This window comes from Ixodes scapularis, unplaced genomic scaffold (genome assembly GCF_016920785.2).
Source record: "Ixodes scapularis isolate PalLabHiFi unplaced genomic scaffold, ASM1692078v2 PGA_scaffold4__175_contigs__length_147842914, whole genome shotgun sequence".
Lineage (NCBI taxonomy): Eukaryota > Metazoa > Arthropoda > Arachnida > Ixodida > Ixodidae > Ixodes > Ixodes scapularis.
Genome location: NW_024609879.1, coordinates 90,566,811 through 90,638,899, shown reverse-complemented (window position 1 = coordinate 90,638,899; position 72,089 = coordinate 90,566,811). Strand labels below are relative to the sequence as shown.

Here is a 72,089-nt window from a genome sequence, read left to right as displayed (position 1 = left end):
TGGACAATAGCGACTTCTGGGTCACACAAAAGAAATTCTCGGAAAGATGGGATTTCCTTTTTCACTGTTCTCTTGTGGTGGCCGGAGGCGAGACAGTTAACGTCATCACCTGTCAAGGTTCCTAGACGGGCGTTACGAACGAGGCGTTGGCGACATCCACCAGGTGCTCTTTGCTAATCGTTTAATTCGTTTTAAAATTCATTTACGTGTCTTTTTTAAGAAGATATTGGTGTGTCCGATGTGATACTGCTCCCTTGAACACATATAGACAAAAAAATAAGCGCCGAAATTTCGTTTTCTTTCTGGAGGGAGCGTCGTCTGCTAGGCTATTCCGTTGATCGCACGCAGCCCCTGCTCTGTAACAAAGGAGGGCCGGGCGCTTGCAATGGCGAAATGCATCACCGATACGCGCCCTCCTCTCGGAATGCGTTCGCAATCCTTTTGACGGTAGCCGCCTGTACAACTCCGACTTTGACGGTAGCCGCCCATTGACATTCTCACAACACGTTCCCGTGTTTCTATGGCCACTCGAGGAGGCATATAAATCTGCTCGCGCCCGCTGGTGAAAGAAAAGTGTGACTGCCGGGCTACATAGGCTAGATGACGACAGCAACAACGCAGTTTATACTTCAAAACACCGAGCGGAAACTGTGTCTATACTCCGTGTCACTTTCTGTTCTACCGCAGCCGACGCTACGAGCCATCTTGGCCCGTCCATCTCTAAAAGTTTGTTACGTGGCCTTCCCGTTGGGTACAACTGCGTGGGGAAGCACGATGTCACGTGGCAGGGTGGAAGCACTGCGTTGGTTTTGATGGCTTGTAGCATCGTCTGCGGTATATAGTTTAAGACATCGTTGCATTCAGCTTGTCGCGTCACCGCATTTTTAATTTTTCTTGGTGCTCACAAAGTAAACGCTAACATGAAATATCAAAAATAAATGTAATTAAACTCGAGATGACGCGCGTTTATTCCACGCCTGAGCAGTATCACGCAAGGAAGCGCTGTTCAGATATTTGCTTAAAGGCGGTTAGCTATGCCAGCAGATAATGAACAGGGTCTGAGTGCGGGCAACGGAATAGCCCAGCAGACGACGCTCGCAACGGAAAGAGCTTTGTCCGCACGCGCCTAATCTCTCCCATGTCGCCGCATCCCTCCGCGGCACAGCGCTGGCCGTCCCGACGGTCGACGCTCGCTTGATATTATTATCAGCTTAGGCCACTCTACATCTTTTTTTAATTCATAATCCCAATTCTCACTTAACAGTATAGAGAGCAAAAAGTCGGCTATCGAAAAATATATCGTATATTTTTAGTACTGCACATTGCAGCGATGTGTGAAAAGCTTTTGAAAATCCCCGGCAAACAGAGCTGAGCGTGATCTGCCAGCACTTTGACATCGCGTTAAATATAACTATAACTGCACAAATCCGTGCTTTCAAGATTGAAAACCTAGTTCACTTTTATTGCAATTATGGACTTGAGAAGGGGAAGATTTCGTTTCAACGTAACCTAGCTTCAATGCGATGCCTTACTGCCGTATCACTTGTGTGATTTCAGGTTTGGAATTCAAGATGCCGAGAGCACGTTACCTGGACGTACGCCAAAGTGGTAAAGCACACTGGAGAGATTGGCTGGGGCATCATTGCCATCAGAGGTTCCTGCAGCTGCTCAGTGTGGCCCAAGGAAATTGACGCAGTACATAAAGCCGTTCCGCGCCTCTTTATAGATAACTTAGAATAAAGCGAAAGTTAATATTAAAAGAATGACGCAGGGCACCCTTTTACTAAAGTGTCTACGTGGTGTCTATGAAATAAAATATTACCCAGTGTCCCTCTAGATGTGTCTATTGCTTATGTAGAACTCATTTCACCTACACCCTAGTTCACTCTAAATGCACTTGAGCTAGGTGAATGTATACAGAGAGTTTGTGCTCTATTGTTAATGCCTATTTATTTTTATATTGGAGAAGTTAGCTAAGTTAACAATCTTGATCGACCTTTATATCTATGTGCAGCATTTTAACTATCAATTGCACCAGATCTCGGGCCTCTTTTGGACATTTCAAAAAAGAAAATAGAAATAAAATGTTCAAAAAGATCGATTGTAGCTTGGTTAAATGGCGACATAGATTAAGCGCGTATTCGAAGGAATATGCGTTGGTTAAAATATACTCGTTGTGAATGACTGTATGTAACTTTAATACCACTCCGCAAGATTGTAAGTGAGCATATATATATATCAAAGTGGTCGGCTCCCCGACCACTTTGAAGGTAAAAAGACGAGAAAATTGAAATAAAAAGAATTCAACAGTTTTACACTCTAATTGATTCTACAATTTCAATAATGTACTGCTATGTGATATTTTGCATCTTATATGTTCGCTGTGATATTGTGAGGGGATTATTTTCTGTTTCTCGTATAGTGCTATACTTGTTTTAAATTTGTGCTCTACGGACTTCTTCTGCGACAAGGCGTGAAGTTGGGCTAGTTGGTTCATAATGCAAACTTGGAAGCTGCGCGAAAAAAATGAGGGACAATTAAGAACGAGAAGTGAACGAACACATCGCTGTAGGTTCATAATGCAAACTTGAAAACAGCGCGAAAGAAAGAAGAAAAAAAAAAAACAAGGGACAAGAACGAGAAGTGAACGAACACAACGCTAAAAACAGCGCGAAAAAAAAAACAAAAAGGCTTGGAAACAGCGCGAAAAAAAAAGAGACAAGAACAAGGGACAAGTTTGCGTTATGAACCAACTAGCCCAAGCAGCGTTGTGTTCGTTCACTTCTCGTTCTTGTCCTTTCTTTTTGTTTTTTCGCGCTGTTTCCAAGTTTGGACTTCTGTGCTATCTGTGACATTCCATTTGCCGGGTTCTGTGCTTCAAGCCTCTGATGGCCTCGACAGTGTTATCAAGGTAACTAAATAAATAAAAAAGATTTAAAAAATTTAAGATTAAGAAAAAGTTATGTTTTTATACGAGCGTTGTTTCTTTTACTATTAATTACACTTAACTCGGCCCTCACCTTTTTGCAATGGAAAACCATGGTTATTTCGTCCTTGTAAGTGATTTTCCGCTTTTTATCAATTTTTTCATGTCCGAACTGCTTCGTTGCACACCTTTAGTAGCCCGGTTTTAAGAGATGTTAAAACTGGGTTTTAAGGGCCTTCAGAACCAACTCATTTAAAGGATCGGCGAATCGGCTCCCAATCGCCACTCTGCGCGTACCCAACAGCGCGAGCACTGGTTCTCCGACTTTTTAAGAGTTAAATCTGAGAGCCCGTTTTAAGGTTCCCAAGAAAAAGGGGTAAAATATATTAGGTACTCCCAAGAGTGATATCCGTTCAGATAAAGGAAACATTTGTCGACACGTGGTGATCTGTTTGTACAAACCGGTGTAAATTTTAATAAATTGAAGTTTATAGACTAGCCGTTATGGTCGGGCAAAAAATTACTAAATTATTTGCGAAAAAAAAAAGAAAAAAAGGGCACAGTCATACCACCCGATTTAAATAAAAAATATTTTTGCTACAAATTTTATAAATTAGTAACACAAAAAGAAATACTCTGCAGAAGGTAAACGGTTGTCTAAGTTCATATCCACGGCTTTTCGTTGTCAAGTAATACGGCAATTCAAATCTACGCAAAAGTTACGTTCGTTACGCTTTGAAAGTAACGGAACGGTGTATATCGTGACGTTTGTATAGGGCGGCAACGAAGCTCAGTAACCCTCAATTTTCGACGATCTAACGAGTGACGCTATTTTGTTACATGTTATCTGTAACGGGCACACCAGTGCTTGGGTCCCACTGGTGCCAGAAAGCCCAATACCCAATATCGTTGCACGGTCCCTTGAAACTGACAGTGCGGTGGGAGCTACGGGTTTCTTGGAACAGTCAGCCGCCTCCATTTCGTTGGCTGACCACGCCTTCTGCGTGCATATGGCGCCATGGGAGCGCGGGCATGCGGCGAAAGATCGATGTATGAGTGGTCCAAAGTGCTTGTAGCTTCCACGACTCTGCCAGCTTAGGCCTTTTGCACCTGCCATCAAGGAAAATGATTAGCGTCCAATATAACTGGGTAAGTAAGTAATTTTTAATAATTAAATTGCTAACAATTCATTTAAAGGCATGGTTTCAAGTGGATTCTTGCTGATCATCATCGAAAACTACTAAATACACCCACCTTGCAATGGTATAAGGCACACGCAGTACTTTACGACGCTCCAAGAAATGCTCAATTTCGGTTTCTTACCGCAGCGCATCTCCGCGCTGGCAATCAGGGCCCCCGTGTCTAAAAAGCACTATGTGCTTGGCCCGCCATGCATCGCACGTAGAGAAGTCTACATAAGAAAGCCTCCGGACTGTCACATGGGGTCCGCCTTTTTGACATCGGTGCCGGCGTGAAAATGCACCTCTACGTGCGATGCGTGGCGACGCGCGCATGCACGTTGCGCGTCTTATGGTGAATTCCGCTCGCAGATCTCGAGCGCTTCAAAAGCGCTCCATTTGGAGCGCGCACATTCCGCTCTCAGATCTGGCTCGAGCTGGTCATCTTCCCCTCGTCGATCCCTGGCAACGCCAGCTCCACGGAGTGCCTCAAACCCCGCCGAACTTGCTCTGCGGGATTTCACAGATCTTTCCAGAAGTTGACAGAGCGCACTACGTCATTTCCTTCAAAATCCGCAGTGCGCATGCGCGGCGAGGTTGGCAGAGGTCGGCGGGCCGGTCGGGCCACGGTCGGGTCGTCGAGTTGGATTTGTTCGGGTGCGTCGGTTGTTTACGTGGGATTGTGACGGCTCGAACGCTTCTATACCTCGCGTAGATCAGGGATACAAAGCCGGGGCTGTGAAGCGTTCGTAAAGCGTAAGCGCTGACATCTGGGATCGTTAGAGGAAGAACGAGAAAAAGAACGACAGAAAAGCCGGAGGCAGACGCAAGGTTAGGCCTATTCATTCTGTAGCCAATGATTGTTTACCTTTTTACACTGCATTCCGCCGGCGTTTTCCCGTGCAATAAAGCAAGAAGGGATTAGGCAACGACCGTGCAAGTGATGGTTCATTACCTCTGTGTTTATTAAAGTCGTACCAGAAATAGGAAATCCACCGCTGGTAATCGCTGTCCGTGCCCCGCCGCTTCGAGGCGGCCGAAAGGCATGTGACGGTGCCGAACGCGGACGTCTTCGTTATTTGCGACATGGACGCCGTGATAAGTATAATTTTCCCCGGCCTGTGTCGCGTGTTATTTCTGCGTCGGAAAGATCAGTCGGCTGAGGCGTTGGTGGGCTTGACAAGTACGAGCAGCGGCCATTTTGAATGGCGGAGGGGAAAGCGGTGGGGAGGGGTGTGGGGGAGGTCGCTCCAAAAATGCAAGTTTATCTTCCCCTCGTCGATTCGGAGCGAGTCCCACAGAGCGGAATTTTGTCTCCCTCGCGGATTTTGGAAAGCACTCCGGATCTACGAGTAGAATTCCCCTATTGAAAATTCCATCAAGGTACGTAATTTGGGACACTGACTGCCAGTCAGCAGCCTTGGTGGAACGTGATGGACCATCCGACGTCATCTGATGGTCCATCAGATGACGTCTGACTGCCACTGCCAAGGGAATTTCATCAACAAGGGCAGCATTTATATAAGAGTAAAGCTATACGCACTCATGAATATCGCCAAATGCCTCGATAAAACAAAATGTTCGAGAAAAAAAAAGAGAAAAACAAAAGCAGGACCACCGCGAATCGAACCCGCGACCACTTGCGTTCAAATCGGACACCTTAACCCCTATGCTATGCCACCTTTTTTTTTTTTTTATTTATTGCCTGATTAGACAGTGGGAACAACAACAGAAAGCACACTCACGTTCAGATGGTAAAACACGTAGGCCTCTGTGCAGTCACGCGACTACTTTAAAATCTTTTTAAACGCATTAATCCGTCTACACACTTAAAATTTTTACACCCTTATTCGTGTAAATGGCTCGTCCTCTGGCTAACGCCTTTATTCGTGTAAGGGTGTTAGCCGCCGGAGGTGGTGAAAATCGTGTTAACTGCTAACACCCTAAAAACAATATGGCGGCCAGTATCCGACAGGCGATACGAGCCTGGCGAGCCGTACGCGGCTTCTCGCCGGAGCAAGAGGATACGGCTCGCACGCTCGTTTGGTGTCATCTGTAGGCGCCAAAAACTTTCCAAACATCTTTATGTCCAAGCGCCAACACCGCAAATAATACGAGTAAGGCCGAAACCGCTGGAGACTGAACAGCCGAGACTGTCGCCGAAGTCTCGCTCGGCCTGCTCAATGCCGGTCGCATTTTCATCGCATCAGAAGCGCTTATAAAGAAGGGATAGCTTTACAAAACACTGACAGGCTGGCTTTATTGAACAAAACGCCCACTTGCCGTGGACAAGTCGACAACGAATCGCTCCGACACCCTCTGTCGACAGCAACTAGGAGGTATCGCACTCGCGCTCGGTGTGGCTCTCGATTAACTATTGCCTGTGCTCACCTCTGTTACGTGCGTTATCCACTCATGAACGTTTGTGCGTGAACAGCGGCATTCAGCACCTAGAACACGCGCTGGGGAAGCCGCCTAACCTCCTTTTGTTGCAATCAGGCAGCATAACACGGCGACACAGCTGCCAGCGGAACCGAACAACTCGGTGCGATCAACACGACGGATGGACTAATGGCATCCAGCCCTCTAATAGTTATAGATCACCAACTGCCACACTTTTCAAATTGGGCGGCGATAACCCCCATCTAGCGACGAAAAAAAAAAAGTGATAAACATTTGAAAAAAGAAAATAGCAATTTTTTTGCTGCCCACCGCGCGGTTACATTCACTCACGACATCGTCATACACACAACACTGTACATACACACGAGCATACAAGCACTGATCAGTAGCACAACACACAACAGATAGTACATACAACCTAGTTATACAAACTTACAGCGGCCCCGAGCGGTATATATGCCCTCCTATTTCGCGCATCGGTTAGCCCAGTGACCACGCTAGTCTTAATCAAGATATGAAAAGATTACGCCAATATTATTTTTCAATTATATTTTTTCTGCATTTGTCTTAGGTAGGTACACATATCCCTTAATAACTTCTTACAGCATAATGTATTATAATGATACGCGCCTGACTTCTAGTAACTCAACGTGAGTGCCCTACTTTTCAGTAGGGCACTCACGTTTGAAATTCAAACGGGTGGCAAACTGGTCGCCCGTTTGAATCAAACCTGTCGATCCGTTTGGATCAAACGTGATTATGGGATACGGGTACCCGTTTGGAAACGGTACCCGTTCGAAACGGTACCCGTTTGATACAGGTGCCCGTTTGATACGGGTGCTGTATGGTACGAGCACCCGTTCGACATGGCACGTGACCACACGTTTGAACGTGCCCTTCGAAATGGCAAATTATGCGCTAGCAATAAATGGGTATCGTCTGGGAGGTTGGTTATCTTAAACATATTTAAGACGTCCCGAAACTCATAAACGTATTTATAACATGGAGAAAACACGTAGAACAAATGCACTCGCGTAGGTGCTTGTAAGTGGACAGGAAAACCGACACAAAAGATTGTTTTCAATTCTCCTCGAAGTTTATTACCTCTTCTGTAGACAAGTACAAACGTGCAAGCGATCTGTGAACACTATACAGGTAGACTTTCGGGGAAATGATTCTCCTGGCTGCCGCGCGAATAGGCGCTGCATAATTCTTTAGATAATTTAGAAGAGTACGAGTAGAAGAACGGTCAATCGTTGCCAACACGTAGGTTGCAGTGCACTTACCATAACAATAGCGGACTTGAAAGAGGTAATCCGTGATATTTGTCGACACGGTCAAAGCAGGACAACCACACAAACGAGAGGGAACGGCTCCTTGGAAGTTTCAACACGATGCGGCGCACAAGCTGTCATTTGCCGAACCCAACCAAACCGCGAGAATTTGCGACTTCTTTGAAGAATCGCTCGTTGCCGGCATACACGTGGGTCTTTTCAAACACTGATAGCTTTGGTGCACATCCAATACGTTGTCGAGAGACATCCCAATAAGACCGCAGGGTTAGGCGACAGATTGAAGCAGGTAGGACGAGCGAACTTCGAGCAGCAACTGACAACAAGCAGACAAAGAAAAAAGCGGCTGCAAGGCGCGCCCTTACGGATCTCGATGCTTATCAGCGTGTAGCTCGCGCGCTGCTGTGGGTCACGTGACAGGGGTGACAAGAGAGGAGGGAGGGGGCTAGGTCAAGGCGCTGGGACCACCGGGACAGCCCCTCTCCCTCTCCCCAGGCATTCCAGGGAGATGCTTTTTTGTAGTCCCGAAGTACAAACGCGCGCGCGCGCGCGCGCTCGAACTTTGGAAATGGCGGCGGGGCTGCCAGAAGCTCGGCTTGCGCCCGAGCGAAGAAAGAACTCAGCGCAAGCTCGTAGTTTGAGTGCTGCAACGGCGGGCGTGCTCTCGCAATGCTCGATGTTCTTGCAGCCGCGTGTACGCGTGCTACCTTCGCTGCGTCTTGAATTAAAGTGAAACGGTGTCTAGACGTACATTCTTTCACGCGGTCGCGTCTTCTGCGAGAGAGATTCGAGCTGAATAAGTAAATTCAGGCAACAAAGATGGACAAAGTATTAAAGGTCTGTCAAAAATATCGGCTCACCAACGTCGTGCGTTTACGTAAAAAAAAAAAAAAGGTGTTTGTTTTATTTGCAGTATAATCGAAAATCAGCGCAATTGAAATATAAATATAATTACTTGCATTACGCGGACGATCTGAAATCGATGAACCGGCGCTCCCAGCCTTCCGGAAAACATTGGCTGCCACGGCTGAAACGCTAGGCGTGCCCACGCCGCCGATCTGTACGTTCAATATCAAACCGGCTCCGGAGAGCCGTTTGATTAAACCGGTGCAGTTTGCAACATGGTCGCCGGTTTGAGCAAACGTGCGACAACTTTGCCCAAACGAGTCGCCCATTTGCCCAGACGAGCGACCCGTTTGCCAAATAGGTGACCGTTATGGCTCATATGGGGGACCCCTTTGAGCCATACGGGCGACCCCTTTGACAAACTGGTGACCAGTATGGTTAAACGGTTACCGGTATGGACCGGTTTATTTTCATATGGGCGCCAAATGGTTTTTTTCAGTAGGGTGACGAGAAAAAAAAATCGTGTGAATTCTGTCTGGCAACCACACTCGCGGCGTGGTTGCTATGGCGACGCTGTCGGTACGCGCGCCGGCAGCCGTCCAGCTGGTTCGGCCGTTCGGCTGGTTCGGCTACGGCCGAGTGCGCGAGTCCACGGTGAACGCCGCGAACGCAATCGAGAAAACAAAGCGTCGACTACTGAAGCTGTACGTAATCGAGTTTCCGCCCGTTCGCTGCCGAATTCTTCGTAGTCTTCTTCCGCCCGTTCGAAAGGGAACAGCCCTTTCGAACGTTCGAAAGGGAACAGTACGATTACCGCCGTGGCTTCAGTGGCTTCATCTTCGGAGGGAACTGTCAACTGAATTAGTTCCAAAACGCGGGTGCATCAGGCAGCGCAACGTGGCGCGGTCCACGCACAAAGTCGGTAAGTAAACAAAGCACTCAATGCCGTTCCATCCTTTTTTTTTTTTTTTTTTATTTACGGGGGCGCGCGGTGTTTCTGGGTGGCTCAAGGTATGGGAAAACAACCGGAAAAATCGGCGCCTGATCGACCATGGGGTGAAAATTTCAAGGCGTATCGTACGCAAACGACAGCGTTTGCCAGCGGAAGACTCGGTCGTCCGTGGCGAACGCATTTTTAGTATTTTTAAGGATGTTCTAGCTGCAAAAGAAAGGAGCGCCTTAAAATTTCACAAGGTAAAATACACTGCTGAGGAAACGACGCCCCTTTGCGTGCAGGCGCCGATTTTTCCGGCAGAGTTTAGCGCGCTGTGAAATGCAGTGTGCATTTAGGGAGAGTTTTGGCATAATATAATGTTGCTCATTGGAAATAAAAAAAAATAAATGCTGGCATCATATGTTTACTCACTCTTAGTCATTTTTGGAATCTTAAGTACCCTTTTTGTGGCAGGTATTGGACGCCAGCACATTTTACGTAGGAACGAAGAGTGGAATCCGGCCAATTCCCTTCCACATTAACATCAAATGAGTGCTGTGAAAGCAAAGAAGAAAGTGAGGGTGAAACAGTTCCTGCAGTAGTAAGTGCTAGAAACAAGAAAAGTGCCCCGAAGTGGAAAATATACTCCCTTGAAAAGGATCCAAAAGAAATAGAGGTTATCAGGTATACCGCCGAGCGTCACAGACCTGGACACTCCATTTCAGTTTTTTAAATGCCCATGCCCTGATGAGCTGTTTACAGCGATATTTGAGGGGACCATCCTGTATTGAACTCAATGCCACCATGAACACCATTTTCGGGTTCTGGTCACACCTCCACGCAGGATGTCCTGCTTCAGATCAAGGAGGATATCCTTGACAGAATCTCCTGTACGACAACGCGGGCGGTCCTGGCCCTGGATATAAAGGGCGCCTTTGACAACGTCAGTCACACGCTGGTGTTCGAGAACTCGGCCTCAACTGGGTGCGGGCCCCGGATGTATGATTATGTGCGGGACTTCCTGAGCAACTGGATGGCCACCATCGGAATCGAGTCCATCCGCACAAGCACCATCCCGATACCGAGCAAGGGCAACCGGCAAGGCTCGGTCCTGTCACCCACCTTGTTACCTGGCGATGTGCAAGCCGCCTCCTCTACTGGAACGGATTCCCCGGATGAAGCATACACTCTATGCCACTCTATGTGGACGACCTGACGATTTGGGCTACGTCGGGATATGACAGCGGGAGGCAAGACTTCCTCGAAGAAGTCATTGAGACGGTGCAGAACTACCTCGAGGCCGGCAACCTCCAGCGCGCCCCCGATAAGTCTCAGCTGTTGCTCCTCCGCGCGGGCAAGCCAATTCCCGAAGAAGAAGAAGGCGGACATCCGCCTCATGTTAAAGGATGGTACCCCCGTGCCGGTGGTGAAGCGGGTTCGGATCCTGGGGCCTTCACCTCCAGCGGGACGGCGGAGCCAAGTACACGGTCGACCGACTCGTCAAGACAACCACGCAAGTCATGCGCATGGTGAGAAGGATAACGAGTCACAGACACGGGCTCGAGGAGTCGGACCTGATCCGGCTGACCCAACCACTCGTCGTGAGCCACATTGCCTGCGCAAATCCGTGTCTCAACCTGACCTGCTGTCGAGAGGTAAGGGCAAGATGGACGTGATTATTCGCAAGGGGTACTAGCTGGCACTGGGGGTGCCGCCGTACGCGTCGAACGCCAAGCTCCGGCTGCTGAGTGTAAACAACACCTTCCAGGAACTCATCAACATGCACCTAGCCAGTCATTGGGAGCACCTGGCCCTCACACTGAGTGGGCGGCATGCCCCGAGCTCGCTCGGCATCCCCATCCCCGCATCGCAATGCGAGGCTATCCAGCTGCTGCTGGCCCTTTGGGACAAGATCCAGGTTTCACCAATCCCGTGAAAGCTGAACCCATCTTTGCATCCAGGTCGCTGGATGGCTCCCGGTCCCTTGATTCCGCTTGGTCCCGTCGTGTAGCATAGGGCCCCTGGTAGCAATCGGTTGCTAGCCCAGCATTTAAGCATACTCCAGCCTTTTTGTATGTAAAGCAAAACAATTACTGCAACTGAATACTTCTTACCTGACAATAATCGTAGTTTGCACTGCTCAATGCCCTTCTGTTTTATCTAAAATACCGCAACTAAGTACTCCGAGTACTGGTCGGAGCACTGCGGTGCAGGTGAAGTTTCTACTTCACCTGTTGCCCTTCTGTTTTATCTAAAGTACCGCAACTAAGTACTCCGAGTACCGGTCGGAGCTCTGCGGTGCCAGGTGAAGTTTCTGCTTATAAAAAAGTGTCTGCCCAAAAGCTTGCTTCGGTACCACGAGCTGCAACAGGAAGCCTGATGCAGAGGCTTTAAGAGCAAGCTCCAGGCTTTGAATGTTGCTAAGCATGCGCGCTTGTGCAGTGCAACTGTCGTTCAGGACAACGTGCTCATTCTTGGCATTTCAGTTTCACTTGCACTTAAAGGGATGTTGAACCAAAATCTGGATTCCATAAAACACGGCGGCAAAAGCGTGTAACAAGATGCTACAAACACCAAAACATCACTCATGCAGCGATATTTCGAATGGATGACCTTTTTTTTAAAAATAGGAGGCGCATTTGACAGATTTGTTTGTCTTGTTTCTCCGAGAAGGAAAGGGAACGACCTCGCGTCTTCTCCGCCTCGCCGCCTTGAGGGGGCGAAGCAGAGAGAGGAGAAAACGAGACATCTTGACGTCACGCGCCTCATCGGCCTCGTTCAATCTCAACCTCTTTCTCCAAAAATACGGCCGTCCATTCGAGATATCGCCTTGTGACTACGAGTAGTTTTAGGGATTGTAGCGTCCCGCCTACGGCTTCTGCATCGTTTTCTGAAATCCAAATTTCGGTTCACCAGCCCTTTAAAGGGAAACGGAGTGTGGCAGCGATTGGATGATTTCTTGTGTCAGCCGGAGTTGCCTACCATTACCACTGTAGGGCAGCAAAGGCTACAGGCATGCAAGAGCGACTTTGAGAAGCGCTTTCGCAGAACAAGAGCTTGCGATAGAGCGTGTACTAGCTCGCACTTGTCGCCTTCGACCGCGCTGTCACCCTGGCAAGCCTTCGGCAACACCTTCAGAATGCCCGCATTCTTCAAGAAAGCCACAATGTTATGAATATACCACAACAATGCCTGGCTTTTATTTTTTTCTAAAAAAGAGCATTTATGAAACTTTGAAAATGCAGCAGTGCACGCTCATTACCTTCGGTACTGCTTAGTACGTGCTCACTCACGCTCACCTTATCCAGGCTGAAAAGCTTGTGCTCGGACGGGGCGTATTGAACACTGGTGGTGTCTTTTGACTGAAGTAATATACAAAGTATGAACAGGAGTGATAAAGAAACACAACATTTAATGCCGGTCATCTCCACTTTTAAAAAGTATCTCAACGTGAGATTAATTTGACATTTCGTAGTAAGGGTGATGAATTCCAGACAGGGTGACACAAACCGTTTTGATAAAAACGTAAAAACAAAATGTAACTACTCCATACAGGTGCCTAATAGTTTGATGACTAGGAAACAACACGGAGGACTAGAGAAATGTGATGAATATAAATGAATAAAGCTGGTCATGAATTGAAGCATACTCAGGTATGTGAGCCACAAAACTTGCAGCTGCCATCTCAAGAAAAACAAACAAAGCCTTTAATGATTTCGAAAATCGGAACAATCCTGGCAGGAGTTTCACAGACTTTGGCGATTGCACTATGTGATCAGCAATCAGGCTACAGGTGTTTTCTTGATTGTATTAATCACCTTGATTGCAACTGGCCGTAGCTGTGAGTAGATTAGAATAAGACAAAGCCTCTCAAGAAGGCAGCTCGTATTGTACGTCTTCTGGCCATGGGCGAAGCCGAAAAGCCAGTAGGCCGCCATGACCACAGTAAAGCCTTCGAAAAGCCAAATGGTTCCCTCCTGCATATAAAAGCAGAATTGATTCAGTCGGAGAATAATAAAGGTCGCACTGATGAGTATGATTTTAAGCATGAAATGCTTTTAGCTCCCGGCCACCAAACTGATGACATATCTTTTCGGGAACTAATGCCAAAAATCACTTCAAAACATCCCAGATTTCGAAGTTGACTTTTGCGTTGGTTTTCCTATTTGAAACCGGCTTTGAAACCTACTGGGTCTCGAAGTCAGTTTTGGATCAGAAACGTGTGCACTAGCAGGGTTCAAAATTTGCTGTCAAAATTTTGTTTCCTTGAGACAAGGAAACAAAAAGGAACATACACACCACCGTCTCAAAACCAGCACAGCATACAGCTGTCATTTATTTCCACAAGTCATCTTCCTTGTCATCCCACACGCTACACATGCTATGGAACCTATACCTATACACACTATGAAACCTATTAATTCCGAACTACAGCTTTAAAAAAATTATCCAACATTCAAATTACTTTTTTGTATGACATCTCACTACCGAATTCTAAACCAAGAGCGCATCATTCGTTTAAACCGTTTGAAGCAATCGCCTGACGAGGAGCCCGTTGTCGTCACGCTTTGACGGCGCACTTTAGTTCACCTTTCTGCCGCCGTCTTGGGGGGGGGGGGGTCTCAGGCATTGTCCCCGAGCGAATATTACCACAACTGTTTAATTGATTGGTGCGGCACACAAACTTCTGTTCGGGCTGGAACTTGGTCAACAGTGTCTGAGATGAGCCCGACGCCCATTTCAGACGTCAAATAAAATTTCGAAATTGCTTTTATAATCTCTTTAAGAGTTTGAATGCAGGCGTCTGGAATTCGCAAAATTTAGTGGCCGCGATTATGTCCTCTGTGACCGATTTGCAAAAATAAATGGTTTTACAGTAATGATCCAGATTGTGATTTATTGGGAATTAACCAGTGCTGTTAATAACATGCTCTGTATTGTCCGCTCTGCTGGTGTTTTTTCTGCCGTCATTGCATCCACGCAGCTTGAAAGTGCACTGCTTTATGCGACAGGTGGCACGCACACACCGTGGCACTCCACTTCATAGCGTGGCATGTGGTGGCAGCAAAAGCCTCTGCCAAAAACATGCTAAGCACAGCATTTGTGGCGGCAGAAAAGATACAAGGCTATTATCTTGTTCCCGAGAGTATAGTATGTTGCAGGTTAAGACGGTACGGTGAGGGGAAGAAGCTCCGTCTACACTCTTTCCACTTTAGCAGAAAGGATGCTATAGAGAAAAGAAGGAAACCGCCAATCGTGGCAAGCAAACCCTTTTTGGACTGGCAGAAGTGATGGGAGACGCCAGGCAGTGTAAAAAAAGGGGAAGGGGTGGACTGCAAACGTGTTTACCAGGAATAAAAAGGGGGAAGAGTGAAAGGAGGTATTCTTCTGTAGATTCCTCTTTCTCCCGGAGCTGTGAATGTGCCATGGCCGGACTGGGCTCAACTCAATGCCCCAAATCATATTTTTAAAAAAAAATTATTGCCGGCAGAGTTTTGCGGACTCCTAAAATGCCTTTACGGAGAGGTTCCACAAACCCTCTTTCCAGAACCGTTGGCCTAGATTGCGGGCATGGGCATCTGCTGTACGTTTTGCAGGAAAAGGAGGGGGAGGGGGGCAATCCTTGTTTTCTTTCAAAGTTATAGGTTTGAAAGCTACACCCCTTCAGAATAATCCCCCCCCCCCTTTTTCCGCCACTTTGCTGACGCCCATGATTGTGGGCACCTCATCACTTACAAAATGTTTCCTAGGACCCATGTGTAGAAAGTAGGAGCCACCATTCAAGCCCCTGTCATGACTACAGTGCAGACATATCACAATAGCAGGGAAGAACAATAAATAATAATGGACAGTCTGACCGGAAACAATATTGGTACAGTTTCAGACTCGCCACTCAGCTTGCCAGCTGAGCCAGGCTAGAAAAACGAAATTGGCAAAGTGAATGAGTTGCGAGTATAAAGATGCAACAAAACCCTACTGGAGTTCTTAGAAAATGTTGGGGCCTTCTTGTCAATGGAAAAGGCACTCAGTAATTAAATCCAATACTCTTTCGGATAGTGAGATTGATATCGTGGTAAGGTGGGTGCTTGTCCCAAGCTCTTGTTTTAGCACCAGTGGGTGTCAAGTTACACACAGCCAGAAAACAAATCAGCATAGCCAAACGAAGCACAGGACAATTGCATCCGTAAAATAGCCGACGTTCCATATTTCAATTAGTTTTTGATCTCACTCTGTGCAGCACACAATTCATAGCAGACTTGTTCGTCGATTGTCCCTTTTTGGCTCTGCGAACAGAGCCAAAAGGGGACAATCGACGAACAAGTCTGTTCGTCAAACGACGAACAGACTTGCTAGTCTGTTCGTCGTTTTGTTTCTGTCAGAGAATGATACCTACCTAGTAGCAAACAAACTCATTATTATTCCCTCATGTTAGCAGACGATGCGTCTGGTAGCGGTATTTTATAGCGAGTTCGCTTCACACGCACTGGCACCGTTCGAGTTCTCTCCCAGAATGCATCGCACTCGCAGAGTGTTGCACTGAGAACTGGACTCAAACGAATTCGCCAAATGCACCAAGTGCGGAAGACTGATGCTGCCGCCATCTATGTTGTAGAAAGAATACCGACCTGAAACCGAAACTGGCGCCTTGCTGTTCGGAGTGATGGGTGGGAATGCGAGAGTACAGTCGCTACCAACGTTTATCTACAAACGTTGGTCGCTGCAGCCTGTAGTTTATAGTTGCGATGACTTCAAGCAACTCGGCTGTCATAGGGATAGTTACAGACAGCGTAAATTTCCGCAACCAGCTGTCTACAAAGCAGCTGGTTGCGATCTTTCAATTCTCATAACCGTTTACACTGAAGAAAATGGATGATGCTGTCCGAGCAGAAGCTTGATCCATTTCAGCATGGCATTATGCGTGGACCACTGAAAGGGTACGCCTTAAAACTAGTCTGCTGGAATACCCAGCAAAACTTTTCGATTTCGATCGTCATTACAGGTGGATCAGATATTAGCTTTGGTGAGGGCGTCGAGAACGAGAGCTTTCTCGAACAAAATATGACGGGGCAAGTTAGCTGAAGTAGGTAAATTAACAACATGATGATGTTGCCAAAGCCTCGGGTAAAATCACTAAATTTAGCTTTCTCTGATGCTTATTGGGCAGTCAAAGTTTCTGCTGGGGCAGTTTTGTCGACAAATGTTCAATTTTTCACCCGCACAAGTTGGTGATAAACATCTCGGGGGCCGCTGATGCATTTGTTCTGAGCATTTCTTTACACACTGGTATATTTCAGCGTTTTTATGGCAACAGAGCGACTTAAAACCTCCAAATAAAGCATGGTTTGTCAACTGCTTCCTTCATGAAATAGGAGACGCTCACAGTTCAAGCTCGCGTTTGATTCCGTTGCCCGCGGGACGCAATTTCTATCAGAAAATCTACTTTTTTTCCTTTCAGTTCTGCGACACATCGTAGCAGACAAACTTTCGTCATCTGCTCCAGCACCTTGCCGGCCTAGCCGGAGCGAGGCACGACGGGATTGCATTTTGGCGCAATCTCGATTTTCTTGGTGCAGCGAGTGCATGCACGCGTGGGGTGTCAGCAATGAAACGAACTCGGAGAGTGCAATTACTTGTGGAGTGCCGGCTGAAACGAACCCGCTCCACGCTGCGGGTGCCGTGAAACGAACTCGCTAATACTTCTTCAGTGCAAGCCGGTTGAGACCTCAATGACCAAAATCGGGCTCTCGGTGAGATGGAATGGCAAACTGAGAATGATTTCATGACCAGGGGCCAAACAAATAACAGGTGCATTGTATGGTGAGAGTATTAGCACCGGGAAGTTTGGGAGGCGACATTTTACAGCGAGCCGGGGTGACGTCCTGCTGAGGACAAAATTTACCCCCTCACTCGCCCTACAAAGGCCGAGACGGCGTTAGCTGTCAACATATTACTTTCGTTTTTTGTTTTTTTTTTTGTGCGCATTTTATGTAGGAAGTGCGAATTATTATATGCGGCCTTATTGAGGTATGGTCTGTAGCTGCAGGCGAAACTTCAACCAACATTCCGAGCATGGTTTCCAGGGCAGACAGTGCATGAATCACAGATGGTATATGAAAAGGAAGAAATGCCACCACACTTGCAGGAGCATTGCAGTATATTTACATCTCGCACAATCAACGCTGCTGATGATTTGAATAAATTAAGAGGTTTTTTTCAACTTTGTTTCTAAACAAAAACGTCTCAGCGAAAAAGCTGCACTCTGCTCGAGCAACATGTTAAATATATTCTGGGCCATGGGGAGAAAATTACAAGTGAGACCGCCCAAAGGCCTTTGACTTAAATTCCATTTGTATGCCCGCAAAGTGGGGTCTGATGTTCTCCTAAAGCGCGAGACAAATGGACGGCAGAATCGTCCGATCCGACAGTCCGAACGCCGCTCCGAATTGAGACACATGCACACGCTTCCGACCTTGCAAGCGACACAACAATCCGTTCGGCTCCGCCCAGGAGATCCAACTTCCAAGCACTCCAGCGGAGGTCCGCGTTCATAGATCTCTGGTCCCAGATTGATGGTTTAGCTCGCACGAGCGAAGCTATGAGCTCGTTCTTGTTAGCGCGTGCATTCTTTGCCGGGGCCATCTTTCTCGAATGGATCAGCAGGATCTACGCGTCCGGCTTCCCGTCGCCCGTCCCGTTTTCTTATTCGTCCCGCCAGACCCAGTACGTCATCATGACGTTCGCGCTAGCTGTGCTGTCATTGGCTGGACGCATCCGACAATCCGTCCGCCGTGCGAAACTATCTGGCGCGTTTGACGCATGTCGGATCGCCGATCTGACGCCTGAAGCGACCAAATTTTTCGGATCAGGCAGTCGTACTGTCGGATCGGATGGATTTTTCGCGCATGTGTCTCGTGCTTAACTCATAAATCTGCAAAGAACAGAATTTCAGCGTCTGAAACACTTACACCGCCGCTTCCACAACCCCTTGCACAACCGCCTTATATCGTGTGGAGGGGGCGGGGGGGTTCATCGACGGAGTTGCCTCCACCGATAGCTTTCCATACTTATAACCCAATTATAAGGGTAAACGTGACAAACACGGTTGGAAAAGCTATGAAAATTCTGTCGGCATAAGTCTCACCCAGCGCCTTGTACACTGGGTAAACGAAGCCCCGCTTCTCAACGTGCTTACAGCTCACAACGGCCGATGTTGACGGTGCCTTTCCCATCCTTAGTCTGACTGTCCATGCTCTTTTTAATCTCGAAGTTTTCGGGTGGTAGAATATGATACCAGCTTCTTTTTGGAAATTGCATTGCAGCGCTGAACAGTAGGTCAGCATGATCACAAACCTCCGATCGTGAGGAAACGGGCGCAGGGAAGCCAGCTAGATGCCAGCTAGATGCCAGAACGCGAAGCGGAGTCCGTCACCAGACGTCACGGTACACCTCACCCAATCAAGACGTGGCGACCGCAGCGACACTTGTGTTTGCTCTGAAGACTAATAGTACGCCGTGCAAGCAATACCATTGATCTCCACGACAATTTGCTGGATCGCGTGTCTCCGCTTGGTCGTTGCAGCTCAGGTGCGGCCACCGGATGGCCATCTTGGGACAAAGATTATCAGTCAACCTTTTGGAGCGTCGCGGAGGCTGGGCGGCAGTAAGCTGAAGACATGTTTTCTGCTCGTTCGTTGTCATTTACCGAAGAAGTTTGTTAAAACCCCGAACGGTGAGAATTGCGTTTGAGAACACGTGGAAATTTTTACGAAAGCTCAGCACCGCAAGAAAAAGGGGCAACTCGTCTAACGCAAGTCTTACCGTTCTGGCGGCATGATCAAAGCTTCCTTGGCATGCCAAAGTGCTGCATCTTTGTCTTCGCACGCTTGAATACCGATCAAGAATTAACGCCGTGTGGATTTGTTTCGTGAGTGCAAAGAGCATGAAGATGCATGTGCCTCTGGAGCAGCATTTTACTTTACTCTTACGACTGTATTTGTAACTTGCGGCACTTGCAGTCCAGAAGCGGGCATGATCCAGTGGCGAAAAAGGAGGGGTAGGAGGCTATGGCGACGGCGACAGATTGCACACAACTATATGGACGGGCCACGTTTGAAAAACTTCAGATATCGCCGCTTCATACTTTTGCCTTCGAAAACCTACCTTCTTCCACAGCATTGCTCTATTTGTGCTGTCATGTGATCCATTTGAGTAGATTTGGAACATAGCCATGGTTAATCCATAATAGCAACCACCGATTTCGTTTCCTATTGATAGCAACTTGCTGGAACAGCTGGGTGATAGAGAAGACGGCTGTGTGCGACATACCTTCAAAGCTCTGCCATGGCATTGATTCTTGATAAGTATTCAAGCGTGAAAAGGCACAGAGACGCAGCAGTTTGGCAGGCCAAGGAAGCTTTGATCACACCGCAAGACCGGCGAGACTCGACGTTCGACAAGTTGTGCCTTTTTCCTGCGGTGCCGCGCTGTTGCAAAAAGTTTTATGCGTTTTCAAAGGAAATTCTTATTGTTTACACATTGCGAGCGTTTGCCGCTCCTTTTACTAAACAGAGGGGAGCGCCGCCGGAGACTGACACTCGAGCGTGCTCTTCGTGCTCCGAGCATTTCTTGGAGCACAAGTGACTTCTTTGCGCTCCCTGATGTCACGTCCACAAACAAGATGGCTGTGCCATTGTTGAAACAAAAGGCGTAGCCGGACAGCTGCTCCTTTTCAGTCCATTAGTGGTTAATCCAGCAGGTAAAAACAATTTGATTTGAAAGCCAAGACAGCAATTAGCATTCCGGAAAAGGTTTGTTCATGTGCCTTGCCTGAGAACAAAGTGATCTATCGAACGAGCGTGCTGATAGCTCGGCGACAGAAAAGTTGCCGAGAAGACAGTAGGACGGCTGCCCTTTTTAAACTGCTTAGACCAGCTGCAGCGAATAAAGATACTTAGATTGGAAAGCCGAAGCATCAGTTAGCATTGCGGGAAAGGTTTGTTCGTGCATCTCGCCTGAAAACAGCTTGCACGGTCAAATATAAACAGCTTGCACGGTCAATAAATAGATCAGCCAAGGTGCCTTTCCCCGCACGTGCTCGAAGCGAGTCTCCAAACCTCTCAGAAATACTTAAACGTTCGCAGAAACTTCATAACGTCGCCGTCTCTTTTACTTTGTACCCTGCCGCTCTACACTGGCTTTAATTAATTTACCACCGAAATAATTTTGGCTTCTCCCACCCGTATCCACGGGATGCCAGGTTCGTCATAACCGTGCGGTGGGAAGGAGCTTGTGCGGCTCGTCAATAGATTTGGTGTGTACGCCATGCGCCGTTTAGTTGCTGTGCCTGGAGTATGAAACTCGGAGCGTCAGAGTAGGAGTAAAGGAGTGTGGACTTAAAGGGGAGCTGCAATCATACTTAAGCGTCTACCTCTTTTGCGGTTTCCACGTCTCTTTGGGTTCGGGTAAGCCAGCGGGCACGGAGAGAATAACTAAATATCAGTGAGTCATATTTTAACCGGACGACGCGGAAACCTCCTCCACCTACGAGGGCGACCCGCGTTGCCGAAAGCGCGGAATATGTGACGTCTTTGGTCCTGGGCTTACTACTGGTCAGAGCCGCTAAAAGCATTTTTTTTAGTCGATACAAAATATAAGTGTCGCGAACCGTTTCAATTATGTATGAAAGTAGTTTTTGTTCAGTATTTTAGATCAGAAAAGAAACAAATGCAGTTTATAAAGTACGGAAACAAGAAAAGACCCGTCGACAAACCCGCCACCAAGCGGTGAAAAAAACGGCGCATACTAGAAAGGCGTAGTGGGATGAGGCTCCGACGAACAATGGGCTTAGAAAGGTCCCGGATGTACGCGGTGGCGCTTCGGTCGTATACCGGCTCGAGGATCCGATCGGTTCCGAACGTTCCCAAGGCCTTCGGCGCGGGCTTGGCTGGCTATTTGACCCTTTGGCGGTATGGCAGCGCGAAGTGGCTCCCGTTCTGAACTGATCTTTACCCCGTGTTTGCCGTCGTTTGTGGCCAATGAAGTGTTATGCCGAATTAGTGTTTAATCGCGCGGCAAATGCAATGCGAGCTGCCCTGGCCGCCCGCTTCATACTGCCTAGTCAACACGTGCTTTAGTGGCACCCTCTCGAGCCGTTGACACTGAGTGCGGCAGCCGTGAGCGCTCGATGAGCTCACTACTTCACGGCCACTCAAACCAGGACCTACGACGTCATGAAGGATGTTATTTTTTGCTTGTTTCTGTAAGTCTAATTTGCCTATAACTTTTAAAATAAAGCGAAATTTGAGAAAAGAAAAGTTTCTTTAAATTACTACGTTCAATGCGCTCAGGTTCGGTCCAAATTAAAAACCAGTCAAAAAGTTATTGCAGGGCCACTTTAACGCTCCCATTGGCGACAAACGAGCAAAAAACATGTCTTCTGCACGCTGCCGGCCAGCCTCTGCAACGCTCCAAAAGGTTAATTTTCCGTGTCCCAAGATGGTCGTCCGGCAGCCGCAATCACGGAACGGGGAAGCGCAATTTAGCAATTGTCGTAGAGATCAGTAAATAAATATGGAACGCATACCCTCCTAGCATCCATCAGGTAGGGATAAGCATTCTGTGCAGTCTATATGCCCATCAATGTCAACACATGTAGCCATTTGCAGGCAGTCGCATCCTTTCGAAGATCAATCTGGCCTTCGTCAGGCACCAGCTTTCGCTCTCAGCACACAGCCACTGTTGGTGGGCTTCGAGGCTGCTCGCATCTTCACCCTCCACAGGCGGGGCAGCCCCGGTCTGTAAATGTAGAATATGAATATGGCAGGTATTATTTGATAACAGTTTATGTTTTGGCCGTGTAAAGAAAATCTGCATTCCATTTTCTAACATATCTGTTATGAAATAACAAGGTCAGGTGGAACGGCTCGAGTTCGCTGACTGAAAGACAGAGGGCTTAGCCTGAACCAATATCCTAGCAGCCTTCGATATTGGTGTGGGGGGAGAGAAGGCTGAACCTCTAAAGATGTCTTCAAATGATTCTCTAATTGCTTAACTCCAAAGTTTCAGGCTGCTGCACTTCAATGTTCTGAACTTTTTCCAACATATATTTGCGCTGTCGCTAACCATGTTCCATTTGCCAATTTTTTACACGCCCCTTCTCCTCCAATCAGAACAGCACGAGAGTCCGCCGTGAACAGACTTGGCATCATCGTGTGTCATATATCCCCGATGATTGCCCATTAAAGCCAAGGTTCGAGCACAAGCTCATAGCATCGCTAGATGGTCGCACTGCACGAACCCTCGTGCAGCCTGAGTATCTACTAGTACTGTTAAAAGCGAGCGAGTTGAAAATGAAAACTTAAAATCGAAAGAATAAAGCGCGAGGGACAAGCACAGGACAACCACGTAAAGCCTGGTTCAAACAGTTGCGTTTGGCCGCGTTGCGGCTGCGAGAAACCAGGACATCCCTGCTGCTTATATCGCGTGCCAAGATGATTCTTTGAATTGGAATCCACGCTTCATACGGAGCACAGATGTGCCGGTGACTCGTTTTCGGTTCTAAACGCAACGCAGACAAACACACTCAAACGCAAGTGTCGGAACCGACCTTTACGGTACAGGCTCACAGTAAAGCTGTGAGCCCGAACCGTCTCGCACGTCTAGCCTTCGCTTTAGTACATCTCAGGATAAGACGGAATGTATCATAATAGAACCGATGTGGTCTCACCATTCTGAGCAGAAGTGCGTGAGTAACCGATGCTATTTTCGTGGTCGCTTGCACGTAAACAACCAAGGAGCTTGTACACAACGCCGGCATTCATCTGGCTTGAAAACAACTTGAGCGTTGGCTTGGCTTGGATGTCAGCTGCCAATTGTGCTTACTTGAACTTCACGAAATCCTCTAAATTGAGCAGGCTGCTTCTTGACTCCTGCTGTCGGCGCGTATGTCTGCAATTCGGCGGTTTCCGAGTTCGACGATTCGGAAATCATGGGTGTACCACCGCAACACCCTCTTAACACGATTTCGGTAGCCGTAGGGTGTAAAAATGATGTACGAAGGGTGTAGGCCTTTCCGTACACCCTTGAATATTCAAAAATCATGTAAAAATGGTGTAGGAAGGGTGTGAGCTCGGAAAAACACCCTTTTAACACGAACATGGGTGTTGAAATTTTTAGTGTGTAGAATGGATATCCAGTCTGGAGGCTCTGACAAAGCGCGATACACTTCCCGAATATACGCGACACTTTCAATGAAGTAGTCTCTAGCGGGGCGCACCTTTATATCTGCGTTGTTTACTCCCGTTCTGGTCCTCCAGAGACTGTGGAGGCCGAGAAGCATGAGCAAGTCGTACGGTACCCCACCTTCATTGACCAACGGCAAAAAAGGGATGCCATGTGGGGTGAGGGAGAGGTCTTTCTTCAGCGTGCGCTGAAGAATGTCCCACAGGAAAACCGCATCCCAACAATCGAGAAATATGTGTTCTATTGTTTCGGCTTTTTTCACATAGTAGACAATTGATCGACCATGGGACAAACAGACCTCTCTCCTCAAGCCACGGCTTTACAGGCAGCGCGCCGCAGTGTAGTTTAAAGAAAAAGGATTTAAAAGAAGTCTTCACCGGCATTTTCTTTACCCTCTTTAAGACGTCCTGCCCTGGTGCGTCACAGTACAGTGACCTATATAAAGGTACGAGTAAAAGAAAGTCCACGAGGTCTTTATACAGCCGCTTGCGGCTTACTGAACTTAGATATTCCAAGGAAAAGCGTACCTTGAGCATACGAAAGGAAAGTACAACTTCTCGCATGAACCCTTGAACACTAGCACATATTGGGTCACTAGACGACACAAGAAACTCAGGCAGAGAATTTTGCAAAAGGACCTGCAGAACTGTACGCAAAAAATGAATCATTCTGGTCACGTAAAAACATGAACATTGAAACAACCTGACGGATAAACCAATGGCACAGTCCCAGACCTCCTCTACAAACAGAGCGAAACAAATTTGTACGGGAACAGCGTTCCCAGCACGAACTCCAAATAAAAACCGCAAAAACTCTGTGCAGTTTCTGCACGTTTAGGCGCGACATAGGCAATGCTTGTAATATATACTAAATTTTCGCGATCAAAAACAAATTACAGACAGTGGCGCGCGCAAACATAGAGAAATCGCGACCCCTCCAATCCTCCGCTTTCGCCCTCGCCCTATCAGTCTCTTCATTCCACATTTGAGTAGTGTCTCGGTAGTGTTCGAGCGGCACACCAAGATATTTCCCCGGCAAGGTTGTCCACTGGACGTTCAAAAAAATCCCAGGCGTAGTGGCCCAGTTACCGTGCCAGAGCCCTGCACATTTGCCCCAATTTATTACACTACCAGTTTGCCTGCAAAAGCCAGCCGCGACTCTGACAACTTCACGCAAACTGTCATGGTCAGTACAAAAAACTGCTATATCGTCCGCGTAATAAAGGACTTTAACTTCGGATGACTCTAATTTAAAACGTTGTATGGATTCATTATTAAGAAGTTTTAAACAAAAGTGTTCTAAATAAATCGCGAACAACAACGGCGATAGAGGACAACCTTGCCTCACAGAAGAGTGGACTTCGACACTTTCACTGACACTCTTATTAACTATAATTGCTGTCGAACAGTTCGCGTAAGCCATTTTTAATCCATCTAAAATAACAGAGCCGACGTTTGCGCGTTCCAAAATACAAAAAAGGACATCATGCGAGACACGATCAAACGTCTCTCTAGGTCTAGTTGCAGCATTGCAACACGACCCTCCAAAGCGTCACAACATTCTAAAATGCTTCGGGCAACATGAATGTTCGTGCATATGGTACGACCCTTTATGCCGCACGTCTGATGCGGCCCGACCAGGGATGTGATAACGCTTTGCAACCGTCTAGCTAAGACTTTCACATATATTTTGTAGTCGACGTTCATAAGACTTATTGGTCTGTAAGACGAAACGGATAAGAGTTTGACTGTGTCGTCGGACTTTGGGACTAGTACAATATGGGACTTCAGAAAGGATGGTGGCAACAAAGATATTTCGTGCGCCTCTTACAGTCGATTTCTATAAAACGTTCTTAAACGTTTTATAGAAATCGACACAGAGCCCATCCGGCCCAGGAGTTTTACCATTGGTTAAGGCCACGATTGCCGCTTCCAACTCGCTAACGCTGATAGGCGCTTCTAACTCTTCTCGTAGATGCCCTTCAAGCCTGGGCATGAGTGCCAAAAACTCACTTTCAAGCCCGGTACCTTTCCGAGCGCAGTGACCAAGCAGATTGCGATAATGTTCGACAAAAGCTAGCTCGATTGTCTTCTTATCGCGCGTTATCAAATTACTTTAACAAATTTATTTTATCTATTTCCGATGAGCATGCCTCTTCTCATCGCTCAGTGCGCGCTTCGTTGGCTTTTCGCCCAGCCACAGCTTTTCTGATCGCGATCGCACGATAGCCCCTCGGTATCTTTCACAATCGAGTATTTCGAGCTGATTTTTTATATCTCTAATTTCTTTTTTAAACTCGCCCGGCTTCACGCCGTCTTCCTTTAAAAGAAAATTTAGCTGGCTCCGTAGCTTTTCCTCTTTTTGCCGCTTTCGATAATTAATAATACTGCTCCTTTTAATGGCAGTAAGCTTTAAGTCTTCTTTAAAAAGCTCCGCGCACCCCCCCACATTGTCGGTTCATCCTCGCGGAACTTTCTGAACAAGTCATCTACTTTTTCTCTGAATACTTCATCGCTCACAAGACTATTCATCTTCCAAAGCGACCAATTCCACCTTGGCTTTCTAACTTTGTCGCCAACATGACTAAAGCGTGGTCACTGAAAGAAACTGGCAATACAGAATAATGATCGCATAACGGGACGAGATCGAGCGAAACATAGGCCCTGTCGAGGCGAGCATGACTAGAGCCTTGAAAATGTGTAAAATTGACGCTGCTTTTTGAGGAAACGTGCGCAATGTCCTCCAATGAATTACCCGCGATAACATCATTTAAATAAAATGCACTTTGGTCACGAACTCGGGTCATATTTGCACGATCCTCAGGCGCGCAAACACAATGAAAGTCCCTCAGGAAAATAACTACCTTATCGCAGTTAAGATACTCACTTACGCCTTCAAAAAAAAACTTGCGCTCACGATCGCTGGTTGGTACAGCCTCAACGGAAAAAGAGTAGCACAAGTGACCGATGACGGGAGCGGCAAAATCGCGACACGCGGCGCTCTTGTTCCCAAGCGTGCCGATAGCGAGAGTGCCAGTCACGTTGCACGTCTCAACGCGGGGGTGGCCGGCAGAAAATTGAGAGATAAGATAGCTGTTAAAATGAGGGCTCTAGGATGGGCTGTTTTTTGCCGGCCACCCCCCCGTTGAGACATGGAGCGTGACTGGCACTCTCGCTATCGGCGCGCTCGGGAACAATAGCGCCGCGTGTTGCGATTTTGCCGCTCCGGTCGTCGGTATGCTCTTTTTCCGTTGCAGCTGTACATAGACACAAATGACGCGCCACTTAATATTCGAAAAGAAAAAATTGCATAAAACAAAACGGCCATACGCGCAAGAAAGCATAGCAGTCTCGACAAAATCCAGAGACCGACGAATAAACAAACAACATCCCCCCTATGTTCCCACAGCGTGCGAAACACATACATTAAGGCTGCGGTCCCACGGCAGCCATCTTGAACAAGGCGTTAGTTCAACCAATAGATGGCGACACGCACCCGTGGGGTGGCCGAAACATTGGTTCACAGTGGGATGGCTCGAGCACCATCACGTTCCCCTCGTGGCCTTGCTCGCGCCGCTGCCAGCTGTGCTCAGCTAGCTCAAGTAGCGTGGCCCAGCAAACGGATGCATGCGAGAATGTCAGGCTGGGTATAAATTGTTGTCTGATATAGGGAGATGCGGTCGGCGGTTGAAACGTGCTTTCGCAATAAATCTTACCAAGAAGGAATCAAATGTTGATTGACGTGTCAATATTCTATCAATGAAAATTTCCTCTGCAGGAATGCACGCTCAGTAGACTCAACCAGTGGAAGCGGACGTCGAGTAAACTGTTTCGCGATTTACGGTACTTACCTCACCATTTTAATGACGACTAAAATAACGTCACGAAATATTGTGTTTCACGGGGTCCGGAAGATGTTGTAAAGGTTGTTACATTATAGTTCCCGGAAAACAAACGCCGTTGCAATATTTTCGGAAGTACCGACACACATTATGTTGTAAGTACAGCTTAGGGAAACCATCAGAAGAATAGGAAGACGTTTATCTGCAATGAAGACGCTATGAATGAACGGCGTTTAGCGACGGCAAGTTATGAGCGTTCGGGAATTTATAAGTTGACGTGATTGCTAACAATGGACATGCGGACAATGAAGACCAGTTTTGTCGGGAGATGGTGTTGTGGTGATGACCGGATATCGGACGACTCATGGCAGACGAACAAGCAAGTTTCTTCTCAGCGATTGGTAAGTGTCCAGTTTCAAGCACAACACGTGGCTACCGACGTTGTCGACGTTTCGAACACTTACCGCTTTCGACAAAAGTCCTGGCGCCTGGGCTAACTTTGTGGAAAGACTCGAAGAGTAACTGAAAACGATCCACTATTCAGTCGGTGGGTGGCGAAACGTATCCACATCTGCGGAGTCATGTACGATGCGTACTCTAAGTGGCTGGAAGTTTACACGATGTCTGCCACGACGTCCAAACACGTCATTGACGTTCTACGGTCTCTTTTACCTACTTTTGCCCTACCGAAAATACTTTTCTCTGATAACGCGCCAAATCTTGCTTCAAATAAAATAAACAAGTTTTTGAAGAAAAAAAAAAAACGGCATCAGGCATCACATTTGTGCACCATACCATCCTGCAACTAACGGGCAAGCAGAACAGATGGTGTGCGAAACGAAAAAAAAAACCTTTTGAAGCTTACGGAAGAAGCAGTTCAGTGAAGAATCGCCAGGTTCTTGTTCCGGCAGCACGCGTCGGTCTCCTCTTACACGGAAAAAAACCCGCCGAAGCAATATTCGGCGGAAGAATAGCCACACCCCTCGATCTCATGATACTATCGCTTACGAACAAAGATGGAGAGATAACCACATCGGGAGTAATGGCAGTTTATTCGGTCGGACAACTCGTCTACGTGAGGAATTTCAGCGGAAGTCTGGCCTTCCATGTAAAACTTGAGTAGAAAAGGCTCTATGTTGGTTGACCAGGAGGTGTCATCTCTCTGAATAGGTTGGATATCAGTGCCCTTAAGTGTAAATATAACTAAATCACAAACCTTTCTTTGTGTATTGTGTAACTGCCCTTGTATTTGATAGTAGAAGCTACGGTGGTGATCTGGACCTTTCACACCAGACTCCTTTTTCTCATTTTTCGCCTCATACTCCTTTGCGGTTTAAGTATGCTTCAAGAATCTTTTGGAACGGGGACACTTTACGTCAACAAGGTCATTTGTTCCAAGTAGTCAATCAGGGAATGCTGCTAGAAATCCGTCCCTCATATTAACGAATAAGCCGCGCTTCTGCACAGTGCAGTTTTCCTGTTCCACGTATAGTTGTAAAGCAACATCCTCATTGATTCTACCATACACTGTTGCGGGTGAAGAAAGTCTTTGGGTACACGATACTTGAAACAAGTCTGGCACTGTACGTTGTGGTTCAACACCCATTAATGTCGTCGTCCTTATAGAGCCTCATCATTTAATCATTACCTCGTCACCTCATATTGCTCTTCATCAACAGTAAGTACAGTGGGCTACCGCCACATTACAATCCAAGAATTGAAAAATTAAGTCGTTCAGTCCTTCAACCCGTTTATAATTTATATAATGTTATTACGTTACATTACCTCGAGACGATCGACGTCCATTGTCGATCTTCAAATACTTATACCTGTATATAAATTAGACGCACAAGGGGGGGTTGGTTGCCGAGTGCATGGTCTAGCGCACACCAGCTCGGAGCACTGGGAGCGAAAGCTCGCGCTGCAGAACCCACCCCGCCCCTGCCCGTTTCGATCTGGAAGAGCATCGTACCGGCGTGCGGTCGTGCATCACTACTGCGTGGCGCACGTTGAAGACCCCAGGTTTTCGGTTGTACCGCACTGGCTAAATTGCTCATCTACAGCTGAGACACCAGACGCCCACTAAGGCAGACTAACTTCCGGCTGAATAAACATACACACAACAATTTGCAATTAGACGCATAATAACAAAGAACACAGTGTGCCGCCTCTTTTCTTTGGATGCCTTTTTTTCTAAACCAGCGCAAGCTCGTGCGTTCTCTCTTTTGAGACATTTAGAACGGTCGCGTATAAAACCCGCGTTTCTCCTACCCGCCCGCTTCCTCCTCTCATTATGTGTATTTGGTTATAACTAAATAAGCTATAATAATGGTGTATTATTCATATTTACTTTCAGTTTCAGTCAGGGAAAAGGAGTTTCGCGGCAACTAGAGCCAATAAATGAGCTGCGCTTAAAGTATCGGCACTCTCTTCCCCGACAGTGTTGTGAACGCCGCCATTTTGGTGCTTGTGCAGAGCAGGCGCAACTGCCGATCGTCATGATTCAGAAGTGCGACATCGTCAGCATCAGATTCGGTGTTAGGAAGCTCATGTAATGTTGCTTTGCTTTGTCGCAAACTGTTTAAAGTGGGGGACGGAAAAGCGTCTCTTGTGATTTCAGATAAAGCTTCAAATAACTGGCAACCATAATTTTAAGCCATACTAAGGCCAAGCGTGGCTACTCTGAAGCGTAGCTTATTTAATAACACTATTCATGCTCTTGTTCAAGAGGCTTGTAATACCTAGGGTGCCTCAATGTCCTTCTGTTTAGGGTGATGCCACCCTCTGTAGTACCCGATGCCGACAGCACGCGCTCACGGGGAAAATACAAAGAAATCGACGAAAACAAAATATCGCCATAGCACAATCAACGCCACGAGCGCGCGCAGGGACACGCTCTTTCACGCGCTTCTGAACAAAAAATAAAAATAAAAGAGGGGGACAAAATGTCCAGATGTCGTGCTCCACCCTAAGCAAAGGGCACATGAAGTGCTCCACCCAGTAATACCTGGAGGGGCCATATCGTAAGCCCCGTGGATTCTACAAGCCACTACCTTTTGACACCTGCCTCTTCTTCATTGTTCCCGCTTGCGCCAGTAAATTAGCTACGGTTCAGAGTAACGACACTTGGCCATATTGTGGCTCAAAATCATGGTTGCCAGTTATATGAAGCTTTATCTAAAATCACAAGAAACGCTTTTCCCTCCCTCACAAATGTTTAAACAACCCGCGACAGAGCATTGCAATATTGCATCAGCTTCCTAGCACCGCATCTAATGCTGAGGAAGTCGTACTTTTAGATCACGATGATCGGCAGTTGCGTTTGCTCTGAGCAAGACCCAAAATGGCGGCGCCCAAAACAATTTTGGGGAACGGAGTGCCGATACTTTAAAGCTCATTTAGTGACTCTAGGCATAAAGTGAACTCGGGTGTATTCTTTTCCTCTTCGTCTTCATTGTTTATTGATTTCAATCATATCGAATAATGAACACATTATATCACGCTACGCTTGTGTAAATATTCGTCTTAGATTTATTAGCCTGACCCAGTACTTAAACCATTCAGTTATCGATAGTAAATCTTCCAATATATTTTTTAAATGTGAGGGTAAAAAGACACGGAGATTGATGATGATACAGACGCCAACGCCGCCCTCGGAAATTTTTTGAACATTAGAAATCAGCAGTTTGTCTGCCATCCGCCAGGTAGCGCAACAAAACACCCAAACAGTTTTTAATTGTTTTTAAAATTAGCTAAGCTCTACACCTATTAAGAAACCAAAGCAATATCATTGTGAAAATTTAATACATCGCAATGTATATCTATTTCAAACTATAAATGTTATTAAATGCCAATAAATCTGTTTGATGTCCAAAACAGATATGCGTCAAAAACAGGTAAGTTTGAAGGGCTCCTGGAGCGTTATGACTTTGAAAATGAAAAAAAGCCATCGTCCACCTCTTGGGCAACCATTGTAGCTCTAAATGTTATAAAAGATTTTATTATAGTTTAATTATTTCTTCAGCGGCATTTGAACTACCATGGCACGAAGCACAAAAAAGTGCCACGTTTGATATAAAATATCTAAACAAAAAAAGTTTACACAACATTAAATCTTTTTTTGCATATTACCAATTATAAGCACTACATCTGTAGCTAATTTCATTGCCCTAGCTCTTGTCATTAAAAACATATTTGTAGGGAAAAATGTCAATTTTAGGGCAATATTTGGAGGGATGAAAAAAACAAAGTAGTGCAAATATAAAAAAAGTGTATCGTTAGATTCTGCTCCGACATCATCTTAACAAAACTGCTATATTGGAACCGTGCTATCTTTAATGGATCGTTCATAAAACATGAACTAGCGGAGCAAGTGAGGGTCTGCGCCATCATATTCGCAACGCTACAAATGCGCCTGAACAGTAAAAACCAACACATACATAATATCAAATGAAAGAGGATTGCATTGCCTTTCAAATGACATCAATCCCACAAAACAGTATTTAAAAGGAGATGAGTAATGGCCTGCCGAAAAGTACCTAAACTGCCACATTCAGTGGGACCGTGGCCTTAAAAAGAGTTCGGGAAGGTTGCACCATACGATCTGTCTGATCTAGACTCTCGACTTTGGTTTCCTGAATGGCGATGATGTCCAGCTCGTTCTCGGCGAACAGTCGACTTAGTTGGTACTGCCGACGCCTCGCTGCAAGCCCACGGACATTAAGCGTCGCAACACGTAATGGCGCCTCTAACACCACCGCCATTCAGGAAGGGAGACAGACCGTATGGCGCTTACCTCGGAACGGACATGCGCGACGACCCGTCTCGACGCAGGCTGGCGTCTGTCCTCTAGTGGCTCCGATTCCGAGGCCCTAGGCTAACTCCGGCGCGGGCACTCACGGGGGCGGCTTGGCCGCCCTCCTGTCTTCCGCAGGAATGTCAGGCTTGAAGGGGCCGCCTTTGAAGGCGGCTCCACTTTCTTCTTCTAGGTTGGGTCAATGCCGTCGCCGTCATGCGCCCTTTTCGCCGCAGAGCTGCCCGCCGAGGCATCAGCGTCGGCCATAGGCACGTCGTCGGGCCGTCCCTCACCGGCGTCGTCACCAACGGTAACCTGCGCACCAGGCGGTGCAAGCGTTTCCACCAACGGCAACTCCCGTTGCTCAGCTTGCTTCTCCACCATTGGTGCCGCTTCTTCCGGTCCCGAGGCCCCGCCGCCTTTAGCTTGAGAGGAGTCGTTCACCGCAGGACCCTCGTTGCCCGGAGAACCCTTGGCAGCCTCCTCGGTCTCAGCCTCATCTACGAGGAGCTCAGATTTCTCCAAGCCCCCCACGGGCGCAGCAGCCGCCGCGTTCGACCGGACGCACTGGGCGCCCTCATGGCCGAACCGGCGGCAGACTCTGCACCTCGGGACACGGCACTCCTTGCGGATGTGCCCCGTCCGCTGACACCGGAGACAGAGCGGTGCCCTGCCAGGGACGACTACGAGGGCCAACTCGCCGCACACACGAAGCTGGTGCGGGATGTCGTCTAGGGTGACTCCAGCCTTGAGTCGCAGCACCGCCGTGCGCGTCATGGTGCCGACGCTCTGGCAGCCGTCGACGCGCCACTTCTCCCTGGCCACTTCGGTGACCATGCCGTACGTCGCCAGTGCCACCCTCACATCGTCGGGCGGTGGAGAAAAGCTCACCGGAGAAAAGCTCACCGGAGAAAAGCTCACCGGAGATAAGCTCACCGGAGAAAAGCTCACCGTAAAACCGGCAGATGCGGAGAAAAGCTCACCGATATTTTTTTAGCTTAACTTCATTCTGCTTAAAACGTGGCAATTTAACACAATTCGCATTCGTCAGTTCATTAAAAATATGTACTCGTTTTTGTAATATTATTGAGGTTCATTGGGCATATTTATTAATTCCTCAGAAATTAGTAATCACCCATTCTGTAAATTAATGAAGGCGCAAGTATAAAATCAGAGCATCGTACACCGGTAAAAAAGGCAACAATTTATTGACAGCTGAGGGTGCGCCGTCGGTAGCTCTGTCAGATAAAGAGGTTTGTTTTTTTGCGAGCTAATATGAATAGCGGTGTGTGAATCGCTTGAGCTCCAAATATTGTGTACTGCCTAATAGATAAGTAGGTGTTTGTTGTTGTAATCAGTGTCCGCTTCGCTGTTTTCTTTCTGTTAATTTTACTAACAAAACTTTAGTTGCGAGAACAGCTTTGTCGTGTTGTGTTTGTTGTCGTCACTCCGTCGTCGTCGTTTGAGCGGTTTTCATCATGTATAACGTTTACCAACTCGCCCAATTCGCTACCTACCTTACAAATGACTAGTTCTTATATAGCTCACAAATAACAACGGAGACAGTGTGCACCTCTGGAAATCATGGGTGGCGCACCGTAGAAGGCACTATCACACAAACGGAACGTGTGGAAACACCAGCACGAACGGTCAGAAAGCGTGCGCATGTCCGTGAAAGAAAGAAGCCTCGATATCATATTGACTGTTTTATCCTGTTTTCAAATGTTAACAAAAGCTTCAAAGAGAATTTCAGGCACCGCGGTGTTACGCGTGCACTTTTGGATTTTCGGCATTTACACCTTTGATTTTTAGGTTTTAGGCAGCCATCATTACGTTTTTTTTACTTTTTCCTGTTCTTCAAGTACACAAACATTTTAGTTAGGCTTTCGTTGCCTAGAGAGTAAGCCGCAAAAAACACTGGCCCTCAATTATTAATTTGGGAGCAATATACCCATTAAGGTTAACATATATTACAAAAGAGGACATTTTATTTTTTTACAAAGCTGACGAATTTTAATGATAATAAATTGATATATGTTACCGCACGATCCAACGTTCCTCCATATAAGAAGAAGAAAAAATATCGGTGAGCTTATCTGCGCAGAACGCTCAATGGCCGGTGAGCTTTTCTCCGCCTCCGCCGGTTTTGCGGTGAGCTTTTCTCCGGTGAGCTTATTTCCGGTGAGCTTTTCTCCGGGGAGCTTTTCTCCGGTTGGCTTTTCTCCGGGATTCCACATCGTCGTCGGCCATGTTGAAGAGAAGCCAGTGCAGCTTCACACGGATGTCCTGGTGGCAGGGGTCAACGACGACGCAGCGGCGGCCCTTGACCGTCAGCTCCGGCGTTTCCAGGATCCGTTTTTTTCCCACGGGAGTCTTGAACGTTACCGCCCACACGTGGTTCATTTGGTACGCCCCGAGGGCAGAGACCTCAGGGAGCGCACCCAGACCAACCAACGTGTCGCGGAAACCTTCGATGCGGTACGGCCGCCCTTTCATGTTCGCATGCAAAAAGACGGTATTTAGAACAAGAGACCCGGTTGGCAGGACGGCATGACCTGGTAATCTTCATTATCGGTAGCCCTGATACCGCGGCCGGCGTGGGCCCCTGACACCGCTCCTTCGGAGCCAGACATCTCACGTCCGTACGCTTTGGCGGCCGGAAGTGGAAATGCTATGCCACCGCTTTGGAAACTCGATTTGACCTTTCGTTTTATACGAGATGCCTCGGCTGCAAATGCAGTTAAGCCTTCAGCATGTTATGCAAAGCACTCGTACATCACTCGCCGTACCTCAGTTCTGCTCACCTGCCATGTAGAGTACTTTCGCGTCGTAGAACAATCCTTTTGTTCGCGCGTCTCCGGCCCAGTAGACCTGGTACACCTTGTCGTCTTCAGCTACACCGCTAAAGTCCCTTACATCGTCGGAACTCACAACAGGCTGGGTTTCGTCGAGTAGAAATTCTACTAAAACATAAGACATTGTAGAGCCCGGGCAGGATCGACAGGTTGGAGCAAGCGGGCAAACAAAACGAGTCGAGAGCGATCGTTTATGAAAGCTCGGCGAAGCCTTTAAGGGCGAAGCGAAGTGGCGTGTTCCGACGTGTTCGGCGTTTCGGCGGGCTTTTGATGAAGGTTTTCGGTCGGCAATCTCTAACATCAGCGGTTTTATGGGCTCACGTCCCGAAATTGTTTTCTTGTGCATAGATTATTTTTCGTATTCACAGATTTGACGAAATACCCTACTGACAAAAAGTATATGAATCTATGTAAAACTGATATGAAATATCCAAAAACTGATAGGCGACATATTGTCACGGGTGGTGACCAATAAACAATAAATAAACAGAAAGAAATAAACGTTTAATGTGGCGAACTTGTGCCAAAAAATAAAAGGGTACAAAAGATAATAACGGAGCGTCGCCGGCGTCGAAATCGGCGTAGCAGCAGAGTCGAACGCTGGACGAAAACTGACTCCGCTCGCCTGGCGGAATCCCTTATGTACCCTCGTGCGTTTCTGGATCGTTCGGCGTAGAAGGTTCGGCGCGTAGAACATTCTAACCTCGAATCAGCAAGATGGTTCTCGAATTTACCAGAACATTACTTTACGGAGTCAACAAAAATGTGCCTCCGCGGCCAGGAATCGAACCCTGGCTTTCAGCCTGGAACGCAAGCGCGATAACTGTTAGGCCACGCGCGCGCTGCCTACTTGGCCAGCTGCGCGCGCGGCAATGTGAAACTGATATGAAATGTCCAAAAACTGATATGCGATATAAGAACTGATATGAAATACCCAAAAACTGATATGCAACATATGCTAACTGATATGAATGTGTCCAATAAACATATCAGAAATAAATTCATATAATTTTTTTTTCGGTATACGACGTGCCGCGCGGGAAAGCAAACACGTGGCTTGGAACCGCAGTGGAGCGGCTTGATTTACTGGCTTTCAAATAAATACGGCATGAACGTTTACTTTTTATTAAGAGATTCGTCCCCTGAGCCGTTCCAAATACTCTCAGAGGTATGACGTTACTGAAAAAAATCCAACACGCTGAAAATAATATTTATTGCGTAGGTGGTCACCGAAAAACTCTGTACATACAAAACGACCTGTATAAAAGGCGGAAACGCAGAGCTCCGAAGTAGCTTCCGGCTCAGCAACACTTCCTTTGATTTCCTTGCTCTCCAGACTCTGACTGACTGACTCAACGAGGTAGAGGGGCTTAGAGCGATAAACCGGGGTTCCGGTCTGCCCATAAGGCGGCTGCCACTGCCATAATGACCCCCATAAGGCGGCTGCCATTGTACGCAAATTTGACCACTCGTCACATGACCAAACCAAAGACGTGACGTCACAGGAAAGATGGCAGCGCCCATGCAGCGGCTGGCCGGAGCATTGGCCGGAGCTTGTCGGATGCTTTGTTTGTTGTCGTTCGTCTCGGCGAGTTGATTTTAAACGCGGAAGCCGTCGTATGAGGTTGTATTAGGATGTTCGAAAGCGGCCGCAGAGTTCAGCGTGGTGTCCGACGTAGGTATCACGTGAAAATACGGAGCAACGGTGAGCATTTCGCTAATGACCTACGAGGATATTGCCACGAAGGAGACAATCGGCCCTACGTTGCTCGGACCTCGGATTGATTCGGACACCGCTAGGATAAAATTTAAGGCGACGTTTTTGTGCTCTCGTTGACCATCGGAACCTTCGAGATCTGCAGTAAAGCGTGTGCAATATATTTGGATACACAGTTTAGCGACGGAAATTGCGTGAGTCGTGCTTGGCAGTGTGCAGTTGTGGTGCCGCTTCGTTCAAATGCCCGAAGGCTCACTTTGGTTGTGCGGTGCTCCGGAGAGCTGCCTTGCCGCTTGTAGTTCCCGTGCCGTGCTAAATGATACTGTGCTGCTTCCCAAATTGTTCCGGCGTAGACGTGCACTTTCACGGAGCACAGGTGTGCGGCGCGCCGAAGAGCTGCCTTCAAGCTGGTAGTTCCTGTGCCGTGCTTTAGGTGATGCTGTGCTGCCTACTTAATTGTTCTGGCGTAGACGTGCACCTTCACGGAGCCCAGGTGTTGCAGTTGGTATTGATTCCGCTGGTCTGTTGCACGTTTCGTCGACACCAAAGTTTCATCAACACTCGTTACGCGAATTGCAAGCTGTATGGACATTTCATCGCGCGTGTTACCTACCCAGTCTAGAGCACTATATAGCTCCTTCGGAGCAGAGTAGCGCAATCTAGAACGCCGTCTCTCGGCGACTAGCGGCGAACGCCCGGAGGTCCCAACTGCAGTCAGAAATGCATGGAGAACGTGAGAAAATCGTTGTTTCTTCAGTTTTGTGGGGATGTGCGGAACGGAAATCATTTTTGACATAATAATGAAACATTTTAGAATAATATGCGATAAGTTTTGTGCCATACAAGGACGTAACCTTTTTTAAAAATTGCCTGAGCGGCATCATGAAGCAGACGACACGGCGACGTCACACCATTCACGTGACCCGCTCCGGCCAACCCGAAAAGCCCATCTCCGCTGCGAGCAAAAATCGTCTGCTTCAAACGCCATTGCCTTGGAAATTGCCTTCTCAAAATTTGCACACGCATCCGATATTATTAAAACTTTGATAAAGTGTTTAGCGCTTTACTAACTTCACGACACGTTAGTTTTGAAAAATGTGAACTCGCCGTTAGTTTTTTAATCAGCCGTGTTATGTCGATCTCCATGTATTCTCCCATAGGGCGGGCCGCCTCCTGGAACCCTGAGTACCACGTGACTCGCGCCGAGCCGCTCTGTCAGCCATGTTGTCGGCAAAACACGGGGTTCAAAGGATTGCGCTACTCTGCTCCGTAGGAGCTATATAGTGCTCTAACCCAGTCCATCCATTCACGCCGCTTTGCGATGGCAGTCTGCAGCGGCTCATTACCAGAAAAGTGGTCTCACATCGATTTCAGTTCAGCTTATCTACGGCAGTTTCCAGACCCCGAAGGAGAGGATTTATTCGGACAGAATGCCACTAATGCAGTGCAGCTTTTTCAGTGGTCAGGATGGACTCTTTTCTGTCTGTTTTATTATATTGTCACGAATGCTTGCTCCAGTCCTATTTTCTATCAATATTTACTATTCTGGAAAGTTCCATAGGCCATGCTCAGCTGTCATTGTATGTTCTGGTGGAGGTGCTGGGCACTTTACCCATAGCCCTTCACTCTGTGTGTACACTGGCGGCTCCTCAGCCGAGTTGCCCGATAACAAGACACGGGTGGCACATTATCCCGAGTCTTAAACCCCCGGCGAGCCGTGAATCAAGTAATATCCCGAGCCCGGCAGAAAAACCGAAAGACCGAGCGAGTACCACAAAGACAAAACTCGGAAATACACCACGAAGAACTTGAAATCTAAGCCAGTCGCTGCTACCAGCAAAAACCACCGAAATTAGGTCTTTTGCCAAAAAAAACCGAAGCTGACTGAGCCAACAATGACAAACCTGTAGCAGCAAACCACGTCCGCTCCCGCCATCGTTTGCATGCCCGTCGCACCTCGCACTCCGATGGCCTTTCATGCAAGGTGCATAAGACGCCGAGGGCTGGATTGGACAATATGACCGTGTCGCCCGCCACAGCGGGTAGATGAACAACCAGCTCCTGCAGAACCTATACTTCTCGTGGAAGAAACTGCAAGGCACTGGTTTGAGAATCACGAATCCTCCTTAACGTCGTGGGAAGTTGGCAAGATCGAGCTGAAATGCATGTTCATCTGCCAACATTGACGAGAGAAAGCCGAATTCCTGATTCTGTCCAGGACACGACCCCAACGAAAGCGTCACCACCCTCGTGGAGGATGTTTTGCTCCTGATCAAGCACCCACGCCAACCCTGATGCTACAGAAGACAAGAAGCTAAGAATCCCATGTTCCTCATGTGAAAGACAGCACCTTCAGCAGCCTTGTCCGCAACCCCACGACAACAGTCGAAGGGTTCATATCAATGAAGCTTCCAACATTGAATGTACACTGCAAGCCCGAGCATGTCACTATCAACAACTCCCCAGCGTTGCGACACTCGAGTCGTCCAGCTGCAACTTCGACGCCAGCCCCCCAGGCATCCGTGACATCAGTCACAACGGTGTCCGGGAGGAGATAAGGAAGCTAGCTCCTGCCATTAGTTGCCCGGCTTTTATTTTGATCACCGTGATTGTTTCAGCAGAAGTAAGACAAGCATTTCAACTGGAGACTTCTTCGAGCCAAGCGGCATCTGACAAAATGAGGGCGACTTATGCCACAAAGACAAAACGAGGGCGACTTATGCCACAAAGTCACAACGACCGCCATTGGGTATACCTGTTACTATTGAATGCCAATTCAACGAGACACCCCAACGCCAAAGCATTCCCGACATCGGGAAGAACCAGTGTAGGTCCGCACTGAACATGGTAGACCGAGGAAAACGGAGGTACTGCGAATGGCCGACCGAAAACCACTCTGCTACCACTGCATGAGGCCGACCATGTCTACTGGAGGTGCCCGTACTAATGAATTGGCTTGCAAGGGTTCGTGCCGAACGACCCTCGACCACGTCTCGACGAGCGTCCGGGGAAGATTGAGGATTATCTTCGGCGGTCTTTGTCCCTGGTACCGACATTGCCCCGAAGCTCGTGATCTACTTCATCTGGACGGGAGGTAAGCACGACGAAGCAGGTGAGAGGCAATGCAAGGAGAGTTGATCTGGTGTCGGTTGTCGCCCAAGGACAATACCTAATAATTTGCTGACACTAATTATCTGTGTCCACGCCACGAAGCACACAATTTCCAACTTTGAGGGAGAATGCCGCTCAGTGACCTTAATAAATAGAATGGTTGGTTGCTCTCAGAAGTTGACTGCAAGCATCACGAGACTTCACTTTGCCACACAAGACTTGCACTGGTTGCAGTGGTCGTGGGATGCAGAATAAATCTCCATTACGAAATGGAAGTGAAATGGCTTGAATAGCAAACATTGTTGCCAGCTATCAAGTCAACGGTATAGCAAATGGCACAGCCAGATGACCAGTACATGCCCGAGCTTGCTGCATTGATGCAGAAAACTATCAGGAAAATTTTGCGGATTAGAAGCCAGCCCTGCAGCTTCAGTGCATCAGATGTCAGTGGGCGCACATGACATATGATTACAAGACGGCATCAGTCGGTCAAAGTTGCTACTCGACCAAACTGAACACCGACGTGACAGGAGCGTCATCCCACAACAAGGTCCACAGGTAATACGACTGAACGCATGACAGGAGACTGTCGCAGAAAGAAGTCGTTCTGGAACCATTAACTAAGAATCAATAATAATGTAATACAGTGGAAATAAACATATTTGATACACTAACCAGAAAAACCTATTTCCGCTTGCCTTTACGCCTTGAGAGTTTATACACAAAGAATTGTGCTCACCACACGCGCAGGTCCTTTTGAGGACACTTGCATCTCTGACCCTTCAATATGAATTAATGGGACATACCAGACTGGCAGACTTGTTGCATTGGGCTGCACTCATTCCACTTCTCCTGAACACACTTCTGAGCATATAATTTAATCCTATGTGCTGATGCATTGTTATATAGCAGGACACTTCCTATACGTATGACACAATAGACCCTTTGCAGAACCTCATCAAGCAACACAACTGTTAACATTTTTTTCGGCATAAAGCACACAAATGGGCCCCAGTTCACGTCGAATGCAAATGCAGCATTCGAGTCCACTAGGCGCTGAGCCGAGTTCACAGTGATGGCGGACATAACACTCTTGTCGAACAAATGCCCAAAGTATGAAAGCCTAGGGTAATTAGAGTAGTAGCTACTGTAATTCGTGTCATTACAATTTAGTAAACAGTAAAGGCTACAGTCCCGGTGAGCCAATATGCACGTTGGGGACAGCCACATGACAACATGTCATTCAGAGTGCTCGTCTGCACAGATTTGTCACACACCTTCGCTCTGTCTCTCTGACTGGTTCGAGGGGGCTGTGGCGGTTGCCCTTTTCCAGGTTACAATGATACGAAGTATAGGCAACCCACCCTTTTCAAAAAAGGCTATTGAGGAGACCTAAAGGAATGGTCAACATTTTTCAACAAGACTGCTCTTCAGGCAAGGGATGAACACAAATATGAATCATCTTATCCAGGTAATTAGAACAAGTAAATAATTGACCGACTAATACAATGCATTCTTGATGAAAAAAGTATTGCTGCAATAAATCCTACGAAAGAGAAAAAGGTGTAGTTCATCTATGCATACACCAAAACAGTTGTTCTTATTGCAAGTTGAATAGCTTTGAAGCAGGTGCCTACAACGATTTATTCATCTACACACTCAATAAAACGTCATCTTCGTAGCTGAAAATAAGTGTGCACTTCGCACTCACCAAAAAAGGAAGAAAAGCTATCAAATGTAGAATCGTCGATTAGCACAAAGGGTTAAAGATCGCAGGAGCTTCCCCGCTAAAAGTTGCTATGGTTATTCGGTGACGCAGGCCTGAAACAACTTCTCCTAGGCCCTAACGCGACGTATACCTTTCGCGTCGATTCTCAGACATTCCAACGTTCAAACAAAGCTAAGAGAATGCGAACATTTTATGCTAAAACCACTCAAAGTTCTATCGATCCTTGAACAGATCCCGAATCCGAGCACCGGTACGGCGATACGGCTGATGCTGTTTCACAGTTGTTAATATCCAGATGATCCAGAGCGATCTTGCGCAAAAAGGGTATAAAGTCTCATTCCTTCATACTTTCACATTATACCTTTGTCAGCGAGCATGAAAAAGCACAATATTGTCGGAAAGCCGCTGCACATCACGGCTGCCGCGCACCAAACAAGGTCCCATCCACCAGCTCTGGGAGCTGCCATCTTACCTGCGACGTCACGGCTCTTGTGAGGTCACGTGACGAGTCGTCACATTTGCGTAAAACATGGCGGCAACCGGGGGGGTGCCACTTCCGAACTTCTGGTTTATGACTCTAAGCCCCTCTACCTCGTTGGACTGACTGCTCCAAAGTAGTTATTGGGTGTGCTGTTGTATTCAGGTTTGTTGAGCCGTGTATGTGTATGCACTCAATGTGTTTGTTCAACTGATACTAGTGGTATTCGTAATGTATCTGCATGGTGGTGTGAGTAAATAAATATATTTTTGTAGCACATGAATTGGGCGGTACCTAGCGCCACCTAGCCTAGTGTAACTGATATGCGGCATATGAAACTGGTACGAACTAATAAGTTCTAACATGAAAAAGGTTTCCAATAAACATATCAGAAAAAAAATTCATATAAATTTTTTTCAGTAGGTTAGTGGTATCCGAACGAACTTTACGTCCTTTGACCGTACGTCTGTCTGGACGTCAAAGCTTTTTGACGTACAGTCAGAGACAATCGATGTACAATCAGAATCGCCATCAAGACATCTTGATCGCATTTCGCGGCGGCCGACTGCCACCAGGAAACCATCAGAAAGCCGACAAGTGGAGTCTGACTGGAGTTTGACTGTCGGTCAGAGTAACTTGTTGGCCAAACAGACATGCTTGACGCACAGTCAGGCACAGTCAGCGGCCCACTAGAAAATATTGACTGCCAAACAGGGTTACATTGATGGATTTTTCCTTCGGGTCACCATTAGACACGAGAGGCGGGTTTTCCCTCGCGGATTTGCTCCCGATAAGAAACCGAAAGTCAGAATCGCGTCAGAATCGGGCCTTTTCTCGGAACGCCGTAAAGTGCTGCACGTGCCTTACACCATTATAACGTGGGTATACTTAGTAGTTTTCGATGATGCTGAGCGAAATTCTAATTAAAACCATGCCTTTGAAATTCATAATTAACAATTCAAGTACTCAAAATGTATTAATTACGCAAGTATATTAACCTCTAATTCTTTTGTTTTTTTACACAGACCACTACGGCATCAACCTTTTTTTCTTTGTGATGCTTCGATTTTGCCCGTTTTTCCGAAAACACCCTGTATATGTCAAAACAAATATTTTATACTCTTGGAAATTTAAATCCACCCGCAGCAACTGTGCCGCATCAGAAAATATTGACAACCACTGTTCAGTCAGTGTAGATTAAAACATATTTAGATGTACTATGCCTGTACAGCGTTTACATACATGAATATACACAATGGAGTCAATTTTGCCCTTAGTGACACAAATATTTATGATCTATCTACTATAAGAGGAAATTCAAATAAATAAAGGCCAGTTGAATCCAAGCGAAACTCGATGAATACCAAAGGAAATGCACTAAAAGTATGAATAACCTAAATGATCAAGAGCAACTTTCATCAAGCTAGAAAAAAAAAACGAAATGACAAAATTATACAAAAGAAAGACGTACATAGAAGTATTTCTCCAACCAAAAAATGAAAAGGCAACCCGACGTTTCAAAACTAACACGGTTTCTTCTTCAGGGGTGACCGAAGGCGCGCGGACACAGCAGCAGCTCCCAACCTCTTCGTCTTCAAAAAAGAAAGAAAAGAAAAGAAAGAAAGAGAAAAGAAAAGATTAAAAAAGAGAAGTTAGGAAATTGGAAAAATTGTAAAATAACTTGTTAGTTAAGAAGATGGTCATCTCTTCAGCTTTCCCGTCAGGTCACGGAGGCCATGTGCGTACACAGAGGGCAGAGCGCCCAGCGACCTGTTTAGGTTTCCTGGGGTGTGCTGGATGTGCCAAGATTCCAAGAAAAGTCTTCTTCGAAAATTGGGCTCTGTGTCCACCACGTGCGCGTTCGCAAAGTCAATGCGATGGTCTAGGGTATCGCAATGTTCGGCGATGGCACTGCGCTTACTGTCAAACTTCCGCACGTCGTTCTTGTGTTGGCGGATACGCTCGGGAAAGTTCGCCTCGCCGATGTAGGTTGCGGGGCACTCTGCGCAAGGAATGGTGTAAACCACGCCCTGTGCTTTTTCCTTTGGTGGACGGTCTTTCGGTCTTGGCATAAACCTTCCCAGTGTGGAGGTGGGCTTGTGGGCCACCAGAATACCTTGCTTTCCCAGTACTCTTGCGAGCGCTTCGCTGGTTCCCTTTACGTAGGGAACGCTTATGCGCGCGACTCGATGGGGCTGTCGTTCTTCTACTGGCATCTGGTTTTGTCTGGCGAGACCTTGCCGTCGGGCGATGCGCTCAATAAAGCTGCTAGAGTAACCATTTTTCTTTAGGTCTTCAATTATGGTCTTCTTCTCCTTCTTTCTATCGGTTTCCGACGAGCAGACGGTCGTTGCCCTACGGAGCAGGGTCGAAACCACTGAGGCCTTATGACTCGTTGGATGGTTGGAGACAAAATCGAGGTAGCGTCCGGTGTGTGTTGGTTTTCGGTACATCGCAAACGTCAGATCTTGTCCTCGTCGGTTCACCAGCACATCAAGGAACGGCAGGGTGCCATCCGTCTCATATTCTACGGTAAATTTAATGACCGGCTCGATAGAGTTGAGGTGCGCCAAAAAATTATTCACGTCCCGTTCCTTGAGAATGCAGAAGCAATCATCTACATAGCGCATGAATACTTTGGGGCTGTTGGGAAAAGACCTCAGCGCTTTTTGCTCGATTGCCTCCATCGTGAGGTTCGCCGTTGTGACCGAGATGGCCGCACCCATTGCAGTGCCACTGACCTGTTTGAGCCTCCGTCTCAAGCACCTTGTCCACACAGAGGAAGGGCACAAGATCGTGGCGCAGGCAGAGAAACGATTGGTAAGGGCCAGAATTCACGATTGCCAGGCCACGCTAAGAAGAAAAGAACTGGACCTCTTCGACGCACGCCGGCAACTCGAGCACCGCATCCCGGACGTGTTCCCGGCTTTGCAGGCTTTTGCCACAAGTGTCGCCTCTACTGCTTTGGATAAACGACGGACTTCTCAGAAAGAGAAGATTTCAAGGCTAACGAGATCGGACCGTTCAAGTCGAGGCACCAATAACACAAACTTTGTCAAGAACCTCTCCTCTCGACAGCTCTCGCCATGCGAGATTGCGGTCTTGGCAAAAGGCCACGGATTCAACATGACCACGCAACGGCCGCCTCTTCCAAAAATGGTCGCGGCTGTGGAGGACGGAATTATGCGCTTAGACCCTAGCATCCGGGATGGAGTGCGGCTTAAAGCGGTGGGCATCCTTTCCAAGCTCCCACAACGGCAACGACTCAACCTGCCGGCCGAAGAAGTTACAGCGCTTCGGAAACTTCGTGAAGATGCGGAGATTGTGCTTCTGCCGGCTGACAAAGGGAAGTCGACCGTCGTCCTGGATTGGGAGGTATACGAGGAAAAGGTACGGGATCTTCTTGGAAGCCATGCTTATGTAAAGCTCAAGAAAGATCCGACGCCACAGGTTCAGAGGAACTTGAACAAAATCCTGGCAGAGATTTTCAAGAAATACCCTCAGTCAAAGAGCCTTTACTTGCAACTTATTTGCAGGAATGGCTCCGCTCCAGGTTTTTACGGCCTTCCAAAGATCCACAAACCCAACGTGCCTCTACGACCCATTGTGGACTTTACAACGTCACCGCTTCGGGCGCTATCCAGTTATCTTCACCGGACTTTGGCTCCCCTTGTCGGAAACACGTCGACCCATGTAGAAAATGCTGGCCACTTCGTGGAACGCGCCTCGCAAATACATCTCAGCGATGGTGACACCATGGTGTCTTTCGACGTGGTGTCCCTCTTCACCAGTGTCCCAGTTCCCCTTGCAGTTGCTGCAGCCCGCGAAGCCCTCGAAAAAGACAGCTCCTTGACCACAAGAACCAACCTCACTGTGGAGGAGCTGTGCCGTCTGCTCGAGTTTTGTCTCGGCAGCACATACTTCACCTTCAAAGGGGAGCTTTTCAGACAGGTCAGTGGCACTGCAATGGGTGCGGCCATCTCGGTCACAACGGCGAACCTCACGATGGAGGCAATCGAGCAAAAAGCGCTGAGGTCTTTTCCCAACAGCCCCAAAGTATTCATGCGCTATGTAGATGATTGCTTCTGCATTCTCAAGGAACGGGACGTGAATAATTTTTTGGCGCACCTCAACTCTATCGAGCCGGTCATTAAATTTACCGTAGAATATGAGACGGATGGCACCCTGCCGTTCCTTGATGTGCTGGTGAACCGACGAGGACAAGATCTGACGTTTGCGATGTACCGAAAACCAACACACACCGGACGCTACCTCGATTTTGTCTCCAACCATCCAACGAGTCATAAGGCCTCAGTGGTTTCGACCCTGCTCCGTAGGGCAACGACCGTCTGCTCGTCGGAAACCGATAGAAAGAAGGAGAAGAAGACCATAATTGAAGACCTAAAGAAAAATGGTTACTCTAGCAGCTTTATTGAGCGCATCGCCCGACGGCAAGGTCTCGCCAGACAAAACCAGATGCCAGTAGAAGAACGGCAGCCCCATCGAGTCGCGCGCATAAGTGTTCCCTACGTAAAGGGAACCAGCGAAGCGCTCGCAAGAGTACTGGGAAAGCAAGGTATTCTGGTGGCCCACAAGCCCACCTCCACACTGGGAAGGTTTATGCCAAGACCGAAAGACCGTCCACCAAAGGAAAAAGCACAGGGCGTGGTTTACACCATTCCTTGCGCAGAGTGCCCCGCAACCTACATCGGCGAGACGAACTTTCCCGAGCGTATCCGCCAACACAAGAACGACGTGCGGAAGTTTGACAGTGAGCGCAGTGCCATCGCCGAACATTGCGATACCCTAGACCATCGCATTGACTTTGCGAACGCGCACGTGGTGGACACAGAGCCCAATTTTCGAAGAAGACTTTTCTTGGAATCGTGGCACATCCAGCACACCCCAGGAAACCTAAACAGGTCGCTGGGCGCTCTGCCCTCTGTGTACGCACATGGCCTCCGTGACCTGACGGGAAAGCTGAAGAGATGACCATCTTCTTAACTAACAAGTTATTTTACAATTTTTCCAATTTCCTAACTTCTCTTTTTTAATCTTTTCTTTTCTCTTTCTTTCTTTTCTTTTCTTTCTTTTTTGAAGACGAAGAGGTTGGGAGCTGCTGCTGTGTCCGCGCGCCTTCAGTCACCCCTGAAGAAGAAACCGTGTTGGTTTTGAAAAGTCGGGTTGCCTTTTCATTTTTTGGTTGGAGATATATTTTCAGACTTTAACTCTCACCCAACCAGGCAGATTTCTGTCGAATATGTTTACTTTCCAATAGAAGTATTTCATGTTGCAACCACACATTGAATGATGTCATCAAAATTCAAAAACTCAATCCGGTAAAAAAAGGTCTAAGATAATTAAGAAATATGTGATAGGAAATAACATTGCATTCCTAATTCTTTGAGTATTGCATATGCTGTTCCAGTCCTATGCGCCAAGCATTAGTTTCCAGCTTAATGTGTTAAGTAGTTTTCAATATACTTTATTTTCATATACTGAATTTGTGCTGGCCCCTTCCACTTCACTCTGTTCTTCTTATACTTTTTAACTTCTACATTAACTTAAGATTGTTGCTCTTGAAAGACCTCAGTTATTTTATTATTTAGTATTTTTGGATATGAGTAGGCCGTTTGTAAGCAAGATAAACGACCCAACAGACAATTCAGAGACTCCTGGTGCAGCATGTGATTAATGACTCTAAATTACAAAAAAAGATACTGTGCTTCCAGTACTTTTTGCATACACTTTTTGTGCACAAAAAGAAACGTTGCCGTCTTTTCTAAGGTATATTTACATTTTTATCTGTCATTACACAATAAATAACAGGCTGAAATATTTAAAACAATGCGAAACCTACACCGCTCGCAAGTAGAACCCCTGCAGGTGTATCCCCAAATGAAATAAACACACGTCGGAGCTTGAGTATTTCGTTTAAATTACCTCCACAGCTATAGTTCACGTGAGGGTTTCGATCACTTGCGATGTATCTTCCGATGAGTGTGTAAACTGCTATAAGCCGCGAACGCTCTACTGCAGGTCTCGCACCTGTACGGCTTCTCTCCAGTATGAGTCCTCCCGTGTTCCGCCAAGGTGCATTTCATAGTAAACGCCCTGCTGCACGTGTTGCACTTGAACGGCTTCTCTCCGGTGTGAATTCTTTCGTGATTCGCCAGGCTCCATTTATGACTAAACGCCCTGCTGCACGTGTTGCACTTGAACGGCTTCTCTCCGGTGTGAATTCTAACGTGAGCTGTCAAGTTAGTCTTACTCGTGAACGTTTTCTTGCAGACGCCGCAACTGAAGGGCCTCTCGCCAGTGTGAGTCCTCTCGTGGATGGAGACAGCCGTTGCGGAAGAGGTGGAGTAAGGACAGAAGCGGCACGGGCGCTTGTCCTGTTGTCGGTGCGTTTGCGGCTTCTGTGGGTCCGACCCGTTGGTTTGGCGAGCGGTGCCACATCTGTCGCTGTCACGGCCAAAGATATCCACTTTGTCGCCGTAGTATTCTTCGTTCCAGTCTGTTGGGATGACAAAACAAAGCGAGAAAGGTAAGAGCTGTTTTTATTGCTCTGAACGAGAGTTTGAGTACCTACATGAACATGGTCCTGAATATCTATGTTATGCCGATGCGGTCTAAAGTAGGTATTCATTCGTTTAAAATGCTAAGAAGCTTCAGTCGGGATCAGGGCGTAAGATAGACAGGTGGTGAAAAGAGAGCCAAATGAGCGACCGGATTGTGTCCCCCTCGGTTTTCTCTTTCTCTGTGGCGCCACCGCGAACTCTCACTGCAGGTGGGCGAACGGTGGCGACCGGTTAAACTGACGGAGAAGGTTTCTCGTGTATTTTCAGAGGAGGACTGTCGTGCTCTCAGTTTATTTTGCGCACACTCCCATAGAGTTCCGTGCAAATTCGATTCCAAAGTTTTTCTTCTCGCCGCAGCGCCATCTGTCGCAAATCGGGAGTACCCGCAAGCAGACGAGTACACAATCCGGTCACGGCGCTGCGGTAGGTTTCCCTGGGCCGTCTCCCCACTGTCTATCTTACACCCTGGTCGGGATGCTTGTAAAGGGATTGTTAAAGACTCGTGTCTAGCAGCCCCACGGGGCGGCAGCTGTGGTGGCTTGCGCTTTCTGCTAACCAAGTTCGGAAGCGAACTCAAGCCACTGCGGCCGCCACTGTATAACGCTGTCGGTACGGAGTGGTGGGTGATTCGTGTTGACGTTCATAATGATAACGACTGTTTATTAAGTAACGCTGGAAGCGTCTTCCACACACCCACAGGTTAATAGGTTACATAAGATAGCAATAAAAAGGCACGCAAAATAATCGTTGTTTACCATAGCAAAATGAAAATATGCTTACAATAATGACCCACTTCGAAACGGGATTGATGTAGATATACTCCCGTTTGAAGTTAAACTTACGCGACAGAAATATTATTGCGTCAAAAATAATTTGTATCATTGGTGAGAGCTACTTGATAAATCTCAACTAAGAACACAATTTTGTAATATAAAGAAACAACTCACACGGCACATTTCTCTAATATCAAATAAGGTGTTGACCTTGAAACTTCAAGTGCTCAGTCTGAATATTCCTTCAGTAGGGCCCAGCTTGTTTGTTTACTTTCACCTGAGTTGCAGTTCTCGGACTTTGAGATAAAATCCATTTATCTCCTCTTCCTTTCCTGCCTCTCGAGAAAAAAAAACTGCGAATTTCGTTGTGGTATATTTGTGTGCTTGTTACAGGCCGCTAATTAAAACCTAATGAAGTTTCAACGGGGGGAAACCTTGTGTACCTCATAAGACTTCTCACCTTTTCCACCTTCTGGAAAACCTAGCATACAAAAGGTTTTCTATTCGTGTGGGACTGTTCATGAATCTGCGAGGGTGTGCTAAGAGGGTGCGAGGCTGGATGAGTATTGTCCCTAGTGCGTCTTCTCGTACCTGGTGTTGTTAGTTCTGTGGGCACCGTAAGATTGGGGGAAGAAGTCGCACCGCCGTCCGTCCTCCCCTCCTGGTCCATCTTCAATGGTTGCCTCTGCAAATCGGCTCCTTGGAAGGGCTCCGATCCCCTGTTCTCGCAGTCCAGTCTCTGCCATTCGTAGTCCAATGCTGCGAGGGAAAGTTCTCTTAAAAGTGAAAATAAAATTTTCTTTAGTTTCTTTTTTTAATTTATACTACACCAACACAGAAGCCATACCAGAACAAAGTCAAGAAACAAGCAAACAGAGACTCGTCGTGCAGATGAAGTAGAGAAAGTCAGGGGTTTACTTTCATATTGCGGTGTAATTCAAAAGGCAAAATAATCATATCACGAACAATCAAGCGCATCATAACTGGATATTGAACATAACGAAAAAGACGATTGTAAAACATGTACGTGAATGAAACATAAAAGCGGACATTCATCTATTAAGCACGTTCTTCAAAGGTTTTACTTTGAAGAACGTGCTTCAAAGGTTTTACTTTGATTCCGTCAATACAGTCCAACACTAATCGAGGAAGACACAACTGGGTACGAGAAAGGAGCGTGGCTTAGTTACAGCGCTCCTGCTCTCTAGTGCTGAAAAAATGCAGGCATGCTACAAAAACAACAACTGTACGGTATAACACCGCTATAGGTCTTGAGAATTACACGTCAGCAGAACAAACATGGTGCGCGGCGGACAAAAGTAGGGAAGGGGATGGAAATGTAGCATGTAGTTGGATGAGCTGTGGTCATTCCCTATCTGATCCGACTTGTCGGTCTCATTCATCTAAGAAAAGGTAGCACAAAACTCTGGCACTGCCAAAGGTTGACTGGTTGGTGGCTGGCCCTCTTTCCTAGCCCCCACTTCCGTTCCAGTTAAGATGATTTCGGGATACTTCTGCCTGCAAGGTTTAGAAGAATGTGGGTTAATAAACAGTCGCCAACACAAAGTGACGACATTTACCCTAAAATATCATCGCATTCGCGTAGCAAAACTAAAACTGAAGGGTACCAGTAGTCGGAATTGGTCAAGGTGATTATTCATTATTTGATTAAACTGCACAGTAAATGATTACGAATTGCGACACAGAGACGAGAAAAAAAGGAAACAAACTTGAAAACGCGCATTTGCAGTGCAGTTTAACCAAATAAGGAATTGAATGCCACTTTCCAGATTAAATGGGACATAGATAACGGCACCGTCCATCAGTTCGGGAGTACCTGCGACAATTTTCGATCTGAAGGACACGAAAAATAAAGACTCATATGACTATATCATTTCCAAGAGTGAATATTTTCCCAAATATCACCGACCATCTCAATTTTTAGGACATGTTTTATTCTATAAACATGTCTAACCGCATGGTAGACGGACAATTCGTGCCGGTTCCGTCCCTACTGCAACATCCACAGGACCGATGCTATCATAGATAAAAAAATGTGCAGTAGATCAATCAGTCAGCCTCGCTTCTTACCGAAAATGGTCATAGGCCGGGCTCACGTATGAAGAATGGGTTTGAGCTGATATACTTGGTTCACGTTAACGGGTTTCTCTAAAACCCGCAGGGGCAAAGATTCCTTTAGATCATCCAGGAGTTGATGACAAAACGTTATCATTTGGTTAATTGATCACCAGTATAAATTCATCACCATTAAACACCAGTATGAAGTTTTCATTCCCTATTGCAAAGTAAATATGTTGTTCCTATTGCTCCCTACTCACAACCTGCTTATAGTGGCCTTCCCCTCTTCATCGCCCCCATTAAAGACGGCTCATTCTTCAAGACCGCCACAGCTTAACACCTTTCAGATCCTTGCTTAGTTCATTCGTGGTTCTGCTTATGCATCTTTGACACCTGCCCCCCTCCTCTGTAACGCCGCCCCCCCCCCTCCCCCCCCCCCTCCCCCCCCCCCCCCGCCCCCTCCCGACCCTGACGGTATGGTACAGGCTGGAACAAGGCGCGTAATACAAAATTTGTTCAGCCCTGTTTTGCCAGCTGGGCTACGGGATAGCGTCTCTCTTTTCAAAACCAGTTTTAGGGGTTGGAGTTGGGTGTCTGGTGAGACCAAAAGCATTCTCGGGTACTGATTGCACGTGACGTCGAAACGTTTTGCTGGGCGAGAGTTTATCGATCAATGATAAATTTTTAGTTCGCTCGCTTTTCACTAACACACATATGGTGACGGGGGTCTCGAGGTCAATATTGTACTTGTCCCGAGTGTACTCAACAAAACAAAATGGATCAGCCCAGCGTTTGGCCTCGCGAATATACAGTTACACCAGATATTTCAGGAATAACTGAATGGCGGACGCCTCGCGAATGTACAGTTACACCAGAGATTCCAGGAATAACTAAATGGCGGAGACATTTCACCGTATATACTCGTAAGGCTGAGCATGCGCAGTTACTCTGGCGAGGTCACGCGCTCCGCTTGTCCATTTCTTTTCGGTGAGCACTCATTCATAGGAGAATTTGAGCTCTGTACGGCAGCACAGCTTCAGATCTACAGAGGGAGCTCTTGTTGTCGATCGCATTGAACGGGAAGTAGCAGACCCTTAAGCGCCGTTCACATATATGCGACCGAGTAAAGGCCCGTCCACACACTTGCGACCGAGTAAGACCGAGAGAGACCAGACCGGTTTTTAAGCCTCTTGCGACGTCTTGGGACCGGATGCGCTGCAGCGGAGCTGGTCCTAAGAGATCGCAAGAGGCTTAAAAACCAGTATGGTCTCTCTCAGTCTTACTCGGTCACAAGAGTGTCAACTGGCCTTTGTGGTTTCAGCTTGCGTCCCGTATCACTTCGTCGCGGCATTGAGATTTTAGCAGACGGCTGTCCTTATTCCGGTCCGTTAACGAAAGACGTGAAAGTATTTTCTTGATTTCTTTTTGTCTGCGAATGACGCTTCGTGGCAGACGAATTCTGTTGTTCACTTACGTTAGCAGACTAATCATCTGCTGACGTTTTCTTGGCTCGACCCATAAGTCCCTGTCAGACTGCTCGTACACCAAGCAAAAGGCAGTCTGTAGACACCGTCTGAGGCGCGTTTCTTCCTTCTCGCGCGATAGGTCTCTCATATTGGGCCTACTAAAACAGTCTACCAACCTGTTTGAAGCGCACACATATGTGTGAAACGGCTTCGCACAGATGTGTGCAGTTCAAACATGTCTGCAGAGAGTTTTGGTAGGTCCATTGTGAAAGAACTGCCATAAAGGAGCCAATTTTGGCAGTTCACACATTTTCGACGGCTTACGACTGGAGTGGCTGTGAACTGTTTTGCGACTGCTGATGACCGGCCGCTGTGACGCCGGTCATAAGTAGTCGCAAGTGTTCTAAGAACGAGCGGTCACGCAGTCAGAAACGTGCGATCCTGCCTCGACTTCAGCAAACAATAAAGCAAACACAGATATGGCGAATGTTGTTTGACAGTTTTAGAAATAAGACTCTACCTCCAGACATTTTGACATAATAAAACAAAAGTTGGAGACACTATTAAATTGGTCCGACGTACATAGAGGGGTTATACAGTTTACACATATAAATGTACGAAAACCTCTAATCGGGTTTTAAAAAGGGGGGGGGGGGGGGGGGCGGTGTTCAGCAAAGGGTGATTCCACGTCAATTCATGCAATGATGGTCCGGGTCATATTTTAGATATTTTTGTTAAAAATATATATGAAAGCCATGTTTTTGGGAGGAACATTCAGCTATATATGAACGCCGTAACAATTTTTTTCGCTGAGATATAAAATAGAGAAGCTTGAGGCGTGGAAATTGAGAAGATTTCACAATGCTACTTTGCACAGTCGTCATTTCCTTATCGAACCTTTCACGGCACCATACCTTTTTCAATAGGTTTTACTAAGGTTATACAACACATACATAAAAATTAAAAATATCCATAAAATATTTCAATGCAAACAAAAATATCAAACATGGCACAAAAACGCGTTTTAGAGACATATTCACAATTTTTTTGCAAATAAACCATCTTTCATAATACTTCACAAAACATATCAAAATGCGCGTATTTAAATATTCTTTACGAATATATAAAGATAATATGCCCACCCTTAAACATATTTTTGTTATCAACTTGGAAATTCGGCTGATTTCTCAAAATGTGGCAAGATTGGGCGTCGATATATAAAAAACTCCATCTTTTATTTTCTTTAAACTCCCCTTGGCACTTTGCAGTGACTTGAACTAACCTGTGATGGCAAAAGATTGAGTAACATATGACCTCCAAGCGGGAAAAGCTACGACAAACTTTCACTCGGAGCGAGCCGACGTCTTCGTCATAGCGGCTTTGCCGCACAGCACCAAACGTTTTGAGCGTCAGTTATGGCATGTATTTTATATTATTAAAATTCTTTTTTTCATAAAGGCTGAGTATTAGTGACGCGAAAATGGACTTTGAGCTGGAATACCATTAATTAGATTACAATTCACAGGAACAAAACGGCCCCACTGTGCGAATTCGCTAACTATGCATAGATAAGCTTAAAAGTGGCCATGTATACATCCGGCCTCTCGGCATATGATGACTTCCACAGATGAGAAGCCTGGATTCCTCTCACAGGTTTTATGGTGGTCCACTCTGCTTGCTTTACCGCACGAAACTCTCGAACCCGTTCCACAGACAGGTGGAACATGCAGACATTTGTGACTTTTTTACGTAGCACTTCCACAAAGTATTTAGCGGTGGCAATCGTTGAGTTGAGCGAAGGTCTCAACTTGGTGAGCGTTGGTTCTTCCACCTACTTCATCACAAGCGCTTTCTCCGTGTCCAGTGGCTGAAAAGATCCGTCTTGCCGAAGAGTGCGGCTTCCGAGACAATTCGTGGAATTGGAAGCGATTCTTGAAATGCGCCGCCGCTCCGTCTGATACAAAAATTATTTCAAAAAGGACTGGGAAATGAACATTAACATACTCTTTTATGGCCTATGTGGCTAGAAGAGCGTGAGCTGTATCATGTGTCGTGTACCATCGGTGACAACGGCAAAGCTTTGCGTGCCTTGCGTGGACGTAACCACACTTGTGGAGAGAGACACTTGAGTTTTTTTTCAATGAAAACTCTGCACTTCGGTTGGAAAGAGTACTGTCCATTTTTCCGCAAAATCGAAGTGGAACATCACTGCCTTGGGTGGTAAGGCGGTTCTTGTGTCATGTTTCAGGCTTCGTTCAAGGTCAAGGATGTAAGAATGCCTCATATACTTTTCGCTCTCCTATTGCCGCAGGAAGGCAGAAGTGTCCATAACCTTTTTGACGAGTTCGCCAGCGTCCCATAACGCGAAACAGATCTTTTCGTCTTCGTCGAGATGAAGCGACTGCAACGAGATGCTCTGCGTTTTTGGGCACTTTTCGCAACGGCGCAGAAAGCAATCGTTCTGTGGAGCGCAGAAGAAGTAGATGCGCTTGAGGTCGTCTTCAGTAAATGTCTTCTTTCGGGCATTTGTTATTGCCATTAAAAGCAACTGAAAATTGACGCAATATATGCATGCGCACACCTCGTGCTCGGGACTTTTTTTTTTACCCATTTTGGTCGTAGGGAATAAAATTTGGAGATGCCTAGTTCGGGTTGGGGATGGTCCTTCCTAAACAGCTGGTAAGTTTCCTTAATAGAGCGGGTCATAAACCTTTTTACGACTTTGAACATGTCGTTCATCATGGCTTTGACGACGTCCTTTTTGTCGGGGCTTTGAACGGAGCATGCGAGGTCGTCGCGTGTGTAGTACTCAATTGCAACCCCCACGTCTTCGGCATTCGCCTTTTTCCCCATGTTGGGGTCAGGGGTTGCTCAAACACCACCTTTGCGCTTCAGATTTCATGTTTGATCAATCATGTAGGCAGTCGCACCCGACACCAGACGCAATGTTGTTTTCTTCAGGATGATTGGTGGCAGAAGCACGTACAATCGCTTGCGTTCCTGGTGGGAACTACATGCCTTCAGCACTTCGCAAAACGCGTCAAACCACTCTGCGCAGTGCTCACAACTGTCTTCGAGTTCGAGAGTTTCGTGCGGTGAAGCAAGCAAAGTGGACAACCGTAAAACCTGTCAAAGGAATCCAGAAAACTCATCTGTGAAAGTCATCATATGCCGAGAGGCCAGGTGTATACATGGCCATTCGCGCAAGTGAGAGTTTTAAGCTTATGCATGATGCATAGGTAGCGAATTTGCAGAGTGGGGCCGTTTTATTCCTGTGAATTGTAAGCTAATTAATGGTTTTCCAGCTCAAAGTTCCTTTTCACGTCACTAATACTCACCGCGTATAAAAAAATAATTTTAATAATATAAAATGCATGCCATAACTAACGCCCAAACGTTTGGTGCTGTGCGGCAAAGCCGCTATGACGAAGACGTCGGCTCGCTCCGAGTGAAGGTTTGTCGTAGCTTTTCCCGCTTGGAGGTCATATGTTACTCAATCTTTTGCCATCACAGGTTAGTTCAAGTCACTGCAAAGTGCCAAGGGGAGTTTAAAGAAAATAAAAGATGGAGTTTTTTAAATATCGACGCCCAATCTTGCCACATTTTGAGAAATCAGCCGAATTTCCGAGTTGATAACAAAAATATGTTTAAGGGTGGGCATATTATCTTTGTATATTCGTAAAGAATATTTAAATACGCGCATTTTGATATATTTTGTGAAGTATTATGAAAAATGGTTTATTTGCAAAAAAATTGTGAATATGTCTCTAAAACGCGTTTCTGTGCCATGTTTGATACTTTTGTTTGCATTGAAATATTTTATGGATATTTTTAATTTTTTATGTATGTGTTGTATAACCTTAGTAAAACCTATTAAAAAAGTTATGGTGCCGTGAAAGGTTAGATAAGGAAATGACGACTGCGCAAAGTATCATTGTGAAATCTTCTCAATTTCCACGCCTCAAGCTTCTCTATTTTATATCTCAGCGAAAAAAATTGTTACGGCGTTCATATCTCGCTGAATGTTCCTCCCAAGAACATGGCTTTCATATATATTTTTAACAAAAATATCTAAATTATGACCCGGACCATCATTGCATGAACTGACGTGGAATCACCCCAAAGTAAGATAAGTCAGATAATGGAAAGTTCGTGCGCAGGAGGCTCAAGTGCAGTCGTCTCATTTGATCTGGCTCTGTCTCATTCGCGTAAAGGTAAAATGCAGCACAAAGGTCTTGCACAGCCGAAGGGGGTCTGGCTGGTCACAGGCCACCTTTGCAAAGCAGCGAAGTGTCGATCACATCTGCGGAAAAATAATTCCCGCCGAGATTGATCTGCAAGGTTTAGAAAGGCGACGGTAAACAGTAAAGAACGGTAAGCGGCAATACTTGTTTTTGCCTTTCACAAAGCATATTCAGCAGCAAAAGTGGGTGCCAAATTTAGAAACAGGTATGTCAAGTGAGGCATGAAAGAGTACAATTAAGCTTTACATTTGCATGAGGTGAGTATGCACTGATCACCGCGAACAGGTTACATTAAGAGACAACCCAGCTAATCGGTAAATGATATTTATCGTCCATTTTGACCCCTGCTATATTATGCTATGAATGAAACCCCGTTCTCGTGAATTTGACACGACATATTCCGAAAACACGATGAGTATTAAAACTTAGGGGCTGAGGAGTATGAAGCTGAGACCAATGAGGTCTCAGATTAATGAGGGTGAACAGAGTACAGCTGCTTTAGCGTCGTCTAATGTCAATCATCCCAGCTTTTTTCTTTTTTTTTCTAAGAAGTAGTTTGGATTTAGATGTCTGCAGTATGAATCTTCTTCTCTTCGTCAGTCTGCATTACTCGGCCGACTGTTAAAAAGACAAATCACGAATGAGATCAATACATTCTTGTGTTTTCTAGCTGAGGAACGACCTTAGGTATCTACTTCTGCCGGTTCATAGCTCCAGTCCTGAACAACAGGACAACTAGGCTGTACAGGCAGCGGTGACTCCAGAGTAGAATACCTCAATGTTGCTGGGCGATCTTCACAGAGTGGTGACAAATCTGGCGTCTGCTAATGGAGGCGCCACCTTGTCTTAGTTTTTTATGAGCTCATTACGTCGGTATTGTCATTGAGCATTACCACTCGTGAAAAGGCACCGGGTAACCCCAAGAACACGCAGCATTACAAGTTCCATCAAGGATACGTTTCTTATCGGCGCCGGTCAGGAGGGAGAAGACATGATGGTGTCAGCAGTGAAAAAATGGCGGCACTTGTCCACCCCAAGGATTTAGCTTTGCAAGCCGGAGCCAGCAAGAAACATTGAGCCATCCACAATGGTTGCTTTACCGGTGATAGCTTGTGGGATTCGACTTGCCTTACTGCACCGCGAGGTCGATCGCACTCCGTAGCTCGATGTTGAGGACTGCTACGGCCGGGTCCATCCGGAGGCTGCCGTGGACTCCGAGGAGAGGAATCACTCCAAAACACAAAGATACTGAAGAAGCGGGTTTATTTGGCTGCTGTGCCACCACGCTGTGCCCGTCGGCCAAACTAGTAAAAGAAAAGAACGGAAAAAGGTCGGCGCTGTCGCATTAGACAGATCCACCTGGAGGGGGCCACGCTGCCGCATTAGGCAGATTCGTGGAAAGGGGAAAGCTCCAAAAAGAACGATGCCTTCCCCGACGAGAGGCACGGCCGCCGTTCGCGGGCCGCTTCTCTACCCAGCGGAAAGTGGACGCGCCCGGGGTAGGTAGTTTGGCTTATCCCGCAGATGGGCCGCGGCCACAATCATTTCCGAAGGGTGCGCCGGAGGCACTTTCACTCAAAAGGGCGAGGGTAGACACGCCCTCTTCGAGGAATACGGCCTTGCCCCCGTATCCGGGATGACGTCGCCATAACGCTCCCACGGCCTGCGTGTGCTAGGCCTAGATAGGGAGACGGGAAACACTCGGTTCCCACACCCCTCCCCCCTCCCCCCTTAAGACTAAGGTAGGACTAGAAACAAAATTGGCCTACCGACTCTCAAACCAAGAAAAAAAAGAAAAACTACCCCGCTTGATACCGACCCTACATGCTGGGGGTGGTTATCATTTGAGCCCGTTCTCGTTTCGCCCTTCTCACTTGGTCCTTCTCAAAACAACCATACTCAGAAAGACCTTCTCGCTTTGACCTATCGCATTTGGCCCTTTCGCGTTTCGTCCTTCGTATTTCAACCCCCCTGATTTGGGCCCGTTCTCTTTTCGCCCTTCTCACTTGGCCCTTCTCAAAACAACCATTCTCAAAAAGATCTTCTCGCTTTGACCTGTCGCATTCGGCCCTTTCCTATTTCGTCCTTCGTATTTCAACCCCCCTCATTTGAGCCCGTTCTCTTCTCGCCCTTCTCACTTGGCCCTTCTCAAAACAGATATTCTCATAAATGTCTCGCTTTAACCCAGCACATTTGACTCTTTCTACTCCAAATTTGGATTTTTCCGAGTAATATATGTTCATAAATTCACTAATATTTTCTTTTCTGTGTGTGGCACGCTACCGGCCTACTCTCTCTGTCAATGATTTTAGCCGTCCGTCGTGTTCGTCCAGAAAAGATAGTGCCTGACAAAACAACAGACCAACTACTTATCGCAGACAGATCATATTCCGAAATGTCATCTTGTTTGAGGTGGCTCGACTTGTGACAATGCAACCACGTCTATATTGAACATACATGTGCTATTTCTGTTCAAACAGAGTTCCTAAGTTAAGTGTTCATCGTTGTTTTTTTCTTTGCGTTCGTTTCGAGAAAGGAAAGAAGCTAGGCGTCATTGTACAAACGCATTACGTCATCTTGTAGTATTTGCATTTTTGGGAGGTGAGAAGTGTGTGTGTGTGCGTGGGGGGGGGGGGGGGGGTTACGTGAGATGTTCGTCGGTAAAAGATAGTATCGGGCCCTTTCTTCGAATGCAGAAAAATGGATTCGACCAAACTAAGGGGTGTGGTTAGCTATACTTCGACTCTATATCTGATGGTATGTTGGGTGCCCAAGCAAGGTAAGACTCACGTACAAAGCCGGGAAGGCATAATGACGGCAAAGCCTGCCAAGCTAGTCCGTTTCCGTTGAAGCATGAACGGGAAATATAAAAATAGGCCCAATTGAAAAAAAAAAAAAACGATTTGGATTTTATGCGAATGTTCCACCGGAGCGGACCAAGTGAGAATAGGACTAAATGCGCAAGGTTCAAATCCGAATGGTTCGTTTTCAGATAACGGGCAAAATGAGAATAGGCCCAGTTGAGAAAAACCTGATTCGAATTATATGAGAAGGTTCAAACGAGGCGGACCAAATGAGAATAGGACGAAATACGCAACGTCCAAAAACGAATGGGACGTTTTCATATAACGGGCAAAATGAGAATGGGCCCAGTTGAGAAAAACCTGATTCGGATTTTATGAGAAGGTTCAAACGAGAAGGACCAAATGAGAATGGGACGAAATGCGCAAGGTTCAAACACGAATGGGACGTTTTGAGATACACCCACATGCTGGGGTTGACAAATGAAAAATTTGCGGAGACGCTCCCGGCGTTAAAGTCCGTGGCTCACCATGGCGCAGGGGCAGGGCGATGTCTTGGCCGAAGTCCAGGAATGACGACGCCGGAGCGTCTCCCGACGACGCGCCCCGTCGTTGGCGTCGGCACGAGCGCCCACCCGCAGTGCAGGTGGCTTGCAAGCGGGGTCCAGGCATCGGGACGGGAATCCGCAGGTTGGGGCAGCAGCAGGGTCGCCGTGACGGCGAAGTGTGTCGGGGAATGACACTCGAAGTTCTTGAACGGCAGCGAATCCCCTGCTCCAGGTTCCCAGGGTTGGAGACGGAAGGCAGCCCCGGCGATGATGACGTTGTCCCGGCATTGTTGTCCTCCTCGTGGACCTCGCCATGACTCTCACCCGCCGGGTACTGGAATGCAACCTGCGCTTTGCCCCCTCTCCCATTTTTTCCCCAAGGTGGAGCCATCCAACTGAGGACGCTTGACCAATCCCTGGGTGCTCAAGGACCCAGAGATAAAAAAAAGGCAGAGACAAAGGTGTCTTTTCTGCCGTGAGTCACGTGCATCGCACTGGCTCGGCTTGCGAAGTTATTGTGCAAATAGTTCCACGACTCCGCTTAATGTGAACACGGATGTCCACATACCAAGCTGACTCGCGTCAACCCGGACAATGGATTTGTTGGTGACTATTTGAAGAGGCAAAGTTCTTTATAGCTGTTTTCGCTAACGATGCCTAATCGCTTCGATTTGCGGGCGCAATGAAATGTCAAATGCGCCACCCTGTCCTTTCTTGTGATATTGAAACGATGCAGGGCTGCAATCGGGCAGGCTCGCCAACATTGTTATTTTGTAAACATGTGAGCTTTTACCTTAGGCTAAAACACAAATGCCTGTGGCCAGGTATACACTCCGTGCGGGAACTATAGGGGGCGCTTTGAAAAACGCGCGCAGCGCCGCTAGCGGAGGAGCTGGCGTTCGACCGTGAGGCGCGTTCAGCAGCCTGCGGCGCCTTTTCGCATGCCAAGCTGTGGCGGCAGAAGCGCGCACGGACGAAACTTTTGCTTTTTGAGCCGATACATGGAGGGTGACGTTGCATGAGTGCTGGGGCATACCTAAGAAAGGCATTTAGCTGTTCTCCACTTCTTATATATTGAGTTTGAGTCGTTATTCGGGGGAATTTCTCTAGTTGCGGCCAAAAAAGGTGTGGGAGCAATTTTCCGAGAAGCAAGACGGCCGCCACCATAATTGCTTTGAGTGGGAAATTTATTTCGCTCATCGCTGTAAACGTAGGACTGCTGCAACGATGATATTAGAGGCGAGTGAGATGTCCACTAAGTTTCTGCACGAAGTGTGCCAAGTTTCATTAAGACAGCAGGTGTGAAAGTTGTTTCTAACGAATGAAGAAATAAAGCTGTACGGTATTTCCAATATTGGACCCAAAATGTTGTGTTATAGCGGGCTGTGCAAAGTGCAGATTTGGGCACACAGGTGCTTGGACTTGACAGTAACATGACACAGCACTTATTATAAAAAAAAAAAAAACGGTGGCACAGGGAAATTAGGTGAAAATTTGGTTTGGGCGGCGGAACTCAATGGGAACCGGTTTTGACCATGAAAAGGCTGTCAAGAGAATACTACTGATCGGGGGAGGTGGAGACTTTCGAGGTAGGAAGGGACTAGTGGACTGTACTTCCAATTGAAACAACTTTACGAAAGGTGGTTCCATAGCCGAGAAAACGAAGTTGTCGGCCAACACACGGTTTGGCCGCCAAGGGCTTTTGCGGTCAGCTGTTGTGTAATAACCTGTTGTGCGAGGTGCTGATTCTCGGCCCACAGGTACTTTGACATGGCCGTCACTTGGCACAACACTTATTATAACAAAAATAGTTGGCATAGCGAAACCAGGTGGAAATTTAGTTTGGGCGGCGTAACTAAATGGGAACTGGCTTTGACCGTCAAAGCCTGTCAGAAAATACTACTCATCGTGGGAAGTGCACACTTTGCAGGTAGGAAGGGACCAGTGGACGGTATTTCCAGTTCGAACCACTTTGCGATAGGTGGCTCTAAAGCCGTGAAAAAAATTGTTGTCTACAGAACTCGGGGTGTCAGTGTTTCCACATCCAAAAGGAGGCTGATCAAGAAAGAAAGCACACCACATAAACTTCCATACTCAAACGCCGATTCTCCAGTGATTCCGAGTTTCATGGTTGTTTTCTTTAGATTTATATTTGTCGCTTTTTTTACCGTTCAAATCTTCCTTCATAAAGTACAGATTGCGTGCCATATTTGTCCGGAAATATCATCGACACGTACGATGGGGACGAAACTTCTTTGGAGGGCATTCCTCCAACGAAATTGGCACTGCATACCCGCGAGTGTGGGATGGCATTTCAGTTCGTCCCATCGGCGCTGACACATGTAGGCGTTACTGGTACGAAAACAAACTCAGAGCGCAAAGCGGCAGTGTAGAATATGTCAGCCGTGCCGACACAGTGGCAGACATGATCGGGACACCAAATTTCTCGCGTCGTATGGCACGGCTCCATCGTTGTCGCTGTCCCACAAAACATCGGCGAGGTGAAAAACCGTGAAACTTTGTCTCCACGAGATACGACGCATAACTATTGAAGCACTTAATGACGCAGCACAGGCAGCACTTCATGCTGTGTACCCAGCGCAAAACCACCACTCCGACTTACATGCGTACCAACGTACGCGGCGTGGTTTCGGTTTCGTTTTCTCTGGGGTGCTCACTGCCTACCTTCGGTACCAGCCGCGCGGCGGCGCGCCAGTCGCGTCGCACGGAGTGTATACACCAACTCACGTTTACAAACAAACCGGAGCGCCCCTAGCGGACGGCACCGGCGACGCGCACGCGCGGTGGACGGTGGGCAAGAAGCTCGCCATCGCCTATAAACAAACCATTGAATTGCGTTGTTGTCGACGTCGGTGTGAGTCCCCGTGTTCTTTTTCGCGTTAGAATTGTTGATTCTACGTCCTCCTAACAATGTCTGACTACGTGAGCGGCTTCGGCCAAACTAACGAGGCAAAACTTTGCGTGAATAATGTGACATGCGGCGATTCATTTCACGTGGACGCCGCCGAATGCGCGCCCTGACCACCACGATGAGATTCATCTCACTTTTTTCAGTCGCGACGTCGCTCGGGCTGCAAAAGCGTGGACCGCAGCTGAGATGTTGGATGTCGATACTGAAAACCGGAAGTAGAATCGGGCATTACAGGTCGGTGACGGCCACTGGTAACAATGATCAACATCTTCTTGCATCTACTGTTTACACTTAGCCTACTTACCCCAACCAACCTTCAAAAGTGTTTTGAGGCCTGCACTTACTTCTTATCGCAATTACCGGGTCAACGTTTGATTTACGGGCCGCTGTCGTTTGAACGAGCTGATGACAAAAAGCAGACAGGTTTGAAAGAGCAGACGACAGTTCGAACGGATGCGCAATGAAGTGCGGGCAAGAAGCACCGCGTCCCGCGTCAAAAAAACCATTGCAATGTCACGTTGTCGGCGTCTGTGTGAGTCTGCATACTCTTTTTTGCGTTGGAATTGTCGATTCTACATCCTCCTAGCTATGTCTTCCACTTTAATCGCCTGAGCGAAATTATCAAGGTTTGTTACGCCGCTAAACTTTGCGTAAATATTTTGACGTGCGGCGATTCATTCGCATGAACACCGCAGAATGGACGCCGAAACCATGATGAGATTCTTCTAGCTTTTTCGGTCGCAACGTCGCTCGTGCTGCAAAAGTGTAGAAGGTAGCGGCGATGATCGACGTCGATACTCTAAATCGGAAGGGGAAACAGACTAAGCGTAACAAGTCGGGGATGGCCACTGGTACCAATGTTCAACATCTTGTATCTACTGTTTACACCGAGCCAACTTTAGTCTTTTGAGGCCTGCAATTATTTCTTATTGCAATCACCGGGTCAAAGTTTGGTCTACGGGCCACTTTTGTTTGAACGAGGAGACGACAAAAAGCGGACAAGTTCGAAAGAGCAGACGAAAGTTCGAACGATTAGGCAGCCGTGTGAATTTGAAGACGCACTGAACCCGCGGGTGGTCCGGACAAATTGGCGGTTTTCTCTCGCTCATGTTGGAACACAACCACTACATCTGTCGGGCACAAAGTGTTGCCCGCACAAGCAATCGTAGTTCTACACCGTCTGGTTTGCCCTTCTCACGGCTACTATCCACGTTCTCGGACGAACGGAGGGGGCCTCCGTTCGTCAGAAACACATGGAAACTGATCTTCAAACCTTTCCAGACTCTCTTGGTACAGCCCCGTCGCAGCATTTTGACGAGAAGGCAGGTTTTTTGTCTGGTTTCTCCCGAAAGAACGCAGAAATGCATGTCTCGCACCGCGACTTCTGCCCACCACCCCAGAACGGAAGTGCGTCCGACGCGCCACCACCGCGGCGTGACGTAGGAGAGTTGAGTTCGTGTATAGCACAGCGACCTAACTCCAAAAAGTCTTGGAGCCGCGTGCTGCCCTGGCCAACGCGATCAAAGGAGAGCACCGAATGCACCTCCCAGCCGCGCAGGACAGTCACCTTGAACTGCAATATTCGTAGAGGCCAAGCGCCGTAGCTCGAGTTTATCCGCATCAGCAAGAACAGAAACCGATCCCAAATAAAAGCCCCGCGCCAACTGCAATACGAGACTGTTCACGGCACTCACGTCGGCAACAACACGAGTTGCTCGACACGGCGGTTAAAGCTGCCCGGCTGCCAAAGCCCGTCTGCAACAAAACAAGTTGCTTCGCGACGTTAGTGGCGAGCGTACCACCCCGCGGACGCACCGCCCGACTCCGCAGAGTCCGTGAAAGTATTTACAACTATTCACATATTTACACCCCGTTCTGCTGAGCATCAAAAACTCATCGGTGCTACGGTCGATTCCCAACGAACACCCCGAGTGCCGTGGTTCACGATATCGTCCAGTGACCGCATGGCGGTCACCTTATGACACGCAATTACGACGCGGTTTCTACCGCGTTCTCGGGATGCTCTTCAACCTCTCGCGCTTGTCCGGTGGCGCTGGTTAAACGTCTCCCAAACTCGGCGGCGTTTTCAATGTCGTTTTTTTTTTGTTTTTTTAGTCATGTTTTGTTACGTTCACACAAAGGCTTCTAACGATTTCGTTATGCGATGCTCATTGACTCTTGCGGGAATCAATCGCGGGTGATCGGGAAATCTTTAAAATTAGTTCACCGAAAAACCGTTCTGACGCCAGTCCTGTTCCCTCGATGGGGACGGAAAGGCTTGGGAGAAAAATGAAAGGACTCACTTAGTAGTTCTCCGTGGCTGGTCGATCTCGCTTCTGGATCCGGAAAGGTCCCGCCGTCGACGTGTTGAGTGCTGGTCCGTTGTCGCAGCGCAGAGGGGCACCCACCATCGGCGGTCTTCCTACCCGCGCTAGGCTGGGACCGGTGTTGTTTGCAATCACCCGCGCCGCGTATTCTAGCAGTGGGGAATGCAGGCACAGCGCATTTTTTCGCTCTGAGATACGCTTTTAGTTCGTGCGCTGACGGGGTGTCCACTCTGGGCGGGCCCCGCGAGCCTTCTCGAATACAAAAAGCTGCACTTGCTTCTTGTTGCGTTACCGTACTTTGTTCCAGAACGGGGTTGACCCCGAAAAGCGCAGGTGCGCTCTGCCCAGCGAAGTCGGCTGGCGTCGTCCCGAAGGGAATGCCTCGGACGCATTCCGGGCGTTGAGTCACCCCCGTGTGGGACGGCGTTCGGCCGAGACACTTTGTGTCTGCGTGGCTGACGCGGCCACTAAGCCGTTGAGTGGCATCGGGTGTTGGGCGTTCGCCTCTCCTTTTGTCCACCTGTTTGATCCTTGCCGGAAATTGGCGTTGTTCGCTGTCATTACGGAAGTGCTGCTTTGTTTGCAGTCGCCGGACAGGCCGCACGTTGGGGCGCCAAATGTGGGATTCCCCTTTGGGGGTACCACTTCGAAACACAAAGAAGGTTCCTTTGGTCCGGATAAAGACGTGTTTATTAGCGAGTTTTAGTAGACCGTGTTTCCCGCTCCGCTAAGCCCCTCCGCTACCCGGAACTCTACAGCCAAGGCCATCGGCGCGCAGGCGCAGTGGCGGTTTCTTCGTAGCGGAGGGCTAGCGGAGCGGGAAACATAGGGTGCCTACATGTTCCCGCCGCTCCGCTGTTTAGGGTGGCGACAACGTTTGTGATACCTGTTGCCGACAAACCAGTGTTGCCTACCTCGTTACCATGGCAGCCTCCGCTGTTTCGTCGACCATTTTGTCACACTCGCCAGTCGTGCGCTCGCGCTCCTCGCGCTACTCCGCTAATCCTCGTTAGGGCTAGGGAGCGCCCACCGCTCTCGTTCCGACGGCGAGGTTTCGGCGTGCGATGCCGGTCTGTTGCGTTCCATTTTGTCGAGGGGACTCACGTTTCAATAAACGCAATGCATACTTCCTGCTCGCAACTGCAAAGTATGAAACACCCAAATGACAGCCACGACGACCGCCATCCCGCTGAGCCTCCGACTCGTCCGACTCCTCTTATGAACGGAAACGGAAGTGGCCTCACAGTGTTGCCGGTGTGTCGAAACTACGAAAACTCAACTTTGTGCATGTTTAGCCAAATAAGAAGTGGGTCAAAATGGCGGTGGGAGAGGATCTGGGAAAGGGTAACAAGAAGTTGGCGCCACCCTAAAGCGGAGCGGAAACATGTAGGCACCCTAGGGAAACACGGTCTACTAAAACTCCCTATTGACTGAAATGCCAACACGCTTCGCTCTTAGACACGAAAAGTCTGGGCGCTGGCTCAATTGCCAGCATCACCCGGTCGGTTTCCCGCGCTGCCGCATTAAACAGATTAACGGAAAGTCGAAGGCCTACAAAGAAAAACCGAGCTCCGTAGAGCCAGGGCCTCCGCCGACGAGAGCCCGGCCGCCGTTCGCGGGCCGCTTATCTAGCCAGCGAAAAGTGGACGCGCCCGGGGTAGGTAGGTGGCTTCGTAGGTCGGCATTTTAAGCTGTCCTCACTCAAACTCACGATCACCATTTTTTCCTCAATCAGGACTCACGCCCACTCACGATTACGGTTTATTCAAAATAGTGGCATCACCAGGACCCACCCTCACGGTTTAACACAAAACTCACTCGCCGGCATCATCACGGTCGTCACGCTCAAAGATCATCACGCTCACAGGTCATCACGAATCATCAGACTCACAGGTCATCAGACTCAAAGGTCATCACACTCACTGGTCCTCATGGTCCTCACACTCACAGGTCATCACGGTCCTCGCACTCACAGGTCCTCACACTCACGGGTCATCACGCTTACAGGTTGCTTTCTTTGTTTTTCTTTTGTTCCTCGCAAGCCGTTCCTTTGTCTTCGCGTGAGTCGTGCGGCGGGGAAACTACCCCAAAACAGTGAACTACTGAACCGCTTATCCAATTTGAAAGAAATGTACTATATTTAAGTTTATGCTCCGCACATTTCTACCAAATTTCGTTCACCTGGATTAATTACGAAAGAAACTAAATGCAAGCTGACAAAAGTGGGTGTGTTGAACTTTCGCCTGGCTGACAAGGGCAGCGGTAAAACACAAACGCGCCTTCCGGCAGGTTACACAGGCAACGCCGCAGTGATTAGAGTATCGCCTCGCTGTGCATAACTCGCTCATTTGTACACAAATGAACAATTAACACATATATCACCGCCGTTTATTTTTTTGTGCCACCGACACGTACTTCTAAGGAAGTTTATGCAGCATATATAGACCATTCCATTTAGCCCTCTCTGGGCGGCATTATTTTGTTTGACCGCAGCGCCCTCTCCACACATCCGGGAAGTTCAGCGGGTTCGGCGGGGTAAAACAAGGGAGAGGGCACGCGCCGACTCCGCTAGCAGACGACAAACCGGGCGGTTGCCGTTCTCCATGTTTGGGCTGTATCGGCGGGCTCTACCGAACATCGAACTCTTGCTCGTGGCTGCCGTTGTGATGTGGTTCGCGTTCTTAGAGTAGTTGTGGCGACTCCAAAATCAGCCTATAGCTCTCTGTTGTTCTATTTCGCTGAATGATCAACTGGCATATCTTTTTTCCGTTACTTAAATAGCAGTTGAGTCAGCCAGCAGTACTACCCTCAACTACGTGCGTGTATTGCGGCAGGAAAGCACGTTTTATTTAATATTTCAGACTTCCACTCATGGTCGCTAAAGGCCTACACCAGTACGAACTTTCTATAGTAAAAAAGGTACAGCAACTGGATTTACTTTTCGCCAAAGAGACCGGCCAATCCAGTTTTCCCTATTTCTTTTTTATTTGCACGCAGGTAACAGCGTAATTGGACCCTGTGAGTCTTTTTATCTAGCATAGTATTACACGACAACTGGCGTACCAAAATCTGTGCATCTGCGCTTGAAAGTTCCAAAATTGACGCGATTTTAAACAGGGTTTGCTCGCCAGCCGGACTCCTTTGCAACCTAAGAACGAAGGGCGAGGGTAAGACGGGCCGGGGAGGAGGAAGCAGATGGAACGCTAAAGAGAGGAGGAGGTTTTCCCCTCTCTTCTCCAGCGTTCCGTCTGCTCCCTCCTCCCCGGCCTCACTTACCCTCGCCCTTCGTTCTTAGGTTGCAACAGACTATAAACACATATGTTCCATCAGCAAGGGAAAAACTTTCGTCTTGAAAGCAGGAGAGCAAAGTTCCTCCGTCGACTGCATCTCATTATGGCGCCACCATTTCCATTAGGGTCATAGCAGAGAGGGTAAAAGAGAAAAAAAATGCCCTCCCCTTTTCACCTCGTCTGTTGTCCGCTCCGCCGAGTGGGCTGTAGCTAGCGTACGGCTGGCGTGCAAACTCTGTTTAAAATCGCGTCATTTTGAAACTTCCAAGCGCAGATGCGCACATTTTGGTATGTCAGTTGTCGTGTAATATTATGCTATATAAAAAGATTACAGCGTGCAAATAAAAAAAATAAAAAATAGGGAAAACTGTGCCAGATTGGCCGGTCTCTTTGGCGAAAAGTAAATCCGGTTGCTGTACCTCTTTCACTATACAAAGTTCGTACTGGTGTAGGCCTTTAGCGACCATAAGTGGAAGTCTAAAATAATACATAAAACGTGCTTTCCTGCCGCAATACACGCAGTAGTTGGGGGTAGTACTGCCGGCTGGCTCAACTGCTATTTAAGTAACGGAAAAAAGATATGCTAGTTAATCATTTAGCAAAATAGAACAACAGAGAGCTATAGGCTGATTTTGGAGTAGCCACAACTATTCTAAGAACGCGAACCACTTCACAACGACAGCCACGAGCGAGAGTTCGATATTCGGTAGAGCCCGCCAATACAGCCCAAAGACGGAGAACGGCAACCTCCCGGTTTGTCGTCTGCTAGCGGAGTCGGGCGCGTGCCCTCTCTCTCGTTTTAAGGGGTGTCCAAACATTACACTACAAAACGCACGACTCCGACAAATCGTAAAAATTGAAGCGGGTGCGTCCGCTTCAATTTTCATGATTTGTCGGAGTCGTGCGTCTTGTAGTGTCCTGTTTGGACACCCCTTTACCTCGCCGAACCCGCTGAACTTCCCGGATGTGGGGAGAGGGCGCTGCGGTCGAACAAAATGGTGCCGCCCAGAGAGCGCTAAATGGATAAGACCTTTGCAAAAAGAGCGTTCTGGCCGCCGCCATTTTGCTAATCGAGCGACCCCTATCAGCCAGAAATTTCTGGCACCCGCCTGAGCTGTGGAAACCCGGTCAGCGTGACTCCCCACCTGCATTGTGCATTCGGAGTTCACCGGCTTTTCTTGGAAGTTTTTACTTTATTCGCCTGTTTAGGATGCTTACCCTTTGTATGTTATCTTCCACTGTGAGAACCAGAGATTACCAGGGCTCGTAGCCTGCTCGCAGAGCCTTGCTCGGCCTTCGCAGGAAACGAACGAAGAGAGCGAACGTCAAGCAGCCCGTGACGCAGGCAGTTCGACGTTCTGGGAGGATTATTTCCGTTGAGATAATCTCCAAAAAGCCTTCCCGGCTGTGTTCCGGGTCTTCGCGAAAAATAGCTGATAGGGTTGGGTCCGGGGTGTGGCGACGGAAGAAGCACGTTCGTTCATCTGCTTTGAAGCTGTGCAAAAAAGGAGCTCTCTTCTACATGTTCCCCAAAACACGCCGGATTCCGTCCGATCGTCGACACTGTATATTGGATATGCTGTGTTATTTGAGACCTTTCTCACATCCTGTTTGGATAACGCGGCATCGTGGGTACGTACAATATATATTTTTGTTCGATTGATGAGACTCATTGATTTTTATGTTGTGAGCGGGGAATATCCTTGCAGTACGGATATCCTGTGTGGTCAAATCTTTTGACCTTCATAGATTGACACAGCTGAGTGTACGGTGCCGTAAATGAACATGAAATGAACCAAACATTCCAGTTGCATTTGTTCTGTCGCGCAAGGACTCACCAAAACAACTTTCATTTCCTTTGTTTTTGTTCCCAAAAAATAGAGCACTGCTTTCTTAACGACCTCTATAAATTATGTTCGCCACAGAACACAAGATAAAAAAGAAAACGCGGCAATTCAGCCGCCACCGCCGTCCGGAATTGCTCCTGCGCAGGCTGCCACAGCCCACTGACGAGAAACTCTACAGCTCAGCGCAGTCGGGCAACACTGACGTACACTCTCAAAACCAGAGACGCGCGCTGTAAATGGGCTTCGTTCGAGACTGCCGCTGGAAGGGTCTACATATGCAAGGATCACATTTTTTTTCTATCTTTTTTTTTTTTGGGGGGGGGGGAGGGGGGGGAGGGCGATAATATTAGGTAGGGTGACGTACCTCTGGTTTGAAATCTCACCATAATCCTTGTTGGCAGTGGTGTCCGTCAGTCGTATGCGATTCTATGAGCAGAGACCGTTGGAGGCCGAGTTTTCGTTCTCACTCGAGTTGTTTAATTCTGCTTTTGTTGATCGACCGTGCTTGGCCGGAGTAGGCTTCGATTTAAGGAATCATCAGCCAGCATTGTTTTTCAGTCATCTCGGCCTTTATAAAATACTGTCAGCATGTCTTATCTTGATACGTGCAGCCGTCCTTGGATTGATTTCATTTGGATTGGTTTGGCATGGCTTTGCTTAATTTGGTTTGGAGTGGATTGGGGCACTCTCTATGGTCTGGGGTCGTCTGCGTGTGTCTCTTTGTCGCGCTCTCGAGCACATAGGGTACACCACTTCTCATGTGGTAAGCCGCGTCAATCTTCGCGCGCAGTTCATTGATCATAGACAGAGCCTTTTATGATCATAGACAGATCGTTTCATCGACACTGCGATGTT

General features: G+C 47.5%; 1 protein-coding gene across 1 annotated transcript; it reads right to left on the bottom strand.

Annotated features, from left to right (window-relative positions):
- Positions 1-47,586: 47,586 nt before the first annotated feature.
- On the bottom strand, positions 47,587-52,192 carry LOC120850875 (zinc finger and SCAN domain-containing protein 22-like). Its single transcript, XM_040223561.2, has 2 exons — positions 50,292-52,192; positions 47,587-48,863 (listed from the first exon to the last, which is right to left on the bottom strand). The coding sequence occupies exons 1-2, from the start codon at positions 50,368-50,370 to the stop codon at positions 48,322-48,324; spliced, it is 621 nt and encodes a 206-aa protein (XP_040079495.1). The 5' UTR covers positions 50,371-52,192; the 3' UTR covers positions 47,587-48,321.
- Positions 52,193-72,089: the final 19,897 nt, after the last annotated feature.

Excerpts from the sequence above, each read along its gene's own strand:
- LOC120850875 (XM_040223561.2), bottom strand. The coding sequence starts at position 50,370 with ATGGACCAGGAGGGGAGGACGGACGGCGGTGCGACTTCTTCCCCCAAT. Across the intron at positions 48,864-50,291 it reads CACAGAACTAACAACACCAG|ACTGGAACGAAGAATACTAC; the intron begins GTACGAGAAGAC and ends TCATCCCAACAG.